This window comes from Coregonus clupeaformis, chromosome 31 (assembly GCF_020615455.1).
Source record: "Coregonus clupeaformis isolate EN_2021a chromosome 31, ASM2061545v1, whole genome shotgun sequence".
NCBI classification, from domain to species: Eukaryota; Metazoa; Chordata; class Actinopteri; order Salmoniformes; family Salmonidae; genus Coregonus; species Coregonus clupeaformis.
Window position 1 is genome coordinate 47,077,301 of NC_059222.1, and position 71,916 is coordinate 47,149,216.

General features: G+C 48.9%; 2 protein-coding genes across 2 annotated transcripts in view; both read right to left on the minus strand.

Annotated features, from left to right (window-relative positions):
- Positions 1 to 40,202: 40,202 nt before the first annotated feature.
- LOC123482379 (extensin-like) lies at positions 40,203 to 44,062 on the minus strand. Its single transcript, XM_045209735.1, has 3 exons — positions 44,058 to 44,062; positions 41,398 to 41,467; positions 40,203 to 41,009 (listed from the first exon to the last, which is right to left on the minus strand). The coding sequence occupies exons 1-3, from the start codon at positions 44,060 to 44,062 to the stop codon at positions 40,203 to 40,205; spliced, it is 882 nt and encodes a 293-aa protein (XP_045065670.1).
- Positions 44,063 to 50,028: 5,966 nt separating this feature from the next.
- bcor (BCL6 corepressor) overlaps positions 50,029 to 71,916 on the minus strand; it is a 45,439-nt gene continuing 23,551 nt past the window's right edge. The window contains exons 8-14 of the mRNA XM_041859315.2: positions 71,319 to 71,812; positions 68,515 to 68,808; positions 59,064 to 59,230; positions 58,697 to 58,842; positions 54,572 to 54,649; positions 53,193 to 53,346; positions 50,029 to 51,344 (exon numbers count right to left, since the gene is read on the minus strand). Of these exons, the coding sequence (XP_041715249.2) occupies positions 51,035 to 51,344; positions 53,193 to 53,346; positions 54,572 to 54,649; positions 58,697 to 58,842; positions 59,064 to 59,230; positions 68,515 to 68,808; positions 71,319 to 71,812 (1,643 nt within the window). The 3' untranslated portion in view covers positions 50,029 to 51,034. The remainder of the gene's footprint in view (positions 51,345 to 53,192; positions 53,347 to 54,571; positions 54,650 to 58,696; positions 58,843 to 59,063; positions 59,231 to 68,514; positions 68,809 to 71,318; positions 71,813 to 71,916) is intronic.

Below are 71,916 nucleotides of genomic sequence, written 5' to 3' on the forward strand. Positions count from 1 at the left end.
TAGGCTACAGGCTACAGGAACCATAGGCTACAGGCTACAGGAACCATAGGCTACAGGCTACAGGAACCATAGGCTACAGGCTACAGGAACCATAGGCTACAGGCTACAGGAACCATAGGCTACAGACTACAGGAACCATAGGCTACAGGCTACAGGAACCATAGGCTACAGGCTACAGGAACCATAGGCTACAGGCTACAGGAACCATAGGCTACAGGCTACAGGAACCATAGGCTACAGGCTACAGGAACCATAGGCTACAGGCTACAGGAACCATAGGCTACAGGAACCATAGGCTACAGACTACAGGAACCATAGGCTACAGGCTACAGGAACCATAGGCTACAGGCTACAGGAACCATAGGCTACAGGCTACAGGAACCATAGGCTACAGGAAATGGCTGTAGCCATCGACTGTGACGAGGTGTGAATGAAGGAGTCAGGCGCAGGAGGTAAAATACCGAAGTCCAGAGTTTATTTCTGTTTACATAAATCAAACGCCCAAAGCGTCAAACGAAACTATTACAAGGGAAAACATCCACCTTGGCATAAACACAGTGAATAGTAGCTCAACCGAGCTACACGCTCTCACAACAAACAGTCACTCACAAAGACAAGGGGAACAGAGGGAACACTTATACACATACTAATTAGGGGAATGAGCACCGGGTGTGTGTGATTGACAAGACATGACAAGTGGAGCGATGAGAATGGGATCGGCAGTAGCTAGTACTCCGGTGACGACGAACGCCGAAGCCTGCCCGAGCCAGGAGGGGGGGCAGCCTCGGCAGAAGTCGTGACAGTACACCCCGCGCGGCCCAGCACGCCCGGCCTCGGGACGGCCAGGAGGAAGCGCAGAGCGACGGAACCTCAACAGGGAGGGATCGAGAGTCCGGGGACCCAGCACCGTTTCTCCGGACCGTACCCCTCCCACTCCACGAGATACTGAAGGCCCCCCACCTGACGCCTCAAATCCAGGATGGAACGGACCGAGTACGCCGGGACCCCCTCAATGTACAGAGGAGGTGGAGGAACCTCCCGCACCTCAGACTCCTGGAGCGGACCAGCTACCACCGGCCTGAGGAGAGACAAATGAAACGAGGGGTTAATACGGTAATCAGGGGGGAGTAACAACCTGTATGTCACCTCGTTTATTCTCCTCAGGACTTTAAACGGCCCCACAAACTGCGGGCTCAGCTTCCGGCAGGGCAGGCGGAGGGGCAGATTCCGGGTCGAGAGCCAGACCCGATCCCCCGGTACGAACACTGGGGCCTCCCTGCGGTGGCGGTCAGCGTTGGCCTTCTGACGACGCACGGCGCGCTGGAAGCGAATGTGGGCAGCGTCCCAAGTCTCCTCCACGCGCCGAAACCAGTCATCCACCGCAGGAGCCTCGGTCTGGCTCTGGTGCCACGGTGCCAGGACCGGTTGGTAACCTAAAACACACTGGAAGGGTGTTAGGTTAGTGGAGGAGTGGCGGAGAGAGTTCTGAGCATATTCTGCCCATGGCAGGAACACCGACCACTCCCCCGGCCGGTCCTGACAGTAGGTCCGCAGGAACCTACCCACATCTTGATTCACCCTTTCCACCTGACCATTACTCTCGGGGTGAAATCCAGAGGTCAGGCTGACGAGACCCCCAGACGTTCCATGAACGCCTTCCAGACTCTAGACGTGAACTGGGGACCTCGGTCAGACACTATATCCTCTGGTACCCCGTAGTGCCGGACGACATGAGTAAACAGAGCCTCCGCAGTTTGTAGGGCCGTGGGGAGACCGGGTAGAGGAAGGAGGCGGCAGGACTTTGAAAAGCGGTCCACAACGACCAGGATAGTGGTGTTACCTTGGGAGGGGGGAAGATCAGTGAGAAAATCAATACTCAGGTGAGACCATGGTCGTTGTGGAACTGGTAAAGGTTGTAGCTTACCCGCTGGGAGGTGCCTAGGTGCCTTACTCTGTGCGCACACTGAGCAGGAGGAAACATACACCCTCACGTCCTTAGCCAAGGTAGGCCACCAGTACTTCTCGGTCAGGCAGCGCATTGTACGACCGATACCTGTGTCATTCAGCCGTGACAGTGCGTCTGCCTTTACGTTCTTTGTACCCGGAATGTATGAGAGTGTGAAATCAAACCGGGTGAAGAAGAGGAAGGCAGACGCACTGTCTCGGCTGTATGACACAGAGGAGAGGCCCGGAGACAACACCCCCATACTCCCGGCCTCATGCATTGTGGCTCATGTAGTATGGGCGATGGACGCAGATATAGCGCAGGCATTATGCACAGATCCATCTCCACCGCAGTGTCCAGCTGGGCTGCAGTACGTGCCTGCGCTTATCCGTGATCGTCTGATCTACTGGGCACACACGTCACCCTCCTCTGGTCATCCAGGTATCGGTCGTACAATGCGCTGCCTGACCGAGGCTCTGTTTGTAGGGCCGTGGGGAGACCGGGCAGAGGAAGGAGGCGGCAGGACTTTGAAAACTCAGGTGAGTGATTCTGTGACGAGGTGTGAATGAAGGAGTCAGGCGCAGGAGGTAAAATACCGAAGTCCAGAGTTTATTCCGTTTACATAAATCAAACGGCCAAAGCGTCAAACGAAACTATTACAAGGGAAAACATCCACCTTGGCATAAACACAGTGAATAGTAGCTCAACCGAGCTACACGCTCTCACAACAAACAATCACTCACAAAGACAAGGGGAACAGAGGGAACACTTATACACATACTAATTAGGGGAATGTGTGTGTGATTGACAAGACATGACAAGTGGAGTGATGAGAATGGGATCGGCAGTAGCTAGTACTCAGGTGACGAACAACGCAGAAGCCTGCCCGAACCAGGAGGGGGGGCAGCCTCGGCGGAAGTCGTGACATCGACAGGCTAACCTGTTAATAAAGCATTAATAACCATGCAAATGCCAAGCAGGTTTCTTCTTCCAGCTTACATGATATAAACCTCTTAATTCACCTGATACATTTTCAAATAATGATTTCTTGAGGCAGTCTGAAAACCTAAAGCTGTAGGTTAGATACTATTCTTCAGCTCCACTTTTATCCTGAAAAAGAACCCCATTTCTATAGTGAACAGGCATGAGAAATACAACGACAGACGACAAAACGTGCCTAGAGGAGAGGTTGATCCATCAAGCACACACACACACACACACACACATACACACATACCAGCCCCCCAGCCTCGCCGCACAGCCTGTCTTCTCTCCAGCCGACAGATTAGGAGGAATTAAACGACTCAGCCGCTTGGAGAGCAAACGACGAGAGATAAGAGAGCCCCTTCTCTCTCGTTCTCTCCATCCCCCTCATTTTCTCTCTCCATCCTCTCTCTCTCTCTCTCTCTCTCTCTCTCTCTCTCTGTCTCTCTCTCGACCGGAGCTCCGCAAATCCTGCCATTAAGCGAATGCAGGCAGGCAGCACCGTGCATGGGGAAGACAGGCAGTGCGGGGCTGGTCTTAAAGCTGAGGGGACGGACAGCTTTGATAGATTGGGATCTAATGCCTCCCTTTACGAGGCCAGTTATTAAAGAGCGACAGGCGGGCGGGCGGAGGAGAGAGGGGCCCTAATTGATTATCTCATTTTCCCCCTGAAGGGAGAGCCCAGCGCGGCCGAGCCGAGACCTTGAAATGTACGCGACAGCGGAGGGGCGCGGGATGTGTGTGTGCGTGACCAGCAGAGAGAGGAGACAGTTACATTGTGCTTTAACATTAGGCTGGCCATAATACTGAGGGAGGAAGAGATTGACAGTAAATATTGTTCACAATAATGAACACAATATATATTTGTCAGGAGGATGGAATTCCATTCATATGTTTGTTATTAGTGATGCAGCTCGCATACGAGAAGTGTGTGTGTTTGCGAGCCAATTGGTCTGGTTGTGCTCTGGGGGAACATCGTCAGTCTGTCTGTTTCTACCAGCAGGTGGAAATGAGGAAAATACCCTGCTGTGAACTCCTCTCACATCACACTCACGGCTCACACAAACACAGCACATACGCACATACATACACACACACACACACACACACACACACACACACACACACACACACACACACACACACACACACACACACACACACATATTGCCGGCTCTAAATCCCTTCCACCTTCTCTCTTTTTCCCGGCCCTCTCTTTTCATTTACAACCCTCCTCCTCTCGCTCTCCCTGCAGTCTCCTGTTACCGCAAAGAGGTGCAACCCTCCTCCTCTCTCTCTCCCTGCAGTCTCCTGTTACCGCAAAGAGGTTCAACTCTCCTCCTCTCTCTCTCCCTGCAGTCTCCTGCTACCTCAAAGAGGTTCAACTCTCCTCCTCTCTCTCTCCCTGCAGTCTCCTGCTACCTCAAAGAGGTTAAACTCTCCTCCTCTCTCTCTCCCTGCAGTCTCCTGCTACCTCAAAGAGGTTCAACTCTCCTCTTCTCTCTCTCCCTACAGTCTCCTGCTACCTCAAAGAGGTTCAACTATCCTCCTCTCTCTCTCCCTGCAGTCTCCTGCTACCTCAAAGAGGTTAAACTCTCCTCCTCTCTCTCTCCCTGCAGTCTCCTGCTACCTCAAAGAGGTTCAACTCTCCTCTTCTCTCTCTCCCTACAGTCTCCTGCTACCTCAAAGAGGTTCAACTCTCCTCCTCTCTCTCTCCCTGCAGTCTCCTGCTACCTCAAAGATGTTAAACTCTCCTCCTCTCTCTCTCCCTGCAGTCTCCTGCTACCTCAAAGAGGTTCAACTCTCCTCTTCTCTCTCTCCCTGCAGTCTCCTGCTACCTCAAAGAGGTTCAACTCTCCTCTTCTCTCTCTCCCTGCAGTCTCCTGCTACCTCAAAGAGGTTCAACTCTCCTCCTCTCTCTCTCCCTGCAGTCTCCTGCTACCTCAAAGAGGTTCAACTCTCCTCCTCTCTCTCTCCCGCTAGTCTCCTGCTACCTCAAAGAGGTTCAACTCTCCTCTTTTCTCTCTCCCGCTAGTCTCCTGCTACCTCAAATAGGTTCAACTCTCCTCCTCTCTCTCTCCCTGCAGTCTCCTGCTACCTCAAATAGGTTCAACTCTCCTCTTCTCTCTCTCCCGCTAGTCTCCTGCTACCTCAAAGAGGTTCAACTCTCCTCTTTCTTTCACTCCTCTGGTCTCTCTTTCTCTCACACACACTCGTAGCCGCTCTGCCTGCATTCTGCTACTTCGAGGGACTCGTCCGACTCTCTCCCTCTCTCTCCACCCCTCCCCCAGCTCCCTTATTGAGTGCAGGCGAGAGAGGCGAGACGAGACAAGGCGAGGCTCACAGGAGCTGTGACGTACGTCGCCAGTGTTCACAGCCTGCCACATCGCTTATCAGCCCTGTCAATCGGGGAGCCGTGACACCGCCTGCCTGGCTCTGTATGTGTGTGTGTGTATGTGTGTGTGTATGTGTGTGTGGCTGTCAGCTGATCGCCCCTGCTCTCAGAGCAGTGCTCCCCAGGGGATATGTAATCAGCAGCTGGGACACACACAGTTTTGATGCTGCTCATGGAAACAATCACAGTAACTCTAGTATTTTCAGCTCTAGGTATTTCTGTACTTTGGTCCAGTGGAATGGAAATAATGATGAATGATCGTTTATTTACGTTATAAAGTGGAAAGTGCTAATGTCTCAGCAGCAATTGAAAGTCTCTGTATGATTGGGTTGATAACCTTTTGAAAGTCACATTTCCATCCATTTTTATAACAAAAAATGTTTTTCTCTGCACACCCTATTCTGAAGGATCCAGGTGGTGGTTTAAACGTGTGAAAGAAACCTATCAAAGCAAAATGTGTCTGTATGGCGGTGAACAAATGTGATGGAGTATTTTTTTTCCACGTCTAACTGACAGAGTGAAACGTAAGCTAGCGTGTGTCTTACAGTGCTCCCCAGTCTTGTAGTTGTAGCTCATCCAGGGACGTTTAGCAAGAGCTTCATTGACCAATTGATAATCCTTGTAGAGATTTAGGGATTTTTCCGACAGTTAGCGTAATCCCCAAATCCCTGTCTCAAAGACAACCCTCTACTGTACATTCCCTGCAAGATTATCTTTGAAATATAACCCAGGCACATTTTGGGGAGTGTACAGAGATATATCTTTTTTTAAAAATTTTTTATTTAACCTTTATTTAACTAGGCAAGTCAGTTAAGAACAAATTATTATTTAAAATGATGGCCTACGGGGGCTGGGATTAAAAATAAAAATGTAGGACAAAACCCACATCACGACAAGAGAGACACCACAACACTACATAAAGAGAGACCTAAGACAACAACACAGCATGGCAGCAACATATGACAACACAGCATGGTAGCAACACAACATGACAACAACACAGTAGCAACACAACATGACAACAACACGGTAGCAACACAACATGACAACAACACGGTAGAAACACAACATGACAACAACACGGTAGCAACAAAACATGACAACAACACGGTAGCAACACAACATGACAACAACACGGTAGCAACACAACATGACAACAACACGGTAGAAACACAACATGACAACAACACGGTAGCAACACAACATGACAACAACACAGTAGCAACACAACATTTCAACAACATGGTAGCAACACAACATGACAACAACACGTTAGCAACACAACATGACAACAACACGGTAGCAACACAACATAACAACAACACGGTAGCAACACAACATGGCAGCAGCACAAACATGGTACAAACATTACATACCAATCACACACATATCTAATGGCATGTATTGGTATTGACACATTTCTTATTTGGGATTTCTTATTGTCACTGGACCTACATCACAGTACTATAGGTGCTATCAGCCATAGTGGCTGTACAGTTCTATACATTTAAAGTGAGCACACAGTAGTCCTATGGACTTCTCTCACACAGAGCTGTGCTCCACCAAGCCAACCACCCGCCAATCAACTGATGTCACAGTTTCCTGTGTTCGCCCCGTGACAGCGGAGCCATATGCCTTGTGCATCTTCTCATCTGCCTGTGTGTGTGTTCCTGTCCATGTGTGTGTGTGTGTTCCTGTCCATGTGTGTGTGTGTGTTCCTGTCCATGTGTGTGTGTGTGTTCCTGTCCATGTGTGTGTGTGTGTGTGTTCCTGTCCATGTGTGTGTGTGTGTTCCTGTCCATGTGTGTGTGTGTGTTCCTGTCCATGTGTGTGTTCCTGTCCATGTGTGTGTGTGTGTGTGTGTTCCTGTCCGTGTGTGTGTGTGTTCCTGCCTGTGTGTATGTGTATGCCCCTGTCTCTCCCAGACGGGGCTGCCTGCGTGTGTCTTCTCCATGCTGGGCGGATGGATGGCTTCTGCTGCTGGATACTGCCTATCATGTGGAGACTAATGTCAGGCTGAGAAGGGCTCCCGCAGGGCTGGGCTCTCTCTCCCTCTCTCTGCCCCACTGCTGCAGCCCTGGAGCCACATAGCACAGCTCCACTGGGGGAGGGGAGAGGAGGGATGGAGGGGTTAGGGGCGGCTATTTGGGGAATATTAATTGCTGTAGATATGCAGTGGACAGTCTGCTGGCACAAACAGAAATGCACACACACGTATACATAGATTGCACACACACACACAAACACGCACGTACATATGCACACACGCACACACACACACACACACACACCCAGGGGAGAGTGAGTGACAGGCAGAGTGGTCGCTAAGCAATTAGCTGTGGCGGCTCACACCATGTTGTCAACTGTAGGCGGAGACACAGTTCAACAGAAGGGGTCAACGCGTCCCAAAGGGCAACCTCTGTGACCTTTGACCCACTCAGTACCTCAGGCAGCCAATCGGAAACACCCCCTGCTCTCATTCCATCTCTGTCTACGTCCTGAACAGCACCCCATACCCTTTAAAGCACACTACTTATGACTAGGGCCCATAGTGCTCTGGTTAAAAGTAGTGCACTATATAGGTAAGAGGGTGCCATTTGGAACACAACTCTCTTCCACGATGGTTCAATATAGATGCCAAGTCCAATAGCCCTTCTCTCGCTGTGTCTTTCCCGTTATACAGAAGAAGAAAAAGCCCATGAATTATTGATGTCGTCATGAGCGCAGTGAAAGCTGGGCTTGGGGGGGTGAACTAACGTCCTGCTTGGCTGCATGTGGAAGCCCTCGCTTTGTTCGCTTTTCCTTCATACCTGAGAGTTTAGACCTGAGTTTAGACCTGAGTTTAGACATGAGAGTTTAGACCTGAGAGTTTAGACAAGAGTTTAGACATGAGAGTTTAGACCTGAGAGTTTAGACATGAGAGTTTAGATATGAGAGTTTAGATATGAGAGTTTAGAAATGAGAATTTGCAGTGCACCTGGGTCACCTGCTTTTCATCCACTCTCTCCTGAGTTATGGTGGATAAGCGCGCGCACACACACATACAGCACACACCACATATCGGCTACACTACAGTACATGGTTAGCATACTTACCAAAAATGCATCCTTCTTTCGCGGCCGAACCCACGACTGGTGTGCGTGGCCAAAGAGCTCAATTTTCGGCTCATCTGACCATAGCACCGGGTTCCAATCCTAGTGCCAATGCCGTTTAGCAAACTCCAGGCATTTACATTTGTTGGTTGCTCTCAATAAAGGTGTTTAGTAAAGGTTAGTTATATAATATTTACACTAGATGCCAAAGTCAACTTTGAGGAACTTCAAAACAAGTACTTCAAACCAACCACGACGCGTGCCGAAACACTAGCTAGCTGTATACGTGTAAACTAACTATCTAGCTAGATAACGTTAGCTAATGTTAACCAGTTCACCAATGCTAATGTTAGCTAGCTACGGGATCATATATTCTGTGCTCAGTTTACCTTGTCTTGAATCTTCATCTTCAAAATGAAGCTGAAAATTCTTGGGTCTGGCTGTTTAATGGTACCAAACTATCTGCACTGACTCTTTCTTGCACTGACCCTATGCACACTCACTAGACCAGGGGTCTCCAACCTTTTCTAGCATGAGAGCTACTTTAAAAAATAATAAACCTGTCACGAGCTACTAATTTTTTTCTAGCTTTCAAATAGGAACATTCTTCTCTTCTCCTCTCCCCTGCAACTCTTCCCTGGGTCCTTCCTGTACAAGAGAAAGTAGTGTGCTATGTTTTCTGTCAATATACCTGGTAAAATAATGAAGCAATAAGGCCCAAGGAGGTGTGGTATAGGGCCAATATACCACGGCTAAGGGCTGTTCTTAAGCACAACGCAACACGGAGTGCCTGGATTGAGCCCTTAGCCGTGGTATATTGGCCATGTACCACAAACCCCCGTGGTGCCTTATTGCTATTATAAACTGGTTACCAAAGTAATTAGAGCAGTAAAAATATTTGTTTTGTCATACCCGTGGTATACGGCCTGATATACCACGGCTGTCAGCCAATCAGCATTCAGGGCTTGAACCACCCAGTTTACAATGGTTAATAAACAACTCTTAAGGGGGGCCCTATAAAATCTGAGATTTTTTCTCCAAATTCTGTTTAATATTTTCTGAAAATTATGTTTTCTCAGTTTTACTTTTCCTGTTTTTAGATTTATTTGTGTTTTTCACTCTCAGAATTACAATTGTTCATAGAGAAACAACGAAATTGGATGTTCTGAGTCATTGTCAATGCTTAAATCACAGCAGAATAAATTTTTTTAAAACTGTAATTCCCCTGTAATTGCGCATCTGGCCCTTTAATTGCGCATCTAGTAAGTGAGGAATGAGCCTTCTAATTTGCCGGTCTAGTGGTGGTTCTGTACTACTGCTGCTCATTTCATAGCAACGTTTGCAAATAACAAATAATAGATACAAATGATATACTTCCTCATGATATACTTCCTCATGATATACTTCTTTCAGCCAGGTAAGCCTACTTTGCAGTTAACATATAATTGAGAAGGTTTTGGGGAAATTATTTCTGTCAACCCGCAAGACGGTTATCACATCAACTGGCTACACATTGAGTGAGACAAACGCGCGCTCCACACAGACAGACAGGGGCAATATTGATGGAAATAATTGGCAGATATTGTGTTAGGTTTGGCTTTTTAAACTGGGAGCTTGCTGTGTCTGATACGTGAGATTTGTTTATGACCGTTTGTGGTGGAACACGTGAAAATTGCTACTTTCTGAATTGTTTGGCGAGCTACTCCTAGGTGGCCTACGAAAGTAGCTCGTGATCGACCAGTTGGAGACCCCTGCACTAGTCTATATATACACACCATATACACACTCACTCACACACACTACAATGACACTCACACATTCACCACACACATTCACAAACAAATATGCAAGTAAGAAAGGTCCAGATTCTGTTAGGCTAGATGCATCAGCCAAAAAGATGCTCATGATTTGATGATCAAATTTAAACCCTTTTTTTTTTTTTGAGCACCTCAGTCTACAAAATAAATTCAAACGTGAACCCCATCAATCTGTAGCTGTATATATATATATATATATATTTTTTTTTTTAATATGTATTTTTTTTCTTGCATGGAACATGAAACACATTAATAATGTTTAACTAGAATTTCATTATATTTCAATACATTTCATATACATTTCAGGTGTCATTCATTTGAAATGAACATAAGCCACAACATCTGTGCATGTCTCAGTCAGGTGTTCTGTGAATTGTACTAAAGGTGAAATCTATCCTATACCTTTCTCCCTACCTACAGTCTCTCTCTTCTGTCTCTGTCCTCTCTCTCTTTCTCTCAGTAGCTCAGCAGTACAAGGAAAAAAACACACAAATGAAATGTATTGCTTTCTCTCTACCGCCCCGATCCTTTGTCTGTCTCATTCACTAGTCCCCTCTCTTCCCCTCTCTTCCCCTCCCTCTTCCCCCTCCACTCTCTCTCTCTCGCTCTCTCTCTCTCCAGTGTGGCTGGAGCGATGGAGTGTGTAACGCTTTTCTCGCGGCCCTGCGGCCTTGTTTATGCACCGTGAGGGTGCACTACAGGTCAGCCCTCGTCAACAGCGCAGCTGGGGGATTATTTTCACAGCCATTTAGATGCCGAGAGCCATCCCGAACAGCGGCTTATGGCTAGATTCAGTGGCAATCTCTTTCTCTCACTCACTCACACGCAGGCAGACACAACACACACACTAATATTGAAGACACCTGCCCCGACAGGCTCTGCTTGAAAGATGAGCATATAACACATACATACACACAGACACAGATAGATTGAAGCCCCCCCCCACATCCCCACACCCTCGGACAGCTGCTGTCTCCATTATCTCCGTATGTGAGATTAACAATCTCTCTCACTCTCTCTCTCTCTCTCTCTCTTCGCTGGCTGCCTCTGGTCTGTTGGCTCTCAGGGCCAGGGTAAGGCAAGTTAGGGTCTAGGGGCTAAGTGCCTTGCTAAAGAGCACATTGGCAGGAGATGGCATCTACGATCACGCCCACCAGATTTTAGGGCAGGATAGGGTAATGTGTGTTAAGGGCATGACAAGGTGTGGCAGAGTTTAATATGATAATGTAATGATTTCATAGATGCAGGATAACTAGTTTGTGTGGTATGGAAATTGCGACCTATAGCTCAAACATCACTCCTCTGGGCAGTCTAACCTCCCTCTCTCCCTCCTCTCCATGAATAATTAATTTCCTCTCTCTCTCTCTCTCTCCATGAAGAATTAATTTCCCTTCTTCCTCTCTCTCTCTCTCCCTGGAAACGGGGGACGGGGCGAGCGAGCGAGGCGGATCTCACGCCTCTCAGAAAATCATCTCTCGGCACGTCTTTGAAAAATGAGGAGGGAGAGAGTTCTGAGTGCCAGCAATTATTCATCTGGCAAAGTGAGCGCAGCTCCTCGCAAACAGGTTGGCAGTGGGGGAGGAGTATTCTATTAACCTCTCTCTCTCTCTCTCTCTCTCTCTCTCTCTCTCTCTCTCTCTCTCTCTCTCTCTCTCTCTCTCTCTCTCTCTCTCTCTCTCTCTCTCTCTCTCTCTCTCTCTCTCTCTCTCTCTCTCTCTCTCTCTCTCTCTCTCTCTCTCTCTCTCTCTCTCTCTCTCTCTCTCTCTCTCTCTCTCTCTCTCTCTCTCTCTCTCTCTCTCCTAATTTGCATCCCCGGTTGTGAGCAACACACTTTATTTAACCAATCACGGTCCAGACTGATTATTTGAAAAAGGTCTAAGTACTGGGGTGGAATAAAATTCTGCACCGCCTGTTGCTTTACAGTCTATAATAACGGAGTTGGAGACCCCTACTGTAGAGCCACATACCTGCCTAAAGCCAACATGAACTTCATCCGTATCAATCACAGTTGTGGTGACAAGAACAAAAAAGTATTTACCATACTGTGCTGTAGAAACTGACCCAGTTCTCTTTTCAGTAAGGTGCTAAAACATTTTCTAGCTGTGCATGTGTAATGGTTTCGCACTTTCAGCATACGTAGCTCAAATTGCTGCCATTATGCCAGCCGGCAAGCGCCAGCCCATTTTCAGTCAACAACAGTTGAATGAGTTTGCTTGATGGCAGAGAAGGGTAAATATATGACTCCTCATTTTGGCGTGACTGTAAGCCCTGCCTGTCTGTCTGTCAGAGAGAGAGAGAGTGTGTGCATGTATTAGTACATGTGAGGTGTGTTTGTGCTTTTATGTCTGTGCCTGCTTGCATGTGTCTGTGTGTGTGTGTGTGTGTGTGTGTCATTGACCATGTATGACCCAGGAGCTCCTAGCTGTGGCCAGGCTTGGCAGGTTGCCGTGCCCAGCCAGGGGCTTTAATCCTGGGCTAAACGGTTAGGGGGGAGAGAGGGAGAGAGATGGGCCTCTGGCTCCAGAGCTCCAGTGACACGCCACGGCTCTTTCATCATGCTCTGATTAATAATGGATGCTGGGGCTATATATAGATGCTATGCTGCTACCACTCTACCTCAGTCCTGCCTAGGGCTGTTACAGTGACCGTATTAACGCCACACCGGCAGTCAGGAGTTATGACCACAGTCAAATTCCATGTGACCGTTGAGTCACGGTAACTTAGCTTCTCCAAAACTGCGCTCTGATGCCTCTGATGGTCATTAGTAGCCTACCAAACTTGCTAACTAATGTCACTAATGCCCGGTACTCAGTGCTCAATTGTCCCTCTAATCACTCTGACATCATTGCAAATGCAATCGAAAATCTAATCAAACACTTCATGAGGGCCTTGGCATTCAGAGCTTGAGCAGAATTGGAAATAGGATCACCTGTTGCACAGAGAGAATAAAATGTGTTCCTGTAACATTTCTATAGGCTATGCAACATTTCTATAGGCTATGCAACATTTCTATAGGCTATGCAACATTTATATAGGCTATGCAACATTTCTATAGGCTATGCAACATTTCTATAGGCTATTCAACATTTCTATAGGCTATAGGCTATGCAACATTTCTATAGGCTATGCAACATTTCTATAGGCTATGCAACATTTCTATAGGCTATGCAACATTTCTATAGGCTATGCTACATTTCTATAGGCTATGCAACATTTCTATAGGCTATGCTACATTTCTATAGGCTATGCAACATTTCTATAGGCTATAGGCTATGCTACATTTCTATAGGCTATGCTACATTTCTATAGGCTGTGCAACATTTCTATAGGCTATAGGCTATGCTACATTTCTATAGGCTATGCAACATTTCTATAGGCTATGCAACATTTCTATAGGCTATGCTACATTTCTATAGGCTATGCTACATTTCTATAGGCTATGCTTTGCAATTGCATGAGAAAACAGAGTTTTGATGGCCTCTATTAAAACGAGGAGGATCCCCGTCAGCTTTCTACAGGCTAGGCCTACTATATTTATTGATCAACCTTCCATATATTAAGCACATTGCTTTGCTTTACAACCGGAGTAGCCTGCCTACCTGGCTGGCAGGAAAATGAACGGCGGGAAAAGCGTCCCCCATTTTCTATTCAAGTGCATATGAGTGACATGTCGTTTTTTTTTTACCCATGTTCCAACAGATGCATGATAATGGCCCATTCTAAATCAAAACTAATTTCACACATATTATTTAGTATATGTAAAGACCAGTGCTTAATTTATAAATCGGGGGGTACTGGAACACATTACAAAAAAATTCCCTTTATAATAAAACATTGCATGCATATCATCACATTTGCGTAGTGGCATAGAGCAGTAGAGTTGAGGCACTTACAGAAGTTGCACACATGGGGAACATCTTTAGTGTTCTAGGATAGGTAGCTTAGTGGTTAAGAGCGTTGGGCCAGTAATCGAAACGTCGCTGGTTCTAATCCCCGAGCCGACTAGGTGACAAATCTGTCGATGTGCCCTTGAGCAAGGCACTTAACCCTAATTGCTCCTGTAAATCACTCTGGATAAGAGCGTCTGCTAAAATTAAAAAATAGATACCGGAAAAATGTGTCCTTTTATAAACGCAATTCTAAATCATTTTACATGACTGGAGGCTGGCAGAATCTTTTTTAATTTATCGAAATGACAGGCTACTTTGACACTGACAAACTGAGATCAATAAAAACGACCTTGTCTTGAATACATCAATAGCCTAGGCCTAGGTGTGTGTGGAGACGCACATAAGCAGCTCACTCGCCGATGATGGCCGATGCGTTTGTGCCAAAAGCCTATTTCTCGCTAGTTTTACTTCGTAAATAATATTTGGAAGTTGATCAAATATTTTTGAAGCCTACAGCTGACAGATTTACAGCAGGAGCCATTTGCTTTCCAACCTGTGTTTTCTCACGATTGTAGACTATTAGAAATATTGCGAAAGGCCAGTTTTGTCTACATGCTGTTTGTTCACTGACAGATTTGCCATGCATTCCCGACTGTAGACTATGCCTTGTTATTGGGCTTCACACAATCCTCAGCTAGGCAATTTTTTTAAAGAAGCTATTGATCCTCTGCGACTAAATTATATGCCTTCTCATGGTGTAGTAGGCTATTCTGAATATTTCATTTATTTCTGAACAGACACTAGTAAATCTTTAACTATGGCAAATGTATTAAAATGTATAAGCGCAGTCATTGCGCAATCACATGTGAAAACAAAGTTTTGACTGGCCACTATATACAGTATATTGAACAAAAATATAAATGCAACATGTAAAGTGTTGGTCCCATGTTTCATGAACTGAAATAAAAGTTCCCAGAAATGTTCCAAAACCACAAAAAGTTTATTTATCTCATATTTTGTGCAGAAATGTGTTTAGATTCCTGTTGGTGAGCATTTCTCATTTGCCAAGATAATCCATCCTCCTGACAGGTGTGGCATATCAAGAATCTGATTCAACAGCATGATCCTTACACAGGTGCACCTTGTGCTGGGGACAATAAAAGGCCAATCTAAAATGTGCAGTTTCGTCACACACACAGCACAATGTCACAGACATCTCAAGTTTTGAGGGAGCGTGCAATTGGTGTACTAACTACAGGAATTTCCACCAGAGCTGTTGCCAGAGAATTTAATGTTAAATTCTCTACCATAAGCTGCCTCCAACGTCATTGGGCAGTACGTCCAACCGACCTCACAACCACAGACCATGTGTAACTACACCAGCCCAGGACTTCCACATCTGGCTTCTTCACCTGCAGGATCGTCTGAGACCAGGCACCCGGACAGCTGATGAAACTGAGGAGTATTTATGTCTGTAATAAAACCCTTTTCTGGGGGAAAACGTATTCTGATTGGCTGGGCCTGGCTCCCCAGTGGGTGGGCCTGGCTCCCAAGTGGGTGGGCCTATGCCCTCTGAGGCCCACCCATGACTGTGCCCCTGCCCAGTCATGTGAAATCCATAGATTAGGGCCTAATGAATTTATTTCAATTGACTGATTTCCTTATATTAACTGTAACTAAGTAAAATCGTTGAAATTGTTGCATGTTGATTTGATTTGATGTTGCGTTTTATATTTTTGCAACTAAATACAATATCATTTTAGCCAGCTACATTCGTTCGCAGCGACATTGTTTTTCAAACAAAGTCAACACCGCAGCCATTGCTAGCTAGCCAACACTACCAGCTAGCAGTACTGTAGCAAATAAATACAATATCATTTTAGTCAATGAGAATTTTGCAACGTAAAGCTTCACTTTCTGAACATTCGAGATGTGTAGTCCACTTGTGTAGCTAGCATGACTGACTTTGTGCTAGCTAGCCAACATTTAATTATTTCTGCGTTATGAAAGGAACTTGACACGGACACGAATGATCTGTTTAGTGTGTTAACACAATATTGGTAGTTTGTTGTAACAAAGTATTGGTGCTAAATCGTGTGTTATTGGATGCTAGCATGCTAGTTAGCTATGTGCATTATTGTAGCCTTTTCTGTAGCCTGTCAACTATGTGTCTGTCTATCCCTGTTCTCTCCTCTCTGCACAGGCCATGCTTCACACCGCGTGGCTGCTGCCTCTCTAATCTGTTGGTCCCTGCGCGCATGACCCACGTGGAGTTCCAGGTCTCCGGCAGCCTCTGGAACTGCCGTTCTGCGGCCAACAAGGCAGAGTTCATCTCAGCCTATGCTACCCTCCAGTCCCTCGACTTCTTGGCACTGACGGAAACATGGATTACCACAGAAAACACTGCTACTCCTATTGCTCTTTCCTCGTCTGATCATGTGTTCTCGCATACCCCGAGAGCATCTGGTCAGCGCGGCGGTGGCACAGGAATCCTCATCTCTCCCAAGTGGACATTCTCTTTTCCCCCTGACCCATCTGTCTATCTCCTCATTTGAATTCCATGCTGTCACATTTTACATTTACATTTTAGTCGTTTAGCAGACGCTCTTATCCAGAGCGACTTACAGTTAGTGAGTGCATACATTATATTTGTTATACTGGCCCCCCGTCACAGTCACTAGCCCATTCAAGCTTAACATCCTTATCATTTATCGCCCTCCAGGTTCCCTTGGAGAGTTCATCAATGAGCTTGACGCCTTGATAAGTTCCTTTCTTGAGGATGGCTCACCCCTCACAGTTCTGGGTGACTTTAACCTCCCTACGTCTGCCTTTGACTCATTTCTCTCTGCCTCCTTCTTTCCACTCCTTTCCTCTTTTGACCTCACCCTCTCACCGTCCCCCCCTATTCACAAGGCAGGCAATACGCTTCACCTCATCTTTACTAGATGCTGTTCTTCTACTAATCTCACTGCAACACTGTATCCTTTTCTCTCTCCTCCAACACTACTCACTCTGCCCCTACTCAGATGGTAATGTGCCATCGCAACCTTCGCTCTCTCTCTCCCGCTACTCTCTCCTCTTCCATCCTATCATCTCTTCCCTCTGCTAAATCCTTCTCCCTCCGATCTCCTGATTCTGCCTCCTCAACCCTCCTCTCCTCCCTTTCTGCATCTTTTGACTCTCTATCCTCCCGGCCGGCTCGGTCCTCCCCTCCTGCTCCGTGGCTTGACGACTCATTGCGAGCTCACAGAACAGGGCTCCGGGCAGCCGAGCGGAAATGGAGGAAAACTAGACTCCCTGCGGACCTGTCATTTACATTTACACTTACGTCATTTAGCAGACGCTCTTATCCAGAGCGACTTACAAATTGGTGCATTCACCTTATAGCCAGTGAGATAACCACTTTACACATTTTTATTTTTATTTTTTTCACTCCCTCCTCTCTACATTTTCTTCTTCCTGCTGCTAAAGCCACTTTCTACCACTCTAAATTTCAAGCCTCTGCCTCTAACCCTAGGAAGCTCTTTGCCACCTTCTCCTCCCTGCTGAATCCTCCTCCTCCTCCCCCTCCCTCCTCTCTCTCTGTGGATGACTTCGTCAACCATTTTGAAAAGAAGGTTGACGACATCCGATCCTCATTTATTAAGTAAAATGACACCGCTGGTCCTGCTCACACTGCCCTACCCTATGCTTTGACTTCTTTCTCCCCTCTCTCTCCAGATGAAATCTTGCGACTTGTGACGGCCGGCCGCCCAACAACCTGCCCGCTTGACCCTATCCCCTCCTCTCTTCTCCAGACCATTTCTGGAGACCTTCTTCCTTACCTCACCTCGCTCATCAACTCATCCTTAACCGCTGGCTATGTCCCTTCCATCTTCAAGAGAGCGAGAGTTGCACCCCTCCTCAAAAAACCTACACTCGATCCCTCCGATGTCAACAACTACAGACCAGTATCCCTTCTTTCTTTTCTCTCCAAAACTCTTGAGCGTGCCGTCTCTAGCCAACTCTCCTGCTATCTCTCTCAGAATGACCTTCTTGATCCAAACCAGTCAGGTTTCAAGACTGGTCATTCAACTGAGACTGCTCTTCTCTGTGTCACGGAGGCTCTCCGCACTGCTAAAGCTAACTCTCGCTCCTCTGCTCTTATCCTTCTAGACCTATCTGCAGCCTTTGATACTGTGAACCATCAGATCCTTCTCTCCACCCTCTCCGAGTTGGGCATCTCCGGCGCTGCTCACTCTTGGATTGCGCCCTACCTGACAGGTCGCTCCTGCCAGGTGGTGTGGCGAGAATCTGTCTCCGCACCACATGCTCTCACCACTGGTGTCCCCCAGGGCTCAATTCTAGGCCCTCTCCTATTCTCTCTATACACCAAGTCACTTGGCTCTGTCATATCCTCACATGGCCTCTCCTATCATTGCTACGCAGATGACACACAATTCATTTTCTCCTTTCCTCCTTCTGATAACCAGGTGGCGAATCACAACTCTGCATGTCTGACAGACATATCAGTGTGGATGTCGGATCACCACCTCAAGCTGAACCTCGGCAAGACGGAGCTGCTCTTCCTCCCGGGGAAGGACTGCCCGCTCCATGATCTCGCCATCACGGTTGACAACTCCATTGTGTCCTCCTCCCAGAGTGCAAAGAACCTTGGCGTGACCCTTGACAACACCCTGTCGTTCTCCGCTAACATCAAAGCGGTGACCCGATCCTGCAGGTTCATGCTCTACAACGTTCGCAGAGTATGACCCAACCTCAGACAGAAAGCGGCACAGGTCCTAATCCAGGCACTTGTCATCTCCCGTCTGGATTACTGCAACTCGCTGTTGGCTGGGCTCCCTGCCTGTGCCATTAAACCCCTACAATTTATCCAGAACGCTGCAGCCCATCTGGTGTTCAACCTTCCCAAGTTCTCTCATGTCACCCCGCTCCTCCGCACACTCCACTGGCTTCCAGTTGAAGCTCGCATCTACTACAAAACCATGGTGCTTGCTTATGGAGCTGTGAGGGGAATGGCACCTCCTTACCTTCAGGCTCTGATCAGACCCTACACCCAAACGAGGGCACTACATTCATCCACCTCTGGCCTGCTAGCCCCCCTACCTCTACGGAAGCACAGTTCCCGCTCAGCCCAGTCAAAGCTATTCGCTGCTCTGGCACCCCAATGGTGGAACAAGCTCTCCCACGACACCAGGACAGCGGAGTCAGTGACCACCTTCCGGAGTCACTTGAAACCCTACCTCTTTAAGGAGTACCTGGAATAGTATAACAGTAATCCTTCTACCCCCTCCTCCCCCACAAAAAAAACTGGCTATGTTAAATTGAATGCACCAATTTGTAAGTCGCTCTGGATAAGAGCGTCTGCTAAATTACTGAAATGTAAATGTAAATGTAAATAGGCTACATTTTCTTCATATCAAAATGTTTCTTTAGTCCTGCCTAAAATAAATAATGGATTTATTGTGATGGTGTGGGCTATATTACATTTATTTATAATAGCCTACTTTTTCAAATGTAGATGTTCCAAAGGTCTGCATCAGTGGCTTGTAGGCTGTGTGTGGAAGCCGGAGATGCTAAACGTGTATATGTTAATTAACGGTCAATTACCATGAGACCAGCAGTTATTTGAATGACAATCACTGGTTGACAAAATTTCATGACCGCCACAGCCCTAGTTCTGCCCTGCATTAACTCTACCTCAGACCTGCCTCAACCCCACCTCTGCCCTGCCTCAACTCTACCTCAGTCCTGCCCTGATCCAACTCTACCTCAGTCCTGCCTCAACTCTACCTCAGTCCTGCCTCAACTCTACCTCAGCCTTACCTCAGTCCTGCTCTGCCTCAACTCTACCTCAGTCCTGCCTCAACTCTACCTCAGCCTTACCTCAGTCCTGCTCTGCCTCAACTCTACCTCAGCCCTGCCTCAAATCTACCTTTGCCCTGCTTCAACTCTACCTCAGCCCTGCCTCAACTCTGCCTCAGCCCTGCCTCAACTCTGCCTCAACTCTACCTCAGCCCTGCCTCAACTCTACCTCAGCCCTGCCTCAACTATACCTCAGCCCTGCCTCAACTCTACCTCAGCCCTGCCTCAAATCTACCTCTGCCCTGCCTCAACTCTACCTCTGCCCTGCCTCAACTCTACCTCTGCCCTGCCTCAACTTACTCTGCCCTGCCTCAACTCTACCTCTGCCCTGCCGTGACAATGTGAGAAGGGAGAGAAAGGTTAGAGGGAGAGAGGGTGAGGGAGAGAAGGGTGAAGAGGGGGAGAGAGAGAATGGGAGGGAGAGAGGGTGAGAGAGAGAAGGGTGGAGAGGGAGAGAGAGAGGATGGGAGGGAGAGAGGTTGAGAGAGAGAAGGGTGGAAAGTGGAGAGAGAGGATGGGATGGAGAATGGTGAGAGAGAAGGGTGGAGAGGGGGAGAGAGAGGATGGAAGGAGAGAGTGTGAGTCAGACTTTGGGCTGAATATGACATTACCATGGATGAGTCTCAAATGGCACTGCATTCCCTATACAGCCCATAGGGATCTGGCCAAAAGTAGTGCACTATATAGGGACTCTGGTTAAAAGTAGTGCACTCTACAGGGGATGGGTGCCATTTAGGATTCAGATTAGGACGCTTTGGAAAAAGAGAGAAATAAAACCAGTATGTATCCACACAGTCGATGGTGATGCAACATCCTGACCGCCAGCCAATAAAATGTCACTATCAAAACATTAGCCAATCAGCATCTTCTGCCGTTTTTCTCTCTGTGTGATGCAGGCTGGGAGGAATGTCCAGAATCCCCACAGTGCTCCGGTGAAGCCAACACACACTCTACCAGAGCCAATAAACACACACACACACACACACACACACACACACACACACACACACACACACACACACACACACACACACACTCTCTCTCTCATATGCACAAACACACAAACGCATGGACACACACACACAAATGCCAAAGCACCCTCCCTGTAAAATATACACCCACCCAGCCCCTCCCCCTCCCCATTCACCTCTCCAGCGCTGGGCTGTGTACACAGGCAATCTATTCATCTCTCCCTCTGCTAGCATTAATAAATGATGGCATGCAGGCAGGCATCCTCCTGCACACACCGCCTTACACACACACACACCGCCTTACACACACACACACCGCCTTACACACACACACACCGCCTCCCTCCTCCCCGTTTTTAATATTCATCACCAGCACGGTGCTGCACCACTAGACCTAGGCCACGCAGGGCACCCACTAAACGTCGGCTCAGTCGCTCTTTAGCACATTAGCAATGCAAAATCCTGTCTTTACACACACACACACACACACACACACACAGAGAGAGAGAGAGAGAGAGAGAGAGAGAGAGAGAGAGAGAGAGAGACAGCCATGCAGAATGCTTTGGAGCAGTGTGGGATGCATGAGTGTGTTTGTTTTTGCTTTGGCTAATGAGAGTCATTTATACTGACATTGTGGAGACACATTACCCACACATCAACTAATTGTGAGTGTTGAGTGTGTTGTTGTGCTGTGTGAGTACGAGAGGTTAATGTGTGTGTGTGTGTGTGTGTGTGTGAGATCGCTGCAGTTGGTAGAAGTGAAAGTGCTATGTGCTGCTGATATCGGAGGGTGCGAGGGGTTAACCTAGAGAGAGAGAGCGAGAGTGTGTGTGTGTGTGTGTGTGTGTGTGTGGGAGGAAACATAAAAGGCTGACTCTAGCCGCGCTGCTGGAAACAGGAAGAGTCTTTGTTTGTGTTGGTGAGAGGCAGGCAGCCAGCGGTCCAGGACCTCACCGCTATGAAACCAAATGAGAGCAGGTTCCCCCTCTGAGACTGTGTGTGTGTGCTTGTGTGTGCGTTCATCCATGCATTCCAGAATGCACACGACTGACTGAGTGATCAGCGTCATCTAAGTGAACACATACTTGTGCAGCTCACACACTGACCTGTAGTTCATCTGGGGATGTGTGTTTGAAAGCAAGTCCCCTCACACCTTTTTTCTGCCTGTGTTATCAGTGAGCAATCACTACAGCTCTGAATGAGAATCTGCTCTGAGTCAGCTGAGCCTGAAGAGGGAAAGACGTGGCGCTCCGAGCAGTCTTTCTAGCAGCCTTCCCAGTTATATATATATATGCTCTGATCCAATCACACACAGATGTTCCCCGGGAAAAAGAGTCTGCAGGAAGTGAAGGAGGGAGGGAGGGAGGGAGGGAGGGAGGAGGAGGGAGGAGAGAGGGAGGGAGACGAGGGTGTGCATGCGTAGCGAAAGGAAAAAAGATGGACAGATGAAATGAGAAGGGTGTAATAGAATTCCCCTCGTCCGTCTGTCCACATTTGGGCGGCCGTCTGTCAGCGATGACCCAGGAGTGACCTGGACTCTCCCTGATCAAAGGGGTTTATGGGATAGCGCTGGATGGGCGGCTGGAGAACTGACTAACTGGCCTGGACTGCTGGTTCGCTGTTAGTTCACTCCAGCTGTGCTTGCTGGGTAAGGGAGCTTAGGGTAGGTGAAGTAGACACACACACACACACACCTCAGAACTACACACACACATACTTTCAAGTGAGAGAAAATGGAGGAAAGACTGTGACTGTTTCTCTGCTCTGTGCTTCCACTGAGGTGTGTGTGTAGTTCTGAGGTGTGTGTGTGTGTGTGTGGATTTCTGAGGTGTGTGTGTGTAGTTCTGAGGAGTGTGTGTGTGTGTGTGGAGTTCTGAGGTGTGTGTATGTGTGTGTAGTTATGAGGTGTGTGTGTGTGGAGTTCTGAGGTGTGTGTGTGTTTAGTTCTGAGGTGTGTGTGTAGTTCTGAGGTGTGTGTGTAGTTCTGAGGTGTGTGTGTGTGTAGTTCTGAGGTTTGTGTGTGTGTAGCTCTGAGGTGTGTGTGTGTGTGTGTAGTTCTTAGGTGTGTGTATGTGTGTAGTTCTGAGGTGTGTGTGTGTGTTTAGTTCTGAGGTGTGTGTGTAGTTCTGAGGTGTGTGTGTGTGTGTGTGTAGTTCTGAGGTATGTGTGTGTGTAGTTCTGAGGAATGTGTATGTGTGTGTGTGTAGTTCTGTGTGTGTGTGTGTGTGTGTGTAGTCCTTAGGTGTGTGTGTGTGTGTAGTTTTGAGGTGTGTGTGTGTAGTTCTGAGGTATGTGTGTGTGTGTAGTTCTGAGGTGTGTGTATGTGTGTAGTTCTGAGGTGTGTATGTGTGTAGTTCTGTGGTGTGTGTGTGTGTGTGTGTGTAGTTCTGAGGTGTGTGTGTGTGTGTAGTTTTGAGGTGTGTGTGTGTAGTTCTGAGGTATGTGTATGTGTGTGTGTGTAGTTCTGAGGTGTGTGTGTGTGTAGTTCTGAGGTGTGTGTGTGTGTGTGTGTAGTTCTGAGGTGTGTGTGTGTGTGTAGTTCTGAGGTGTGTGTGTGTGTAGTTCTGAGGTGTGTGTATGTAGTTCTGAGGTGTGTGTATGAGTGTAGTTCTGAGGTGTGTGTGTGTAGTTCTGAGATGTGTATGTGTGTAGTTCTGTGGTGTGTGTGTGTAGTTCTGAGGTGTGTGTGTGTGTAGTTCTGAGGTGTGTGTATGTGTGTGTGTGTAGTTATGAGGTGTGTGTGTGTGTAGTTCTGAGGTGTGTGTGTGTGTGTAGTTCTGAGGTGTGTGTATGTGTGTAGTTCTGAGGTGTGTGTGTGTAGTTCTGAGGTGTGTATGTGTGTAGTTCTGTGATGTGTGTGTGTGTGTGTAGTTCTGAGGTGTGTGTGTGTAGTTCTGAGGTGTGTGTGTGTGTGTGTGTAGTTCTGTGTGTGTGTGTGTGTGTGTGTGTGTAGTTCTGAGGTGTGTGTGTGTGTGTAGTTCTGAGGTGTGTGTGTAGTTCTGAGGTGTGTGTGTGTGTAGTTCTGAGGTATGTGTGTAGTTCTGAGGTGTGTGTGTGTGTAGTTCTGAGGTGTGTGTGTGTGTAGTTCTGAGGTGTGTGTGTGTGTAGTTCTGAGCTATGTGTGTAGTTCTGAGGTGTGTGTGTGTGTAGTTCTGAGGTGTGTGTGTAGTTCTGAGGTGTGTGTGTGTAGTTCTGTGCTATGTGTGTAGTTCTGAGGTGTGTGTGTGTGTAGTTCTGAGGTGTGTGTGTAGTTCTGAGGTGTGTGTGGAGATAAGCAGCGTAGTGGCGGCGGTGTGTCTGGGGGAGTGGTGACAAGAACCTGGGGATTAGCTGGAAGAGACATGGGGAGGCTGAGAGGCAGGAGGGAGCTGAGTGAGAGAAGGAGAGAGAGAGAGAGAGAGCTCCTCAACTCTGCACTACCACACACACCTCTCCTCTTCTCCCTCTCTCTACCTGTCTGTCTGTCTGTCTGTCCCAACCCCCTGCTTCTAAATGAACCCATACTGCAGTGGTGGAGTGAACGTGGGCTGCTGCTGCTTAGAGAGAGGGAGCGAAGGGAGGGAGAGAGAGAGTGAGAGAGAGAAAGGAGGGAGAGAGAGCTCCACTCCCACAAAAGTGATTTACACAATCAGGAGTACGATCGTGGGCACCGGCAGAGAGGCAGAGATTAGTGAGAGATGGAGGGAGGGAACGAGGAGTGCAGTCAGGTGGAACACATCACACACACAGGAACTCAGTGTGTTCCAGAACCATCAGTCAGTTAACGAGAGCTGGAGACACACACTCCAGGGGGTCTGGGGAGGGAGGGAGGGAGGGAGGGAGGGACGGCGAGAGCGAGAGCGAGATCGAGAGCGAGCGTTTCCCATGCCAATAAAGCCCTTAAATTGAATTGAATTGAGAGAGAGAGAGAGCGAGAGAGAGAAAATATATAGTCAGTTGCTGTTTTTTGGAGTTTATATCCAACTGGTAACTAGGCCAGGAGAGTGAGACTGCACAACACAAAAGGACTAACACATCAGAGAGAAATAACACAGCATCTCTAACATAGAATGATATGGAATAGAATACATAGAATCCATTTGGTTTGCAACATACTTTGTACACATGTAGAGTTTGCACTGTGGTTAAGTCATTAAGGTTATGGATGTAGAAAGACATATTTTAACGATCCTTGCCGCGACTGCTGCTCTCCCATAGAAGCAGCGAGTGACGAACAAAACCTTTCATCCCTCTGCCTCTCTCTCTCTCTCCTCAACCTCCCTCCCTCCCTCGCTCGCTCTCTCTCTCCCACCCTTCCTCCTTCTCTCTTGAGTCAGGAATAAAGGCGTGCCGAAGATTATCTCCAAATGACCTGCCAAGAGCGCTGCGTGCTCTGAAGGAGCCTTCCTTCCGGCTGATTTAGCTCCAGCTGCCTGCTCTGCTAGCTAGCTCCGTTATTTGCATGAGGTGAAAAATGTCCTTGGCTGTAAACTTTCCTGTCTGTCTGTCGGCTCGGATCGCAGAGCAATGCAGAGACGTGTAGAGCTGAGCCGAGCTCAGGCGGCTTACAGGATACAGCCCAGACTAGGGTACCAATCACAGGGAGGGCTGGGGATGGAAGCAGAATGGGTCTGGAAGCAGGCTGGGGCTGGAAGAAGGCTGGGGCTGGAAGCAGGCTGGGGCTGGAAGCTGGCTGGGGCTGGAAGCAGGCTGGGGCTGGAAGCAGAATGGGGCTGGAAGCAGAATGGGGCTGGATGCAGGCTAGGGCTGGAATCAGAATGGGGCTGGTTGGAAGCAGGCTGGGGGTAGGGATGGGGTATAAGGGCTGGGGATGGATGTGGAGGGGTTATGAGGGATGAGGCTAGAAGAAGGCTGGGCTGGAAGATGCTGCGGCTGGGGTAGAATGGATGAGGATAGGGTACATGTTGGGGTACAATAGGGTTGGGGATAGGGGGCAAAGGATAAGGGTTGGGCTTTGGGCAGGGTTAAGGACCGGGATTGGGGGATGGAGTATAAGGGAAGAGGATAGAGTTGGGGCAGGGAATAAGGCTTGGGCTTTGGGCAGGGTCTATGGTCTGTGGATGGGGATAGGGCTTAATGCTTTGGTGAGGGATTTGGCTGGGGACAAGGCTAAGGCCTGGATCCGTGATGTGGCTGGGACTGGGGCTAGAGATATAGAGCCATACTGGCTGGCTGCAAGGAGAGTTTGCTGCCAATTTGCACAAGCTAGAGAAATCTCAGCAAGGGACTTAGACGCATTAAGATGAGGAGAGCGAGAGCAAGCCAGAGCAACAGAGTAAGAAAGAGAGAGAGAGAGAGAGAGAGAGAGAGAGAGAGAGAGAGAGAGAGAGAGAGAGAGAGAGAGAGAGAGAGACGTAGATCAAAGATGTAAAAGATCAAGAGGGAAAGAGAGAGGGTGAGAGAAAGTGTGTGTGTGTGTGTGAGAGAGAGAGAGAGAGAGAGAGAGAGAGGGAGTGTGGAGGAGCGATGATGGACAGGAGCTTTCACACGTGGTGTGATTGAGTGTCTCCCGTCAGGCCGCAGCTGTGAGGAGGGAGGCAGTCGGAGGCTGATGGAGACAGATGGGGGCACGGCCCGTTGCTTAAACCCTCTGCTCGCTCTCCTCTGAGAGAGGGAGAGAGAGAGGGAGGGGAGAAAGAGAGGGAGAGGGAGACTGAGGGAGAGAATGAGAGGGAGAGAGAGAGGAGAGGGAGAGAGAGAGAGAGGGAGGGGAGAAAGAGAAGGTGCTCTGGCTGTGAACCAACGCATCGACATCCCCCGCTTATTGTCAAAGGGCAGTGAGTCGAGACAAGAGGGAGCGGATGTGAGAGAGAGAAAGAGACAGGGAGAGAGAGAGAGAGAGAGAGAGAGAGAGAGAGAGAGAGAGAGAGAGAGAGAGAGAGAGAGAGAGAGAGAAAGAGAGAGGCAGAGAGAGGAGGAAGGATGAAAGGTGTTGTTCGCCTCTCGCTGCTTCTAAGGGAGAGCAGCAGTCGCGGCAAGGATCGTTAAAGTGTGTGTGTGTCTGCATATGCATGTGTGTGTGTTTGTCAGCATGTGTGTGTGTGCTCGAGTGTTCCCTCCCGAGCCTGACCCTACTACACTTTCTAAGGCTCTCTGAAGCAGAGCGGCATATCCAAAAACAGTGGTCCCGGCTGCAACAGTAATCCGACACCCTTCAACGCCTGTTTACCGCAGCTTAACCCCGCCGCCCCCGGCCACCAAGAGCCCACCGAGCCCCCCCACCACCCCCGGAGACCCCCCACCCCCAAGGCAGCCCCCTGACAGTAACCTGAGCAGCCAGCCGGCCGGCAGAAGCAGCCCCCTCCCCCCCAGCACAGCGCTAGGTCCCCGGCCCCCGCAGGGCTCATTCATTTTTCATTAGCCTAGCACTAACACAGGAACAACACTGTCTGCCTACTGCCTTGCTTCTCGCTCGCTCAGGTTACGAAGCGTAGTGCTCGCTCTCTTTCGCTCTCTCTCTCCCTTTTCGCTTGCTCTCTCTCTCTCTCTCTCTACACCAGTGCAGAAAGGGAAGCTCTTCTTTTCCTCTAATTAAAGCTGTTCCGTTGCCATGGTGCGGCGGGGCCGGACGGCCGCTCACTTCCTCTCCCTGTTCGTTGTCCCTAGCAGTGAGCTACCCGCCGCTACGGCGACAGAGGCTGACGATTGTTCACCGTTCTCTCTGGTTTCCTGATGGTGTGTCTGCCTGCCGTGACAGAAGCCCAGTTTATACATGGTTCTAACTTGCGTCCTTTGTCCTGATGTTGTCCACATTCTGACTGTGCCCACATTTGTAGGCAGGTGTAGACAATCAAAAGACACATTGTGATCTGATTGTGATCAGATTATCCTGCCCACCTCCGGAGGTAGTCAGACAGGCATTGTGTCTACATGTCTTATAGGTGTAGACAGATCTGGACAGAGAAACCATTACAGTCATCATTGTTCCGCCCTCTATAATCATTGATAGGTGGCGCCGTTGACTGATCACATCAATATGTGTCTTACAAAGAATAAATAAATATTATTTCGAAAGAACAGCTGTGAAATAATTTGCATAAAGGAAGGGACCAGGAAATCTGGTCACAATGCAGAGACAGTGGACTGACAACAGACACATCTTAATACCATGTGTAGACATATTTCTGGAAATGTGGGCACAATCAGAATGTAGACAAGATCAGAAGAAAGGACCCATGTTAGCACCAGGTATAAACGGGGCTACTTAGGCGCGGCACTAGAATAGAACCTAGTCTCTCACCACTGCACGTTGGTCTACGGGCCAGTGTTACTGCTATGATGTCACTGCTGGGTGATTTATGCTGGCGTTGAATGGGGGATGTCAGCGTTTCCCTGTCTCTGCCCAGATACACCATGCAGGGCAGCGTCACTGGGGAGGGCTGGGTTCGACCTTCCACGGATAGGTGTCAAATGGTTGTTTCAGATACCCTCTGATCCTCACGAGGCACAAGTAGAAAACTTTGAGTTTCTCCTCTACCATGGAACGTTCTCACCGGTCGTTGTTGTAAACAGGAAGTGGTTCTCAGTCAACCTATCTGGCCAAAAACCTACAGTTAAATAAATAAATAGAACGGGAATGATTTGTTCTTAAAGGGCCAGTCAGCAGTTGAAACAATAAAACATTTCCCCCAACACTGTTTCGGTTAAAAGCTGAGGGCTGGAGAAATGCAACCACTCTAGAATTCATAGACAGAACTATGGGTACAAGGACTGACCATCCATGATATCAACATTATAGTTTCACAGGGTTCGTTTACATTTACTTTGTTTACAAACAAAGGAATAAAACAAGCTTATATTTTGGGTTCTGACGACAGTTGAACGAAGCTCATGAGACATTCATAAGTTACAGTCAGCTCCAAAATTATTGGCACCCTTGATAAAGATTAACAAGAAAATTATACAAATACTGAGCTGTATTGTCTGCTTCTATATTAATACAATTGCTGAGAGAAATAGATTTAGTTTAACAAGTAATATTATTGGCACCGCTGTTTCCAAAACCTTTCAACACCTCACCTTTTAAGGATAATGGCATTGAGCCTTTTTCTAAAATGTTTCATGAGATTGAAGAAGACATTGGGAGGGATCTTAGTCGATTCCTCCATACAGAATCTTTCCAGATCCTTAATATCCTTCGTCTGCGCTTATGGACTGCCCTCTTCAATTCAAACCACAGGTTTTCAATGGGGTTTAAGTCCAGAGACTGAGATGGCCATTGCAAAATGTTGATTTTGTGTTCAATTAAGTTCTTTATGGATTTTGATGTGTGCTTGGGGTTATTGTCTTGCTGGAAGATCCAACTTCGGCCAAGTTTCAGCCTCATGGCAGAGGCGACCAGGTTTTTGGCTAAAATGTTGTGGTACTAGGTAAAGTTAATGATGCCGTTGACCTTAACAAGGGCCCCAGGACCAGTGGAAGCAAAATAGCCCCATAACATCAAAGATCCACCACCATATTGTATGGTAGGTACGGGGTTATCTTCTGCATATGCATCTTTCGTTCCACACAAAACCCACCACTGGTGTGAATGGCCAAAGAGCTCTATTTTCATGTCATCCAACCAATGTAAACGCCTGGAATTTGCTAAATGGCATTGGCACTTGTTTTGGAACCAGTGCTAAGGTCAGATAACATGAAGGTAGAGCTCTTTGGCCATGCACACCAGTGTTGGTTTTTTTTACGTTGAAAGAAATATGCAAATGCAGAAAAGAACCGCATACATGCTGTTTATCTTGCTCATCTTTATTAAGGGTGCCAATCATTTAGAACCTGACTGTATAGTTTTCAAGAATAAATGGGTACATAAATCAAATCAAATTGTATTGGTCACATACACATATTTAGCAGATGTTATTACAGGTGTAGCGAACTGCTTGTGTTCCTAGCTCCAACAGTACAGTAGTATCTAACAATTCCCAACAATACACACAAATCTAAAAGTAAAAGAATGGAATTAAGAAATATATAAATATTAGGACGAGCAATGTCGGAGTGGCATTGACTAAAATACAGTAGAATAGAATTCAGTATATACATATGAAATGAGTAAAGCATTATGTAAACATTAGACTAGTGTTCCATTTTTAAAGTGACCAGTGATTCCATGTCTATGTACATAGGGCAGCAGCCTCTAAGGTGCAGGGTTGATAACCAGGTGGTATTACATATCATTAATTTATAAGTCCAAAAATGTTTGTAGCAACTGCTGATTGCCCCCTTTAAGTTGTAATAATTCTAAGGTTTACTGAAGAATAGGTTCTACCAAGAACCTCACAGCCACCGAAGAGCCATTGAAGAACCTTTCTTTTTCACAGTGTGTTGCAGTGTGCTGTCCCTCCTTTTCAACCCAACAGTTTGTTCCTTTGGTCTAGTTCTCCTCTGCCCACTAATCATCTCCATCAGTGTCTCCTCCGCTCTGCCGAACTGGCCCAGTGATGTCATCTACTGAGACTGGTCTGCTGGCCTTCAACGTCTGTCTGTCTGTCTCTCCCTCTCTCTGTCTGTCTCTCTCACTTTGTGTTTGCATTCTAAGATAATTAGAAAGAGGAATCTACTTCATATTATTTATTTCATTTCCATCATCATTGCAGGATAAATTCCTCACCTTTTCTGACTTTGATAGTTTTATACTCGCAAAATAGCCCACATGCCTATAACAAGTTAAGATCTCATTTAGCCTACTTGTTTTTCTGCCATATATTAAAGATTGGCAAAATAATTGGCATAAATATAAAAATATATCAGTTTCATTTGAGGACAAAAATGTTGACAGCTGCCGCATACAGGTTGCAAAATAAATGGGAAGAGATTTTCGATGTACCGATTCCATGGCACATGGTTTATGAACTGATACAAAAAACAACACTTAATTCAACAATTCAAGTTTTTCAATTTAAATTATTATACAAAATTCTTGCCACCAACAGAATTCTATATATATATATATGGGGCATACAACAATCTCAGCTCTGTAGATTTTGCTGCGAAGAGACAGAATCACTAGATCATTTATAGGGTGGTCTATGGTGATAGGTGGTATGGGCTGAGAGTGGCTGAGGGGTGGGATTAAAGAGCTTGTGTTCAGTAATGTATGATTGCTGTATATAAAAGTACCATGTATGTAAAATGTGAATGCAAAATGTGTATGTAAAATGTCTATGTAAAATGTATGTATATGTAGAGGGGGGGGGGGGGTGGATGGGTTAATTTAAAAAAAACAGGTAGATGGCTAAACGGGAGAAACAGAAAGCGTAACACCAGACTACACAGGAGCTAGAAGACATCTGCTACACACACCCCTCACTCTGACTCACACACTCTGCTACCATCCGGCAAACGGTACCGAAGCATCGGCTCTCAGACCAACAGCTTCTACCCCCAAGCCATAAAACTGCTAAATGGTTACCCGGACTATCTGCACTGACTCTATGCACACACACAAGACTATGTATACACAAAATATCTCACACAAATCCCACACACATTTACATACGCACATAACAAACACATGCATGCTAACACATACACTTTTACACTCATCATATGCTGCTGCTACACTGTTCTTTATTTTACTCTTATTATTATCTATCCTGATGCCTAGTCACTTTACCCTGCCTTCATGTACATATCTACCTCAAATACCTTGTAGCCCTGCACATTGATCTGGTACTGGTACTCTCTGTATACAGCTCCACATTGATATGGTACTGGTACTCTCTGTATACAGATCCATTCTTGTGTATTTTATTCCTTGTGTTATTATTTGTTCTCTATTTCTTTATTTTTTTACTCTGCATCGTTGGAAGGGCTCGTAAGCAAGCGTTTCACAGTAAAGTATACACCCGTTATATTCGGTGCATATGACAAATACAATTTGATTGATTGATCTCTCTCTCTCTGCCTCCCTTTTTTGGGGCACGTTCACAAACCTTGGCTCTGGCTCTGAAGACATTCCCTCCCCCCCTTCCCTTCCACATCCATTATAGATGCTGTTTGCGCTTCGTAAATGGGTCTTCCTTCTATTCAGCGCCCCTAGCAATCAGCCCTCGTTTTGTCTCCACGGGAGAGAACCGTAATCAGAGAGAGAGAGAGAGAGAGATGGAGAGGGAGAGAGAGGTGGGGAGAGAAAAGGAGAGAGAGGGAGAGAGGGGTGTTTGTGAATGTGGGGTGTCTGAGTATTGCCGTTACTCTCCGTTTCTCCCTTTTAGTCGTGAATGTTTTTTGAGATGTGTAGAAAACGAGGCATTCAGCGACAGCTGATTCCTTGTCTCGAAAAGGTTGCAGCCATGTGTTGCGTTGTGTTGTGATTTTTGTAGCGTGATATATTTAAGCAATAAGGCCTGAGGGGGTGTGGTATATGGCCAATATACCACGGCTAAGGGCTGTTCTTATGCAAGACGCAGAGTGCCTAGATACAGCCCGAGGTGCCTTATTGCTATTATAAACTGGTTACCAACATAATTAGAACAGTAAAAATACATGTTTTGTCATACCCGTGGTATACAGTCTGATATCCCACGGCTGTCAGCCAATCAGCATTCAGGGCTCGAACCACCTGGTTCCTGCATGTGTTACTGCATGCGGGTGTTTGGGGGGAGTGAGGTAGGTGATTATGATCGTTCTGTGGAGCGCTCCGCTCGCTACCTGGGGTGAGGCAGCAGTTAGAGTGTGTGTGTTGTGTGTGCTGCTCGCTACCCAGCGGTGGGTGAGGTAGCAGTCAGAGCAGAACAAGGGGCTAGGTCTCTCTGTGTTGCTTCGTAGTGCTAATCGTCTGTTAGTTAGCGATCGCCTTGGAGCCGTGCTGCTCTGAACTGAGCCGTTCCGCTCTGCTATGGTCTGCTCAGGCAGGCACGTAAACAGGCAGGCACGCACACACAGAAGTGCAAGCTCCGGAGGCATCTGCTGCACACAAACAAACACACACACACACGCACACAAAAACACACACACTCCTTTCTTTTGCAAAGTCCACGGTGGGCTGTATCAATCGGTTTTTCTGGCCAGCAGTAGGATTCTGTGATTGAGAGCAGCACTGTGGGACTAGAAGAGGAGCAGAGGGGTTTGGATAGAGTCAGGGTAGGACTAACAGAGGGGTTTGGATAGAGTCAGGGTAGGACTAACAGAGGGGTTTGGATAGAGTCAGGGTAGGACTAACAGAGGGGTTTGGATAGAGTCAGGGTAGGACTAACAGAGGGGTTTGGATAGAGTCAGGGTAGGACTAACAGAGGGGGTTTGGATAGAGTCAGGGTAGGACTAACAGAGGGGTTTGGATAGAGTCAGGGTAGGACTAACAGAGGGGTTTGGATAGAGTCAGGGTAGGACTAACAGAGGGGTTTGGATAGAGTCAGGGTAGGACCAACAGAGGGGTTTGGATAGAGTCAGGGTAGGACTAACAGAGGGGGTTTGGATAGAGTCAGGGTAGGACTAACAGAGGGGTTTGGATAGAGTCAGGGTAGGACTAACAGAGGGGTTTGGATAGAGTCAGGGTAGGAGTAACAGAGGGGTTTGGATAGAGTCAGGGTAGGACTAACAGAGGGGTTTGGATAGAGTCAGGGTAGGACTAACAGAGGGGTTTGGATAGAGTCAGGGTAGGACTAACAGAGGGGTTTGGATAGAGTCAGGGTAGGACTAACAGAGGGGTTTGGATAGAGTCAGGGTAGGACTAACAGAGGGGGTTTGGATAGAGTCAGGGTAGGACTAACAGAGGGGTTTTGGATAGAGTCAGGGTAGGACTAACAGAGGGGTTTGGATAGAGCCAGGGTGGACTAACAGAGGGGGTTTGGATAGAGTCAGGGTAGGACTAACAGAGGGGTTTGGATAGAGTCAGGGTAGGACTAACAGAGGGGTTTGGATAGAGCCAGGGTAGGACTAACAGAGGGGTTTGGATAGAGCCAGGGTAGGACTAACAGAGGGGTTTGGATAGAGCCAGGGTAGGACTAACAGAGGGGTTTGGATAGAGCCAGGGTAGGACTAACAGAGGGGTTTGGATAGAGCCAGGGTAGGACTAACAGAGGGGTTTGGATAGAGTAAGGGTAGTACGTGGCAATAACATGGTAATAGTATGCTATATTCCTGTTTCAGGGTAATGTACCCTGTTACACAAGTTGAGACATGCAGGTGTTTCAGATTTTCCAAATAAATAGATGTTGTAATTGACAAAAAAATTGTGGACATCTAGCTTGTATTGAATACAGAGATGATGGTGTCATCAAGGTAGAACTAAGATGAGGTCACATCTCTGAGACTAAATCAAAACATCCCTTTATCATCCGTCAAATGCCATCATAACCGTTCAACCATTCAGAAACGAAGCAGAAGCTGGTGTAAGACTGAATCAAAATGGTGGATCCTAGGGTCGTATTCAACTGTTCTTCAATCGACGCAGGTGTTCACAAAGGGAAAATCCTGGCAAAGTTTTCAAATCATCCTACTTCCATCTCATCTTCCATCTGTCTGAGCAGAATACAACAAGACAGCCTTGGCCTGAATACAGTCCTGATGACTCATTGATCTTGTGTGTGTGTGTGTGTGTGTGTGTGTGTGTGTGTGTGTGTGTGTTTATGCGTGTGTGTATGCCAGCATACATATCAGACAGAATCCTTTGTAGGCCACATAAATGGAGAGGACACAGAGGTTAGAAAATAGCAGGCGTGTCTCTCTAGAGACAAACACTGCTGTCCTAGGCAGGGCCGACCGCTGCCTCCGCGCTTCCTCGCTTTGTCCCACAGACCTTCAGACAGTAAGGGGAAAAAGGAGTGAACAGGGGGAGGAGAAGGCGGAGAGGGAGAAAGAGGGGAGGAGAGGAACCCACCGCCATCACCGCTATACACATCGTGTCCTTATAAACACGCTTCACACACTGCCAAACGCCGAGCCAAGAATGTGTCAGTTGGGACGGGTGGGTGAGGGAGCAACTACTGCCTCTAAAATGTTGCTATGAAGCAGCGATTTTCACTGAGAGGAGTGGAGCTCCGTGACAAAATGGAGGGAGCAGCGGAGAGAGAGAGAGAGAGAGAGTGAGAGCGAGGGAGAGAGATACAAGGAGCGGAACACAGCCATGTGACCATCACACTAACACACACACACCACAGCCCTGCATGTGCTCACTAGCCAAGGACAGAGCAGCACAGAGAAAGAAGGAGAGAGAGAAGGCAGAGAAAGGAGAGAGAGAAAGAAAGGAAAACAAAGAGCCTGCCAGACGAGAGGAAGAGAGAGATATTCCAGATCTTTCGTGACTCATTTGTGGTGGTTTTCCGCTTCTGTGCTGTACTGCACGCAGGGGCACAAAGCTTGCAACTACCGTCCTCCTCCCTTCTCTCTCTCTCCTTGGGCCTTGCAACTACCGTCCTCCTCCCTCCTCTCTCTCTCTCTCTCTCTCCTTGGGCTGCAAGGCATAGGGGTTTGGCTGGCCTCACTGCCCCTCCCCTCCCCTCCCCACCCCAACACACACACACACTTGTTTCTCTGGTGGCTGAGTCACAGGACAGGCACGCTAGCCAGGCAGCCCAGCAAGTTAGCCCACTCCGTCTGTACATCTGTCTGTCTCTCTGCCTGTCTGCCTGTGAGTCAGTCTGTTTGTGGGTCTGTCTGTCTGTGAGTCTGTCTGTTTGTGGGTATGTCTGTCTGCCTGTGAGTCTGCCTGCCTGCCTGTCTGTCTATGTGCAGCATGGAAACAGCTCTTTGTGTCAACAGATAAATAAAGTCTCTCTATATTTATTTTCCAAGGCTGCGGAGGCGGAGGGGAAAGAGAGAGAGAGAGAGAGAGAGAGAGAGAGAGAGAAAGGGAGAGATAGAGAACTAAATAGAAGGGGGAGAGAAAGGGAGAGAGAGAGAGAGAGAGAGAGAGAGAGAGAGAGAGAGAGAGAGAGAGAGAGAGAGAGGGAGGGAGAGAGAGAGAGAGAGAGGGGTAGGGGAGAGAGAGAGAGAGGGGTAGGGGAGAGAGAGAGAGAGAGAGAGGGGTAGGGAGAGAGAGAGAGAGAGAGGGGGAGAGAGAGAGAGAGAGAGAGAGGGGTAGGGGAGAGAGAGAGAGAGAGAGGGGTAGGGGAGAGAGAGAGAGAGAGAGGGGTAGGGGAGAGAGAGAGAGAGACAGCAGTAGTGTTTTCATGGCTCTGCAAAGGGGCTGATCCGACCGTCTGTTGCTGTTAAATCAAACAACACACGTAATCACAGGGGAAGTGTGTATGGACCAGAACATAACGGGATGGGTGGTCAGTGAGTGTGGACTGGTGTCTGCGTGGGGTGTGTGTGTTTGTGCATTTAAGTGTGTGCGCTGCCTCTAAATGGAGGATGGTGAAATATAGGAGGCTCTCCCAGGCTCGACAGCTTGACGTCAGACATCTATCAACATGGGACTGTAGCGATGCAATACAAGACTGTACAAAACACACACACACACTCCGAATACTAACATACATAGCTTGAATGTTAGTCAGTCAAATCTCCCATTGAAACCATTGCTGGATTTCAGTGAAAGTCTGAGTTACCATGACAATACAGACAGTACCTTACTAAATAATGATATTCTATTACAGCACTATTCCAACACAATGGACACATTAAACGCTGCAAAGATAGTCAGGAGAAATTCTTATAGGTTGAACTAAACTATGGAGCTAAGAATCAGGAGAGGGGAGAAACTCCACTCCGATGGGAGTAGTGAGAGAATGTGTCTCCACACGGAGTTACCTCAGCGGTAAAGTTCTCCAGGCGCTTCGGTTTGGCCCGCGGCCCACGGCGATAAACCCCTGGCAGCGCTGCGCTGCGTTCTTGAGTGCCGGCCCGGCTTGAGGCCCCGATAACACCCGCGTTAACGGCTCGCACAGCAACGTGCCAGGCAGGCAGGCGGACAGCCCAGAGAGAGGCTATCAGGAGGGAGGGAGGGAGGGAGGAGGGAGGGAGGGAGGGAGGGAGGGAGGCAGGCAGGCAGGCAGGCAGGCAGGCAGGCAGGCAGGCAGGCAGGCAGGCAGGCAGGCAGGAAGGCAGGCAGGCAGGCAGTAAGGAAGGCAGGCAGGCAGTAAGGAAGGCAGGCAGTAAGGGAGGCAGGCAGGAAGGGAGGCAGGCAGGAAGGTAGGCAGGCAGTAAGAGAGGCAGGCAGGAAGGAGGGCAGGAAGAAAGGGAGGCAGGGAGGCAGGCAGGAAGGGTGGCAGGAAGGCAGGCAGGAAGGTAGGAAGGCAGGCAGGAATGCAGGCAGGAAGGGAGGCAGGGAGGGAGGGAGGGAGGGAGGCAGGCAGGGAGGGAGGGAGGCAGGCAGGGAGGCAGACAGGGAGGAGGGAGGCAGGCAGGGAGGCAGGCAGGAAGGGAGGCAGGAAGGAAGGGGGGCAGGAAGGAAGGCAGGCAGGAAGGAAGGCAGGGAGGCAGGAAGGGAGGCAGGCAGGCAGGAAGGATGGCAGGCAGGCAGGCAGGAAGGGAGGCAGGCAGGAAGGGAGGCAGGCAGGCAGGCAGGAAGGGTAGGCAGGGAGGCAGGCAGGGAGGCAGGCAGGGAGGCAGGCAGGGAGGCAGGCAGGGAGACAGGGAGACAGGCAGGAAGGAAGACAGGCAGGAAGGGGGGCCAGGCAGGGAGGGACAACCCTCCTTCTTCTCTACTCCCCTTCCTCCACATCACTCTGACGCCTGACAGTCATATTGATTGTTTTCTTTTGCTGTGCTCATGGCAGCGCAGCGCGGCTTGTTTTCCCATGGGGAAAGAGGGGGGGGGGGGATGCATTTCCAAGTCATAACAGCTCGTAAAAGCCAGGGGGGTTGGAGGGTGGAGGTTTAGGTGGCGAAGGAGAGGGATGTAGGGTGCGGGCTGGCTAGGTGGAGACGTGAGGTCAGGTGGGTTGGGCTGAGAGAGAGGAGAGAGGAGAGGTGAGGTCAGGTGGGTTGGGCTGAGAGAGAGGAGAGAGGAGAGGTGAGGTCAGGTGGGTTGGGCTGAGAGAGAGGAGAGGTGAGGTCAGGTGGGTTGGGCTGAGAGAGAAGAGACATGAGGTCAGGTGGGTTTTAAGATATACTTTATTAGTCCACGTGAGATGGAAATGTCTTCTGCTTTTATCCAACTCCCCCGATACACACACACACACATTAGGTTGGAGAGGCTGGAGCAGAGGGCAGCCACAGTGCAGAACACAATGAGCAGTGTAGGGGGTTAAGTTCCTTGCTCAAGGGAACATGGGCTGAGAGAGAGGACAGAGGTAAGAGGAGATCAAAGGGCTCGGCCACTGGACTGTGGTTTCACATTTCAGACTTTTCAAGCAACTCCCCACCCTCTACACACACTCAGACACACACACTTCGCTGCATATCCTCAGGGGGCTCATCAAGCTCAGACCAAACACCTGTGCGTGCGTGTGTGTGTATAGCCTACTCTGGGGCCCTGGAGAGGGAGAGTGTATGTGTGTGTCAATGTGCATGTTGACGTATTCTGGGGTTGTGGAGTGTGTGCGTGTGTGTGTCGGGCGTGACCTGCATTAACATGGCGCTGGCGGTCGCTGTGCCTCCACAGGATAATGAGGACAGGCGCTGGCTGGCGTCAGGTCGCTGTTCCACCACACACACACACACACACAACCTCCCCTTGCCACTCGTCAGCAGGACCGGAGCCCCCTCTCAGTGTGCAGCCAGTCTAATACCATCGTTTCTTTCTGCCCAGAGTTCCTCTGATAAGCAGGCAGCCTGTAAACACAGCACTTTGTTATGCAGCCTGGCTCTTTCTTTCTCTGAGAAAAGAGAGGGAGGGAGGGGAGGCAGAGGAAAGGGGGGCTGCTGGGAAATTGTCTCAGAGAGATTACCCCGGCGGCGTGGCTGTGGAATCAAATTATGCGGAGAAGAGAGAGAGAGAAAGAGAGAGAGAGACACAGAGAGAGAGACACAGAGAGAGAGACACAGAGAGAGAGAGACACGAGAGAGAGAGAGAGAGAGAGAGAGAGAGAGAGAGAGAGACAGAGAGAGAGAGACAGAGAGAGAGAGAGAGATAAGTGTGTATCTGAAAGGCGTAATCCACAGCAACATATGAATATGCCTCCTTTACCTCCCTCTTTATTTACCTCCCTCTTTATTTACCTCCCTCTTTATTTAACTCCCTCTTTATTTAACTCCCTCTTTATTTAACTCCCTCTTTATTTACCTCTCTCTTTCTCTTCTCGCCGTCCATGTTTTATCATCCGTAACCTACATCTCAGACTGGCAGGCCAAATGTAGTTACTGTCAACCATCCACACCTCTAACATTAGAGACCTATCCTTCACATTATGCTAGTTAGACCAAGGTTTATATGAATTCGAATTTGACTATATTTTTTGTAAACAGAAATGTTTTCATTTTTCTTACATTGTTCACGACGTATCATACTTGAGTGCGTAGCAGTTTGGCTCTTGATAAGATGTTGACAGCGTGATGAGGACTGATAGCAGAGCTCAACCAACAGATGAGGACTGATAACAGAACTCAACCAACAGATGAGGACTGATAGCAGAGCTCAACCAACAGGTGAGGACTGATAGCAGAGCTCAACCAACAGATGACGACTGATAGCAGAGCTCAACCAACAGGTGAGGACTGATAGCAGAGCTCAACCAACAGGTGAGGACTGATAGCAGAGCTCAACCAACAGGTGAGGACTGATAGCAGAGCTCAACCAACAGGTGAGGACTGAAAGCAGAGCTCAACCAACAGTTGAGGACTGAAAGCTGAGCTCAACCAACAGTTGAGGACTGAAAGCAGAGCTCAACCAACAGGTGAGGACTGATAGCAGAGCTCAACCAACAGATGAGGACTGATAGCAGAGCTCAACCAACAGGTGAAGACTGAAAGCAGAGCTCAACCAACAGGTGAGGACTGAAAGCTGAGCTCAACCAACAGGTGAGGACTGAAGGCAGAGCTCAACCAACAGGTGAGGACTGTGTGTGTTCACCATGCTAATAGTTCATCTTCCCACCCCAGCCTGGGAGAGGATACAACATGATGATTAGCATACAGTGGGGTGGGTGTGTGTGTGCGTAGCTTTAGTGTGTGTGTGTGTGTGCGTGCGCATGTGTGTATGCTTTGGTGTGTGTGTGCATGCATTTGTGTATGAGTTTATGCATGTGTGTGTGTGTGTGTGTATGTGTGAGAACTTCGTTCGTGCACATGTGTATGCTTTGGGGTGTGTGTTGAGTACATTGCAGTACCATGTGGAGAGAGCTGTATCTCTGAACGGTGACCTTTCTCTAAAATGTAATCAGAGACGTGTGCTCCTAATGACTGTTTATACAGAGTGGACACGCTCCTATAGGGGGAGGGGGGTGGTGGGCAGGGTGGTGGTGGGTAGTGGGCAGGGGTGGTGGTGGGTAGTGGGGAGGGTGGTGGTGGGCAGGGTGGTGGTGGGTAGTGGGCAGGGTGGTGGTGGGCAGGGTGGTGGTGGGTAGTGGGCAGGGTGGTAGTGGACAGGGTGGTGGTGGGTAGTGGGCAGGGTGGTGGTGGGTAGCGGGCAGGGTGGTGTTGGGTAGGAGGGTGGTGGGTAGTGGGCAGGGTGGTGGTGGGTAGTGGGCAGGGTGGTGGTGGGTAGGAGGGTGGTGTGTAATGGGCAGGAGGGTGGTGTGTAGTGGGCAGGGTGGTGGTGGGTAGCGGGCAGGGTGGTGGTGGGCAGGGTGGTGGTGGGTAGTGGGCAGGGTGGTGGTGGGTAGCGGGCAGGGTGGTGATGGGTAGGTGCGTGGTGGGTAGTGGGCAGGGTGGTGGTGGGTAGTGGGCAGGGTGGTGGTGGGTAGGAGGGTGGTGTGTAGTGGGCAGGAGGGTGGTGTGTAGTGGGCAGGGTGGTGGTGGGTAGCGGGCAGGGTGGTGGTGGGCAGGGTGGTGGTGGGTAGTGGGCAGGGTGGTGGTGGGTAGTGGGCAGGGTGGTGGTGGGTAGTGGGCAGGGTGGTGGTGGGCAGTGGGCAGGGTGGTGGTGGTGGTGGTGGGTAGTGGGCAGGGTGGTGGTGTGCAGGGTGGTGGTGGGTAGTGGGCAGGGTGGTGGTGGGCAGTGGGCAGGGAGGTGGTGGTGGTGGTGGGTAGTGGGCAGGGTGGTGGTGGGCAGGGTGGTGCTGTGATTAATAATGCACTGCCAGAGAGAGATGAGGGGGAGAGATCGGGGGAGGGGGAGAGATGAGGGGAGATGGAGCACTGACTCAGGTTACTCTGATGCATCCGCTATCGTGCAGCGATTACTGCTCTGTGTATGTGTGAGAGAGAGAGAGAGAGAGAGAGAGAGGAGGGAGAGAGCGAGAGAGAGACAAAATATGTGTTATGAGACTATCTGGGTGTATTTTACATTTGTGTGTGTGTGTGTTTCTAAACGATTGTGTGTGTTTTCTCACATGGTGCAGACAACGTTTGGAAACACACACACACTTCAGTGAGGTGACAGTGAACGGATAAGGCGAGAGTGTGTGTGTGTGTGTGGGGGGTTGTGATGGTGTGTGAGAGTTTGACACAGACAGGCTGCTCACCCTCCCCTGACCAGACTCAGGAGGACAGGGACCCCTGGGGGAACAGGGGGTTGAGATGGACGGATGGTCTCTGGAGAGGGGGGAGAGGGGAGGAGGTGGTTGGGAGAGGGAGGAGAGGTGAGGGGGTGGCTGGGAGAGGAGGAAAAGGGGAGGGGGGTGGCTGGGAGAGGGAGGAGAGGGGAGGGGGTGGTTGGGAGAGGGAGGAGAGGGAGGGGGTGGCTGGGGAGAGGGAGGAGAGGAGGGGGTGGTTGGGAGAGGAGGGAGAGGGGAGGGGGGTGGCTGGGAGAGAGGAGGAGAGGGGAGGGGGTGGTTGGGAGAGGGAGGAGAGGGAGGGGTGGCTGGGAGAGGGAGGAGAGGGGAGGGGGTGGCTGGGAGAGGGAGGAGAGGGGAGGGTGGCTGGGAGAGGGAGGAGAGGGAGGGGGGTGGCTGAGGAGAGGGAGGAGAGGGAGGGGGTGGCTGGGAGAGGGAGGAGAGGGGAGGGTGGCTGGGAGAGGGAGGAGGGAGGGGGTGGCTGGGAGAGGAGGAGAGGGGGGGGGGTGGCTGGGAGAGGGAGGAGAGGGGAGGGGTGGCTGGGAGAGGGAGGAGGAGGGAGGGGGTGGTTGGGAGAGGGAGGAGAGGGGAAGGGGTGGCTGGGAGAGGGAGGAGAGGGGAGGGGGTGGCTGGGAGAGGGAGGAGAGGGGAGGGGGTGGCTGGGAGAGGGAGGAGAGGGGTGGCTGAGAGAGGGAGGAGAGGGGAGGGGGTGGCTGGGAGAGGGAGGAGAGGGGAGGGGGTGGCTGGGAGAGGGAGGAGAGGGGAGGGGGTGGCTGGGAGAGGGGGTGGCTGGGAGAGGGAGGAGAGGGGGGGGTGGCTGAGAGAGGGAGGAGAGGGGAGGGGGTGGCTGGGAGAGGGAGGAGAGGATGGAGGGAGAAAAGACAGGAGAAATAACAGAGAGAGGAAGAGGAAGAACAGGGAGTGTCTCTGTAGAACAGCCACGCTCATCCGTGTGTGTGTGTGTGTGCGTGCGTGCGTGCGTGCGTGGCAGTAGAGCCAGGCAGGCTCTGGGGACGAGCTGTCAGCCTCCATTATTCATGGTAGCCTCTTAATATTTAATATCATCAAACTGCAGCTCCCCACGCTACCGCACAGCCATCACACACACACACAATCAGACATACAGAGGACACATCACCATCACACCCAGCCCCATAGAGAGAGAGAGAGAGAGAGAGAGAGAGAGAGAGAGAGAGAGAGAGAGAGAGAGAGAGAGAGAGAGAGAGAGAGAGAGAGAGAGAGAGAGAGAGAGACTGGATGATCCAGCAGAAGCCTATTCACCTTTGGCACACACTCACAAACCTGTCTTTTTGATGCAGAGGCTGCCTCAGCCACAGGGCCGTCAGCGGACACCTTGACAGACTGACAGACACTACTGCTGCTGACTGACAGGCTGTTAGAGAGAGAGAGAGAGAGAGAGAGAGAGCGAGAGAGGGAGATTGGCTAAGCCCTTATTGAGAGATACATCCTCAGATATCCCTCATTGGAGAGATTTTCCTACAAAGAGCGATGTTTTTCACTCAGAATAAGCGAGGCGTTGCGTATGGAATAATCACATCTAGCTGTCACAAAGAAAGAGTTATTCCTCCCATATCGCCGCATGTGCTGTAATTGGATACAATTGAACATTCGCGGCATTGCGCCTGTCTGCACACGCACGCACGTGCACACACACCACAGACTCTATTGCACTTTGCACTGATGCTGAATTATCGAAAGCATTGAATTGTTTTTTTAGGCTCTCTTGTCGTGCCTGCTTTTACTAGCCAGTGCCTGACATTGCTCCCCTACCTTAGTTGAACACACTTAAGTCGCTCTGGATAAGAGCATCTGCTAAATGACTAACATGTAAGTCCGTGTTGAGAAAATGGGCTGTATGAGTCTAAAGCTCAGGAATTACCCTCCTCCCCCAGAGAATTCCACTCCCGGACTCTGCTTCCACAGAAAAACAGTCACGGGCAGATTGGAAAATGTGGGGGTGGAGGGGGGGCTCTTCTGAAAGCAGCGGCCAGGGACAAAATAATAAAGTTGTATATAAGCTCTTTAGGAGACTAATATGATTAGCTGTGCCATCCTCCCATGTCTCCTTTGAGTTGGTGACACTCCAGCTAGCACATTTGGTTCCTTGGAAGTTGTGAGAACGTACGTTTTTGGTTTCCTGTTGGTTCTGGGAACGAAACCATACGTTTCCTGACCAGTAAAACTGTAAGTTTTAAACATTCTGAGAACAGAAGTGAACATTTTACCTGTTCTGGGAACATTTTACTATGGTCCCCTGAAAGTTTTCCTGGGAGTTTTTATTTACGTTCTGAGAACAGAATATATGGGTTATTTTGAGATCTTTGAATAACTTCCTTAAAACGTTCACTGAATGCTTCAGTAATAACATTGCTAGCTTAGGTTAACTGTTTGAACAGATAGGACACATGGAAATTAATTTGCTTAGGCATTAATCATGCAAACACATTTATTTTTATTTTTTATTGTGGCATGGCATCAGTGAGATTCGAACCTATGATATTCTATTCTCTAACCATGGAATTAGTCCACTGCACCACCAGGATGGCGCTAGCATGCCATGTTTTTTTTTACTCATAGAAAGCTGTTCATTTTAGTATTTTCAAACATACCCCATTTTAAAGGAAACAAGCACTCATTAAGACCAATTAGTGGATGAGGCCAACATATCTGAACACACTTAACAAGGTAGAGGATAGAGTTTTGTTGATGCTGAGAACCGAATGTATATGTTTTTAAATAACGTTCTTTGAACGTTACTAATGTTTTCTTGTGGTTTTATGGTATGTTTTCATAATGTTCTGAGAACGTGACTTTAAATAGAACCATGAGGAAACCTGCAGAAAGCGTTATGCTGAAGTATTGAAATTCCCACAGAAGAACGTTGTTTCTTAACGTTCTCTGAACTATTCCCAATGTCAAACCAGTTGGAGAAAGTTTCTTGAACATTACCAAAAAATATATTACATTTAACCAGGTTTTAACTTTTAGGAAACATTCTGTTAAAGTAATGAAATACCAAGAAAATAACATTATTTTGTCAAGTTCCTTAAATGTGCTGAGGATGTTCCAAAGCCAAGCAACTATCCTGCACCATTCCCAGAACTTTGCGGGAAGGTTGTATGCAAAATAACCATAGGACAACTACGCTCTCACCAAGCTCTAAGAAACATATGGTTCTCAGAACGTTATGCGCTAGCTGGGACAGGAGGTGGAGGAGGACTGTTTGCCTACTCAGCATATGACCCACTCTGCTGTCATGTGACCTCTGAGAAATGCAGTGTTTAGTAATTTGTAACCACTTTCTCTTCCAAAGAGAGGTCAGAGCTGGAGGGGTGTGTGTGTGTGAGAAGCGGAGGTTGTTCGGTGTACTATGCTTGAGTGATGAGTAGCCCAACCTTGCGTGAGAACTGAAGAATTGTGTTAGCCCACTGAGCTAAAGCCTAGGTCTGGGAGCTAACACTATATGTAGGTGTGCAGAGGACTCAGGTGTACATTCATTGGCCTTCCAATGAATGATATCACAACCATGCTGAAGAAAACTTTTCCAGCAAACAAATGAACCTTTTCAAATTACCCAACCCATTATTGCTTAGCTTTAGGCAGGAGTTAAGTTGAAGCGACGATCTTTTGCAACTACTTCCAAGTTGCTGTAGCCGATCTCTGTTCCATTCTGCAGCAGTTGAATCAGTCCAAGGCTCTGCTTTTATTAGCTCAAACGCATGTAAACGCACACACACAGTCTGGGCAAGCGAAAAAGGAGGAGAGAGGGGGCGGCCGGCGCTGTGTTTTCAGCGCTGGCACTCGCATTATCACAACTCCCCCTCCGGCCCTCTTTACATTTCTCCCTAGATCTGCTGCGTTTCTAATAGTTTGAGCACAGAGGAAGCCGAGCCAGCGGTATCTTGAAGACGGAAAGAGATGCCTGCGCGAACGTTCTTATAGACGCTGTTGTTTAAAAAATCGCTGCTGCTGTACAGTCATTCATATCTGTATGGTTGTCCAACGCTTTCTCTTGTCAACATAGCGCTCAAAAAATACATTCACTGACCTTGACCTAGTCACATAGAACACCCTATTGGTAGACATAAGTAGATTTAGATAAGATAGCATTGGTTAGAACACAGCCTCCGAAGAGAGAGGTAAAGAGAGATGATATGAGGGAGAGATGATATGAGAGGGAGATGATATGAGGGAGAGATGATATGAGAGGGAGAGATGATATGAGAGGGAGATGATATGAGGGAGAGATGATATGAGAGGGAGATGATATGAGGGAGAGATGATATGAGGGAGAGATGATATGAGGGGGAGATGATATGAGAGGGAGATGATATGAGGAGGAGGAAGAGAGAGCGAGAAGGACAAAGAGGGAGCTAAAGAGATGCCTATGAGGGAGAGGGAGTGAAAGACGGAATGAATGAGTGAGAGATAGATTGTGTGTGTGTGAGAGAGAACCATTACTTGCATATCATTACCCCTACTGCTATTACTACTACTGCTCCCACTACTATCACCACTACCAGTACTACTACTACCACCACTACTGCTGCTACTAGAGAGGTTAAATGCGGAAGACACATTTAAGTTGAATCAAATCAAAATCAAATTGTATTTGCCACATGCGCCGAATACAACAGCTGTAGACCTTACAGTGAAATGATTACTTACAAGCCCGTTAACCAACAATGCAGTTAAGAAAAATAAGTGTTAAGAAAAAAATTAAAATAACAAATAATTAAAGAGCAGCAGTAAAATAAAATAAACAGTAGGGAGGATATATACAGGAGGCACCAGTACAGAGTCAATGTGCGGGGGCACAGGTTAGTCAAGGTAATTGAGGTAATATGTACATGTGAGTAGAGTTATTACTGACTAGGTATCCCCTTTCCTTTCTTTCTACCACCACTACTACTACTGCTACTACTACTACTACTGCTACTACTACTGCTACCACTACTACTGCTACTACTACTACTACTGCTCCCACCACTACTACTGCTACCACTACTTCTGCTAACACCGCTACTACTACTGCTACTACCAATACTACTACTATTACTGCTGCTACCACTACTACTCCTACCACTGCTACTACTACCGCTACTGCTACCACTACTACTACTACTGCTACCACTACCACTGTTACTACTGCTACCAGTACTGCTACCACTACCACTACTACTTACACTGTTACTACTGCTACCAGTACTGCTACCACTACTACCGCTACTGCTACCACTGTTTCTACTACTACCACTTCTACTACTACCACCACTACTACTGCTACCAATACTACACTGTTATTACTACTACATTTACATTTTAGTCATTTAGCAGACGCTCTTATCCAGAGCGACTTACAGAAGCAATTAGGGTTAAGTGCCTTGCTCAAGGGCACATCGACAGATTTTTCACCTAGTCGGCTCGGGGATTAGAACCAGCGACCTTTCGGTTACTGGCACAACGCTCTTACCCACTAAGCTACCTACTACCACTACTGCTATCACTACTACTACTACTAATACTGCTACTACAACCACTACCAATACTACACTGTTATTACTACTACTACCACTACTGCTATCACTACTACTACTGCTACCAATACTACACTGTTATTACTACTACTACTACCACTGCTACCACTACTACCGCCACTACCACTGTTACTACTACCACCACTAATGCTACCACTACTACTACTACCACTACTACCACCACTGCTGCTACCACTACCATTACTGCTGCTACCCCTACTACTGCTACTGTTAGTCCCACCATTGTTGTTATATGTGTACTTTGACAATGTAAGTAATATAACTTGCCATGTCAATAAAGTCCACTGAATTGAATTGAGTAAATGAAAGAGGGATGTAGAGGGGAAGACTGGTCCTGAATGCATTAAGGGGCTTGTGATGACTGACAGAGGTCAGAAGGTCACTGGGATTAGGGTAATGGTCCATTGATAATAACATTATTAGAAAGCTAGAATAGCGACGGAGCACAGAGCCTAGCGTGGCCTATTGATGGGCCTGACTGGTGCTAGGGTGGGTAGTAGGATGAGTCAGCACTAAGGCCTTCAGCCTTTCCTTAATTAAAAATACCTGTCAAATTAATTCAAATCAATCCAAATGACTACTGCCACCAACATATTTAATTAAGGTAGGCTTTTTAATCACAAACTGCCCCTGTTGAATCTGCATTGGCCTAGTCTTTGGAGACTTCAACAGGCACAGATCCTGAAGTTTCCTCACTTTTCTCTCCCCTCCCCCCTCCCCCCTCCTATCATCTCCCATCCCATTCTCTCCTCTCCTCTCCCCGTGTCTGTTAGGAGGAGCAGATGGTAGCTGTTACCTACCAGAGAGAGCAGCTCCGACACACGCAGCGATGTGTGTGTACGTAGCCATACGTAAAGCCTTCGGTCTCACACCTTAACCTACCCTCTGCGTCTGACAACGTGTGGAAGGTTGTGTGAATACCAATTGGTAAGTCATAAAGATTGTAGACTTCGAGGTCAATTTGTGTATTGGATATCATTCTATAGGTTAAGCCATGTATGGAATTAATGTCAGTTTAGTATCTGGCAGGTAAATCATGGAGATGCACACTAGGAGTGTGAGACAAGACGCCCCCCCCCCACTACACCTCAGAAGACCTCTCTCTCTCTGCTTCTCTCTCTCTCTTATAATATGCAGCCAAGGGCCCCTAGAGATGGCACTCTCCGATTTCCTTTGTAGAGCAGAATAATGTGATCCTTTCAGTGAGGCTCCCTCCCCCGCTTTAGTCTGAGATTGATTGCCAACACCTTACCCCCGCTTCATACTCCCTCTCTCTGTAGGCCTAGTGCTGCGGCAAAGCACTGCGTGGCGTCCTGAAACGCCTCCTGTGAATTTATTAGTTTCGAGGTTACTTAATCCACCTGCAAGTTTTTTCCCCCTCTTCCTGCCCAAACTAGAAATCTGCGTGTCACCACTACAACCGCTTTACGCACACAGCCTGCACCTCCCCCTTGACAGGCACATGAATACTATATATATGCCTACGTGCGAGAATGTGCGCGCACGTCTTTATGACAGCAGTAAAAATGTGATGCAGAGAGCGTGCATGTCCCCCTCCCTCCGCCTCCCAACAGATGCGCCTTCGCACTGCCGCCAATGCTTCCTTTATCGCTCTCCCCCTCGCTCCGCGCTCCAGAGCCTCCAATGTCACAGCTAATAGATACGCGGGGGATTAGCCCGCGTGCTAGCGCCAATCTGATGACGGGAAGGAAATAATTACCCCACTAATGTAATTTATAGTTTTTTAATTAAGTAGCCTACACACATTTAACCCCCAAAAAAGACCCGGAGTGGGAAAATCTAGTCAAACCTCGCTAATTGGAGTGGCAGAAGAGAAAACGTCACCGGTTTGCTTAATTGATAATGATAGCCTAAATCAAAATGATTATTTATAATATTGATGTCTGATTTTGGATATAGGCGCTAGCTTACATTTCAAATACGCCTATTTTATCGGACCATGCTAGCACACGGGCTATACATAGGGCTAGTCATTATTTTTGGAAATCAAATATGAAGGGGAAAAAGTGTGTTGCCTAGGGGTTGCTTTCATGTTCTTATACTTCGGACATAACACACCGGAGGTAAATCAACAAGACCTACAAGCGTCAGAGCAAAGGTTTATTTTTGATGTATTGGAGCTAGAAAAGGATAACAGATTAAACAACATGCATCTGGCGCAAACAGGCTTTCCTGCGGTCAGTGCCATAACCAGGCGCTGCTATGCAGCGGTAGATTGTGTCAACTTGTTGACGGTGTTTGTTGTTCTGCCTGGCTTTGTAAAACATTGATCTGGATATTATGCGAACACAAACCAGGAGATATGACTAGCAGCACACCACACAGAGATAATTCATCTTCCGCTATTTCAAGGCAACAACCACCACATGGAATAATAAGGTAGGTCCTATTTCCCCCCACATTCTGACAGAATGTTCTACTTAACTACAGAGGACTGTGTGTGTGTGTGAAGGGAAGGGCGCAATAAAAATGTAAGTGTTTGGGATCCTGGGACAAGGGTTAGCCTAATTTTGACTCGAGCCAAACTATTCCTGCACGCAACACGACGCATGTTCTTCCTCTTCCTATTTATAAAACAAGATCAACCAAGGATGGAACGTCTAGTGCCCTGAGAGCGGAGTGGAGCGCGAGAGAGCCAGCGTGGCACGTTAAAACCAGGATTCAACACACACAAACAAACCACCAAGATGACTGCAAGAGAAAACAGTGAACGCTGTTTGGGAGCACTGTATTTCTAGACTAGATTATCCAAAAATGGGGAGGTAGGTTATTCATAGTGGCAAATGTGAATAAAGTATTTTTCAGACCTTATAAATAGGCTTGACAAGCTGTGTTTTTCCATAGTCCTGGTTGGGAGATTCCAAGAACAAGGCAGGAATAAGCAGGAAATCTGGAATCCTACAACCAGAACTTCTGGAAAACCTGGACACTTTGGGAAAGTTACCAGAATTTTACAAACCTAAAAATGGAAATGATTAAGATGAATAAAATACGATAAAGGTTCACTTGTATTGCCATTTATTTAAAGGAACTTTTTTGTAAAATATAAATACAAATAATAGTGTATTTAATTACAAAGTTTAAACACTTACATTGCCAAAACAAAAAGTTAATCAAACACCCCAGTCAGAAAAACAGTTACTGAAATGGTCATCTTATTTACAAGTTCAAGCATGAATCTCACTCTTCAATTGACGTGACATGTAGTATCTTACATTAATATTTTACAAAAAACCCACATCAAATATCTTAATTCCTCATCGTCATAAATACGAGACAAATAAAGCTAGGTTTTTAGACACAATGTCGAAAATAAAATCCCCAAATCTTTGGGATGAGCCATGAGTGCTAAAATGTTTGTCACAGTTTACCTCTATATCTATGAACCACCTGACAAAGTCAGATGGGTCGGTAAAGCTCAAATCAAGTGCACTGCCATGATCCAAAGTCAAACAATAACCTTTACCTCAGAGGTCCACATTCAACTCACATTGCTCCTGACCTGTTCACTAGCCTAGTCCCTGCACGTCAACCCAAGCAGTGGCAAAACCGACAACCTGACCAAAACATGACAACCAATGCAGCAGATATACAGTATGGATATACATATATATATAACAAATCAAATCAGCTGTTAATGTATACATATACATATATTTATTTAAAAAATTCAGTCCTTTGCGTGGCGCTGGGTCCGTTTCCTCTTTGAAGGGATATTGTCCAGTGTTCTAATGTCCAGTCCTCACAGGGCATGGGAACGTACACTAGATACACATGGAGTATGTGTGTGTTGGCTACGTCCCAATACTCTCTCCTTCCTCCCAAAGTGTGCACATGTTCACTTCCCTTAACCGATTTGAAAGGAAATGACTGGTATAAGAAATATGGTGGAAAACTACCACTAGCCAAATATCTGCACCAGATTTGTGGGAACTAGTGAAGGAGTGTCCACTTCAGGTAGAGAGTAGATCTTTTTGGGACTCACCCTCTGTGTGTGTATCTCAGGGTCACGAGCGGGCCTTAGCTTTGGCCCGGGCCACTTTGGGCTCCCATCGGCTGTCCAAACACTCTAGCGAGGAGCCGAGCAGCGCGGCCAGCTCCGAGCTGGTCTCAACCAGGTCCAGCAGCTCCTTGCTGTCGGGGAGGAAGGCGGCGAGCTCGTCGGGGCACGAGAAGAGCTGCGACAGGGATGCCTGCTTGTAGAACTCCGCCTCGGCGATGGTTGCTACCTCCAGGTGGGCGAAGGCTGCCCTGAAAGCCCTGGAGGACATTCTGAGTCTTTTCAGGACATCTGATAGGAGCAGCCAGTTTCTGGGACTGAGGGGGGGAAGAGAGAGAAGGAGAGGGGGAGAGAGAGAGGGGGAACGGGTTAGCACAGCTCTACACTTGTGATGTGAGACCGGTGGCTCCAGCTTTTCAACACTTGCTGTAATTATGGGCTGTAGCACCGTGGTTGGGGTTTTCAACATCTGTCACACACGTATAAACACAAAGGCTTTTCTGGGGGGCGCTCTGTGAATTCAGTTGGTGTGTGAATAATCCTTATGTGAGAATGGATGTGTGTAACCCCCCCCCCTCCACATACACACACACACACACGGTAGGGTAGGTGACGAACAACATGCGCTGTTCAATCGATAGCACTTGAAATGGTTAGATGTGTAGCGTTGCGGCTGGGGAGCAGCTGAATGGGGAGAGGAGTGGAAAAGCAAGTGCTGCCGAGGGCCTCCGTGTGTGTGTGTGTGTGTGTGTGTGTGTGTGTGTGTGTGTTTGTGAGCGCAGGCCGGCCTCACAGCCCAGGAGATCCATTAATACTGCATCAGCCAGAAGAGCAGAGCGAGCCGAGAGAGACAAGAGGAGAGAGCGAACGAGAGCAGAGAGAGAGAGAGAAAGTGGGGGAGGGGAGCTCCGCTGAGAGATAGAGAGAGAGAGAGCGGAGCCGAGCGGTGCTCAGACTGAAGATTACACAGAACAGTGCGCTGCAGCCAAGACGGAGAGAATGAGAGAGAGGGGAGGAAGAGAGAGAGGGGAGGAAGAGAGAGAGGGGAGGGAGAGAGGGTGTGTGACGAGGCCAGGAGGAAAACGGTGTGGGAGGCAATTAGCGCTGTCTGCATTCACATACGTCTCTAGCTAACGGCAGTCCGCCGTGCTGCGTAGCTTCAATCTCCATCTTCCCCTCTCTCCCTCTATATTTCTCTCTACCATCCCTCTATCAATCCTCCCCTCTTTCTCTACCATCCCTCTATCAATCCTCCCCTCTTTCTCTACCATCCCTCTATCAATCCTCCCCTCTTTCTCTACCATCCCTCTATCAATCCTCCTCTCTTTCTCTACCATCCCTCTATCAATCCTCCTCTCTTTCTCTACCATCCCTCTATCAATCCTCCTCTCTTTCTCTACCATCCCTCTATCAATCCTCCCCTCTTTCTCTACCATCCCTCTATCAATCCTCCCTCTCTTTCTCTACCATCCCTCTATCAATCCTCCTCTCTTTCTCTACCATCCCTCTATCAATCCTCCCCTCTCTTTCTCTACCATCCCTCTATCAATCCTCCCATCGTTCTCTCTAACAATCCCACTCCTCCTGTCTCTCTCCACACCCTCTCTGTTCCTCTCCATCTCTCTCTCTAACCCCCTCATTTTTCTTCTTCCTCATATCAGAGCAACCCACAGTATTAAAGAGCTCTGCTTCTACTAGTCTCCCTCCCTCCCTCAACATAAATAATTTCCTCCTGTGGCGAGCCCCCCGGCTAATGACCCCCCCCCCCCCCTCCTCCCTGTCGGTGTGACTAATGACCCCTTCCTCCTCTCCTCCCTCCCCCAGGTCGGTGTGACTAATGACTTTATCGATACCCTGGTCATAATGATCTCTCCTCTCGTCTGCTTAATAACACACTGGAACGGGGGAGAGGAGGGACGGATGGAGGGATGGAACCCAACATGCAGTGAAGTGTAAGGGACTGGTGAGAACAACAACACTATCATAATGTGGCTGGGCTGGGGCTTGGTAACGGTGACAATACTGTTGTAATGTAATGGGTGGTCACAGGTGGATGGACTAAAGCTAATTATTTTGCTTACTGCAGGACAGAAACCTATTAAAAACTATAGTCGGAACTGAAAGGAAAAAGGGTATTTCTGGGGCTCATAACGACACACACTTACCCCTGTGAGAGGGAGACCTGAATGTTGTAGCAGGGGAGGAGGGGTCGGTCAGAGAACTCAAACTCAAATCCCTGCCTGGTGTCCTCCTCCTCCTCCTCTCCTGGTCCTGGGGGGTTAGCCAGGATGTCATAGGCTGCTGGGTCCTCACCTGACTCTGCAACACACACACACAAACACGGTTAGAACACTATTCTGGAGCGATGAAGACACACAAACACGGTTAGAACACTATTCTGGAGTGATGACCAAACACACGGTTAGAACATTATTTTGGAGTGATGACCAAACACACGGTTAGAACATTATTTTGTAGTGATGAGTGAACACACGGTTAGAACATTATTTTGTAGTGATGAGTGAACACACACACTGTTCCAACACTTGTCTGCATCAATGGAGATGACTGGAGAGCACTACACACATCGTAAACAACTCAGAGGTGTGCACATACAAACATTCCAAATGAAACGCACACGTCTGTCTGTCTACACCTGCACCCCCCCGAACACACACAGCCAGGGTTGAGCTGGAGATAAATGCCTGTGGCAGATAAGGTCAGCCTCGTCAAACAGACAGTCAGAGCATTGTGCTGCTGGCTGTACTCCCTTCTCTCTCCCTCCAGTGATCGCATGAAGCAGCCAGGTGTTGCCTTGGGGCGCCTAGCTCCACTCAGCCCACCGAACCGACCACAGGGTGTGTGTGTGTGTGTGTGTGTGTCAGTGTGTTGAATAATGCAGGTGTGGCGCGATCCTAGCAGCCATCCCCCCCCACTCCATCCACTGCTGCCTTCACAGGACTAGGGATGGTATTAGCATGGACAGAGGGAGTGGGAGTGAAGGAGAAAAGGTTAGAGGGAGGAGAGAAGAGAGTTGGCTTTCCTAACAGCTGGAGTGGGGCCCATTCTGCAGTAGCACCCCCCTCCCCCCTCTCTCTCTCCGCTCAAACCTCCACAGCATCACTAGTTAAAACCGGTGACCTTGCTGCATGGCATTGAGATCCACGTATCTCAGTTGGTTGGAGAAAAGGTTGCGAGTTCGATTTCCACATGGGCCATCAATATTGATCGTATGCAATACGTGAGCCACTTGTGGTTTGGAGATCGGAGGGGAGGCAGGCAGGAGGGGAGATGGCATGAAAGTGTAGCTCGCTCCGTAGCTGGGAGGGAAAATCTATCAGAGACAAGACACTGTTCTTTTTCTTATTTGGTCCTCTCCTGGATCAACGCTCGTCTACTCCCAGAAGACTCCCACAGAGATTTACCTGAGGGTCTTTCTCTTTCTTCTTCCTGTTCCTCCTCCCTCTCTTCTCCTGTCTCCTGTGTGTGTGTGTGTGTGTGTGTGTGTGTGTGTGTGTGTGTGTGTGTGTGTGTTTGTACTCACCACACACGGCGCTGCCATAAAACTCCCAGTAGATGCCTTCGTCATGGTCTTCACGCCCCTTCAGGTCAGAAAAATACTCTAGAGAGAGAGAGATGGAGACACGTTACGCTATAAACAGGGACAGAGAGCGAGAGAGAGACACGTTACGCTATAAACAGGGACAGAGGAGAGAGATGCATCTTGTTGTAGAAGAGACGTCTGGCTCTGTATTGGCGAGACAGACACAGTGATGAAAAGAAAAGAAAAAACGGAGGATAGAGAAAGCTGCTGCTGCAGACGAGAGGAAAAGAGGACATGTAACCCTTCCCCCGGCCCCCACCCTCCCTGTTCCCTCTGACACACACACAGCCTCACCGTGGAACAGGCGGAGCGCGGCAGTGTGTGAGTGCAGGCAGACATGCATCTCTAATCAGATTCCACTCGGGAGCCTTCAAAGCCACTAGAGAGCCATGCACGCGCACGCTCACACACACACACACACACACACACACACACACACTTAAAACCACTGGGTGTTCATTCCACAGAGTGTTCATTTAAAAACGGCTCCGGCTGGTTGGACAGCAGGTCACTATGTTTTGCATTCTCTGTGTGTGTATGTTTATGTATGTGTTTGTGTGTGTGTGTGTGTTTGTGTTTGCGCACAGGGAGCCGGTGTGGGAGCGGGGGCAGCTGTGCGGTGGCTTGGCGTTGGGTGGGTAGTGTTGAGATGCCAGAGGCAGTAAGGGAGTGTTATGCCAGCTACAGCCATTCAGGGATTCAGCAGTTAAGCCTCATTAAAAACTCCACGGAGCGAGAGAGAAAGAGAGAGAGGTAGAGAGAGAAAGAGAGGTACTCGGGAGATGGAGAAAGGAGAGAGAGAGAGATGGAGGGAGAGAAAGGAGAGGGAAAGTTAGAAAGTGTGTTGTCTGTGTTGTGCTAGCTACTGATTAGAGAGCTCCCAGGGGGAGGGAACAGATTGGGGGAGGGAGTGGAAATCAGACTGGCAGACAGCACATCCAGACAAACCTGCTGATTTACCACACCCCCCCTCTCTCTCCCTCTCCCTTCCTCCTCCACACTCCCTCTCTCTACCTCCTCCACGCTCGTTCGCTCTCCCTCTCTCCCTCTCTCTACCTCCTCCACGCTCCCTCTCCCTTCCTCCTCCACACTCCCTCTCTCTACCTCCTCCACGCTCCCTCTCCCTTCCTCCTCCACACTCCCTCTCTCTACCCTCACGCTCCCTCTCCCTTCCTCCTCCACACCCCCTCTCTCTACCTCCTCCACGCTCCCTCTCCCTTCCTCCTCCACACTCCCTCTCTCTACCTCCTCCACGCTCCCTCTCCCTTCCTCCTCCACACTCCCTCTCTCTACCTCCTCCACGCTCCCTCTCCCTTCCTCCTCCACACTCCCTCTCTCTACCTCCTCCACGCTCGCTCTCCCTCTCTCTACCTCCTCCACGCTCCCTCTCCCTTTCCCTCCCTCTCTCTACCTCCTCCACCTCTCCCTCTCTCTACCTCCTCCACGCTCCCTCTCCCTTCCTCCTCCACACTCCCTCTCTCTACCTCCTCCACGCTCGTTCGTCTCCCTCTCTCTACCTCCTCCACGCTCCCTCTCCCTTCCTCCTCCACACTCCCTCTCTCTACCTCCTCCACGCTCGTTCGCTCTCCCTCTCTCTACCTCCTCTCGCTCAATCTTTCATTCTCTTTCTTGCTCCTTCACGCTTGCTCAGTCTCGTTCCAGGTCTCTCTGTCACACTCCCCCCCCACCCCACCCTCTATCTTTCATTCTCTCTCCCGTCTCTCACTCTCTAGCCCTTCACGCTCCCTCCATCTGTCTTTTAGTCGTACTCTCTCTCTATTTCACACTCACTGTCTCTAGCTTCCTTGCACTTGCCGTGTCTTTCACTCGCTCCGTCTCTCTCTAACGTGGTCTTACACAAAGCCTGAGAGTAGAGACGGGGAGAGGAAGGGAACGAGGGGACGGAAGGAAGGATGAATCAAGAGGAACGCTCCGGCTCAAGCCTGGGGGCCATTTTACCTCAACACCCCCTCTTCTCTCCCTCCATCCCTCATCCCAGCTCAGCCTGCAGCAAATTAGATATGTGGTAATACTAGGTAATACTAGGGGAAATACTGGTCACTTAACCCAAACAGCAACAGCAATGAGATCATTAATATTACACTGCAACGCCACTGAGTGTGTTCATATTTTAGTGCTGGCTTGTTGTATAGACGCACCTCTGCAGTGTGTGTGTGTGTGTGTGTGTGTGTGTGTGTGTGTGTGTGTGTCAGCAGGGTATAGCTGAGCACTGCGCTCCCCATAGCTCTTAATGACAGGCTGCTCTGTGGCCGTGCTGCTCTGTGGCCGTGCTGCTCTGTGGCCGTGCTGGAGTTTGCGGGGGAAGCAGCAGCCGTTTTAAATGCTAAGTGGGAAGTGGTGATTAGGGGAGGAGAGCGGAGGGAGAGAGGGAGCGAGGGAGAGCAGAGAGGAGAAGAAAAGAGAGGAGAGGTGCTGGGCTCTGATTGCTACCCCCGTCCACCCCTCCTCTCCCCCGGCTCTCTGCTCTCCCTGGGTAATGTGGGTCACGATGTTGCAGCACTCAGCGCTCAGGGCAGTGTGTGTGTGTGTCTCTCTACCGACACACACCACCGATGTATTATATCACCACCCATACTTCCAGCTCCACACACAGACACGGAAACACACTGCTATTTCAGCTGTCGTCTCGTTAATCTGACATTTCCACGGCGTTCGGGAACGAGGGATCTACCTTCGCAAATAAACAACAGGATTAGGGAACAAAGTCCCAGAGAATCCCTGTAGAAGGCCTAGAGGCCAGGGAGGGAGGGTGGGCGGGAGAGAGGGAGGGAGGGCGGGAGAGAGGGAGGGAGGGCGGGAGAGAGAGGAGAGGACAGAGAGGGAGGGACTCAGGGTTCTGGGGTGCTCCTAGTGGGCAGGTTTATGTAAAATAGTATCAACTCATCAACACTTGAGGATTAGTGAGTGGAGCGAGGCAGAGGGGGCTGGAGCTGTAGCAGCACTGTGGGCCACCGTGGATTTCAACTGAAGGGGGAAATGGAAATTCACTTTCCTCTTTCTAATCCCCCCTTTTGCCTAAATGGATTGGATTTGTTGTGCGTTTTCTCACCCTCTCTCTGGGAAGCACAGATCAGGTTAGGGGAGTGGACTGAACTAGGCACCGTTTGGCAATCGCTGCTGGAGTGTGTGTAAGAGAATGAAAGTGTGTGTCTATGTGTGAGAGAGTGATAGTGTGTGTGTGTGTGTGTGTGCGTGCCAGAGCAGGGCTGATTAATAAAGCCCTGAAATAGCCGGGGAGGAGGAGAACGGACAGAGAGAGGAAGAGGGAGAGCGGTAGGGAAGCTAGCTCACTGCGGTGCTCTCAAGCACTCAATGGAACACTGTCCTCTACTTCCCCTTGGAATATCTCCTCACCATCCATTTAAACTGTGTGGTGCCTGTGTGTGTGTGTGTGTGTGTGTGTAGTGAGTTCCCTGTCCTGGCCCCATATCCAGTCAACCAAATCAGCTTGGCTCTATTGCAGACTCTCTCTCCTTGCTCCGGCCAAATGCTCCGCCACGCCCTGGATCCGAGTACCCCCCCAACGATTTCTAGAGGGTTGGGCCAGAGCCAGAACACACGTGGGTAAAGCGGCGTTTTTTGAAAGTTCGTCATTAGCTTTGATACACCAATTGGTTTAGCGATGATCCAACCGCTGATGACTTTGTTTACTTGGTACAACAACCCTCATTTTGACGTCACCGCCAACGACCTCCCTGACGGCAGTCTCAGACTGAAGTATGTAGGGAGCATAGAGCAGCGGAAAAATTCAGTTTCAGTCGTCAGGCAATCTCTCCCCCATCACTGCACCGCTTACAGGGGCCAATCTCTCCCCCATCACTGCACCGCTTACAGGGGCCAGCCCTTAGTAAACACACACACACAAATTCCAAATCTGCTTTAACCAGAGCCGATTTTCCCGGCGCCGCCAGAGGACGACCCCCTCTACAGCTGTTGCTAAGTAACCTGTTAGTGGGGTAACGAGAGGTGACTCCCGAGGATGATACTGTGTCCCCCACAGAGGAACACAAACACACACACTCGCTCTCTCTAAAGCGGTCTCACCAGAGAGGAATCCCTCCATGCCGTGGGAGTGTGTCATGCGGAGGAGGCTGCGGCCAGAGTAAGTAGCCAGGGTGGGGTCAGCTCCGTAGGACAGTAGCAGACGGACCACCTCCAGATGGTCATTCTCCACCGCGTCATGGAGGGGCCTGGGGATGGAGAGAGACACGGCACACACACACACATTATGGAACACACACACACATTGTCCATATGTCTGGCCTGCCCCTGTATGTCTGGCCTGCGCCTGTATGTCTGGCCTGCGCCTGTATGTCTGTATGTCTGGCCTGCGCCTGTATGTCTGTATGTCTGGCCTGCGCCTGTATGTCTGTATGTCTGGCCTGTGCCATGCTTAAGTGTGTGTGTCTACCTGGTGCCGTCCTGGGCGCTACAGTTGACGTCGGCGCCGTGCTCCAGCAGGTGCTGAGTGATGGCAAGCCAGCCACGTGCACACGCCTCGTGCAGCGCACAGTAGCCCGCATTGTCACGGTGATTGACGTCACACACCCTGTTCTCCAGGCAGTACAGCACTACATCCTAGATAGACCAGAGACAGAGGGGTTAGGGTCTCCACCTCCTACACAGACAGGGGACAGAGGTGTTAGGGTCTCCACAGACAGAGACAGAGGGGTTAGGGTCTCCACCTCCTACACAGACAGGGGACAGAGGTGTTAGGGTCTCCACAGACAGAGACAGAGGGGTTAGGGTCTCCACAGACAGAGACAGAGGGGTTAGGGTCTCCACCTCCTACACAGACAGGGGACAGAGGGGTTTAGAGAAGGTCATAGGGCTCCGAATGGAATGCGGTGCTTTAGTCCACATCTTCCAGTTCCATTAAAAATGCCATTCAATTCAATGAAGCTTAAAAGAAACATAGGTACACATTGACAAAGGTGAAATTCATCAATAGCCGCAGGAAGTTTTGAAAAGTTGATTTAGATCAAATTGACAACACATTTGAATGAGAACACGCTCTTGGGTTAGGCCATTAGTCTATTTCTAAGGTCCAATTGAAACCCTAGACCCTGTGGTATTTCTCAGTATTCCAAGTATGTACTACACTATCTGTATCAAACTGACTCAACCCTGCCTTGCCCCTCTTAGCCAGTCCTTCTAATATCAGAAGATGGTGTCAAAGAGAGATAGAACTGGAACTGGTCCAGAGAACTGGATCTATGCGGTTCCCATTTCTCCTCCCTCATCCTCTCAACCAGGGCAGTGGAAGGTAAGCCATTACAGGAGCCTCCGCTCTGATTCCCATCTCTATGCAAATGCTGTGGAGTGGCCGCCGAGCCTTTCATTTTTCAATAAGTCTTATCAAACGGCTGCCTGGGCAGCTCAAAATAGCCCAGTCAATCTGTCCCTCCTGAACGGTCCCATACATTTTCTACCAACATCTGGGTAATGGATTTGGATGGCTGTGTGTGATGGCTCAGGCTGGCCAGTTATGGACCATATCCACAATGGCTGCTCGGTTGCTCCTAAAAACCTGGGATTCTGAGCCACTGGAGAGTATGTTTGAGCCGGAATGCCTCCTAGCATGGAGATCCTTTAACCCAACAGCAGGGAAGCAGGGGCCATTAAATTGTTTCCCCCCACCCAACTCCAGTCAGTAAAGGGGATTAAACAAAATTGAATTCATGTTTGGAATTGGAAAACTGCCAATTATTTTTCCATTAAGGAGGGATTCAATTTCAATTCACTTACAATTTCACTAGACCCTGTAGAGATAGTTAGGATTCTAATTCTGTGCCCGACCTTAAGGGGATCCTTCGTGATTTTGGCAATGAGGCCCTTTATCTACTTCCCCAGTCTCAGATGAACTCGTGGATACCATTTGTATGTTTGAGTCCAGTATGAAGGAAGTTAGAGGTAGACCCTTCCAGTCGATGCGCTAACTCTAGTTAGCAACTACAGTAGCGCTAGTTAGCAACTTCCTTCAAACCGCATGCAGAGACATCAAAATGGTATCCACGAGTTCATCTGACTCCTGGGAAACATGAGTCACAGTAGCAATGAATTAGAATGAATTGTAATTCTATAGACAGTTGTGGAAAGTTTGCCGACTCCAAGGCCTGACCAAAGCAAGGTGACTATGGCTAACACAAGGAGAATGAATGTGTAGACCTTCTAAAAAGTCCTCCATAACAGAAATGTGTAGTCCTGTAGTATAATGATAGAATCCAGTCAGAATGAGAAGAGCAGAACAAGGCAAATGAAGCATCAAGTCAACAGCAGTCTCTCTTCAGTCATTGTGACAGTCTTCAGCTCCAGTGTCTGTGTGCTCATTTACCTGTGTCAGTCAGACAGCGCTGCGTGGCGCGGCTAGCATCGTTAACAAACCACACACACCCTTCCAGTCAGCCCAGTGCGACTAGCATCACAAACCACACAAACACACACAATCCCAGACAAACAGATGGAACCAGGGTAGCGAAGCGTGGAAAGAGAGAAAGGTCCAGAGAAAGAGAGCGAGAAAGATAGAGTCTAGCTGCAGCGCTCCACACAGAGAGCAGAGACAGACATTAGCATTCAGCTAGCGTAGCGCTGCTTTGACGCGCCCTCCCTCCCGACCCGTTTTCATGGAATCCATTCATAGCTCCACACAGCCGTGCTGCGAGCTGCGCAAACACACACACACAGTGTCTGTATCTTTGGATACAGCGTGGTCGTGTGGCTGCCGTGGCAACAAATGAGTCCAACTCCTGCTACCGCCAGCGCTGCGGCAACTTAACAAGCACTAAACAGCGAGGGCTGGCATTGGGGTTGGCATGCCTGGTGGACAACAAAATAGACCATAACACAGTACACAGTGTTGAAACGACCAGCAGCCCCCCCAAAAGGGCTCTTCTCCAAAAAATAGCTCACCAACAGTACTCAAACATAGGCCGTACGGTCCCTCTCCACTCAAAACACACTACTTCAACTCCAACACTTCAGTGCTGAAAGCTAACGGTGTCCCCTGCCTGGTTGCTCAAAAGCTGCTTTATAGTTGCTTACTGTGGTGTGGTAACTACTAGTCTACTACTGTGGTGTGGTAACTCCTAGTCTACTAATGTGGTGTGGTAACTCCTAGTCTACTACTGTGGTGTGGTAACTCCTAGTCTACTACTATGGTGTGGTAACTCCTAGTCTACTACTGTGGTAACTCCTAGTCTACTACTATGGTGTGGTAACTCCTAGTCTACTACTGTGGTAACTCCTAGTCTACTACTGTGGTGTGGTAACTACTAGTCTACTACTGTGGTGTGGTAACTCCTAGTCTACTACTGTGGTGTGGTAACTCCTAGTCTACTACTGTGGTGTGGTAACTCCTAGTCTACTACTGTGGTGTGGTAACTCCTAGTCTACTACTGTGGTAACTACTAGTCTACTACTGTGGTGTGGTAACTCCTAGTCTACTACTGTGGTGTGGTAACTCCTAGTCTACTACTGTGGTGTGGTAACTCCTAGTCTACTACTGTGGTGTGGTAACTCCTAGTCTACTACTGTGGTGTGGTAACTCCTAGTCTACTACTGTGGTGTGGTAACTCCTAGTCTACTACTGTGGTGTGGTAACTCCTAGTCTACTACTGTGGTGTGGTAACTCCTAGTCTACTACTGTGGTAACTCCTAGTCTACTACTGTGGTAACTCCTAGTCTACTACTGTGGTGTGGTAACTACTAGTCCTCTACTGTGGTGTGGTAACTCCTAGTCTACTACTGTGGTGTGGTAACTACTAGTCTACTACTGTGGTAACTCCTAGTCTACTACTGTGGTGTGGTAACTACTAGTCTACTACTGTGGTAACTCCTAGTCTACTACTGTGGTGTGGTAACTACTAGTCTACTACTGTGGTAACTCCTAGTCTACTACTGTGGTAACTACTAGTCTACTACTGTGGTAACTCCTAGTCTACTACTGTGGTGTGGTAACTACTAGTCTACTACTGTGGTAACTACTAGTCTACTACTGTGGTGTGGTAACTACTAGTCTACTACTGTGGTAACTCCTAGTCTACTACTGTGGTGTGGTAACTACTAGTCTACTACTGTGGTAACTCCTAGTCTACTACTGTGGTGTGGTAACTACTAGTCTACTACTGTGGTGTGGTAACTACTAGTCTACTACTGTGGTGTGGTAACTACTAGTCTACTACTGTGGTAACTACTAGTCCACTACTGTGGTAACTCCTAGTCTACTACTGTGGTGTGGTAACTACTAGTCTACTACTGTGGTAACTACTAGTCTGCTACTGTGGTGTGGTAACTACTAGTCTACTACTGTGGTGTGGTAACTACTAGTCTACTACTGTGGTAACTACTAGTCTGCTACTGTGGTGTGGTAACTACTAGTCTACTACTGTGGTGTGGTAACTACTAGTCCACTACTGTGGTGTGGTAACTACTAGTCCACTACTGTGGTGTGGTAACTACTAGTCCACTACTGTGGTAACTACTAGTCCACTACTGTGGTGTGGTAACTCCTAGTCTACTACTGTGGTGTTGTAACTACTAGTCCACTACTGTGGTGTGGTAACTACTAGTCCACTACTGTGGTAACTACTAGTCTACTACTGTGGTGTGGTAACTCCTAGTCCACTACTGTGGTAACTACTAGTCTACTACTGTGGTGTGGTAACTCCTAGTCTACTACTGTGGTGTGGTAACTACTAGTCCTCTACTGTGGTGTGGTAACTACTAGTCCACTACTGTGGTAACTACTAGTCTAACACTGTGGTAACTACTAGTCTAACACTGTGGTAACTACTAGTCTAACACTGTGGTAACTACTAGTCTAACACTGTGGTAACTACTAGTCTACTACTGTGGTGTGGTAACTACTAGTCTACTACTGTGGTGTGGTAACTACTAGTCTTCTACTGTGGTGTGGTAACTACTAGTCCACTACTGTGGTAACTACTAGTCTACTACTGTGGTAACTACTAGTCTGCTACTGTGGTAACTACTAGTCTACTACTAGTCTGCTACTGTGGTAACTACTAGTCTGCTACTGTGGTAACTACTAGTCTACTACTAGTCTGCTACTGTGGTAACTACTAGTCTACTACTAGTCTGCTACTGTGGTAACTACTAGTCTACTACTATGGTGTGGTAACTACTAGTCTGCTACTGTGGTAACTACTAGTCTGCTACTGTGGTAACTACTAGTCTGCTACTATGGTGTGGTAACTACTAGTCTACTACTATGGTGTGGTAACTCCTAGTCGTACTTCTACTCTGAACATGTGTACATGGTACATGTCCACATATTAAAAGCACAGTGGGTTGTAGTGAGCTGTGGAGGTCTGTGTTTCCCAGACCGCTGGTCGGTCGGTGGAGCTAAGCGGGGCATTAAACACACGATAAAGCACAGCTTTAATGGCCACCAGAGGAGAGGAGTGCAGTGGAGAGCACACGGTTGTTGATTTCTTTCCCACCGCAGTAAAACACCCACCGCCCTCTCTCCTTTCATAGGTCGTCTTTAATCTCTTCCTCCTCAGGGCGGATGGCTTTCCAGCTCCCTCCCCCTGGACCCCCCCACAGACTGTTAACCCTCTAGCTACATTATCACCCAGAGAACACATCAACCACACACTACCTACCTCTCTCACAACCCCACACATACGGTATCATCGACAAGTCTCACAAAGAAGTGTTAGAATTGAAATGCATATGGAGATTACAGCGAGGAGAGCGAGAGAGCGATTCCAACCGTGAGAATGCTGAAGCCTCGCTTCTCATCTCCTAACACTTGACAGACTGGGACACACACGCTACACAGGCATTGTGTCCATGTTTCACTGTGTCCTAAGCATTATCTAGGCCGGCACCATTTAGATAATCAGGAAGTGAAAAACAACAGCGTGGTTCAGAGCTCTCTGACGGTGGTTCTAATTTTACCCTCCATTCACCCCCAGACAAAGACTAGGAGACCACACCGCGTATTACTATGGAGAGAAAAGAACAGAGGAGCGGAGAGAAGAGGAGAGGAGGGAAAAAAGAGGAAAGAGGGGAGCGTGAAAAAGGCCGGGGCGCGCTAAGTGGAGTTTTAATTGAGCGGGCGTGATCTCTCATTTCTCTCGCTTTTCTCTCGTACTCATTCAGCCAGTGAGTGGGAGTACAGCGTTGAAGGGGGAGAGTGCCGAGAGAGAGAGGGAGGGAGGGAGAGGGAGGAGACAGGGGTGTCGAGAGAGCAGTGGGGGGCCTGGGGATATGGAGAGGGTGTGTGTGTGTGTGTGTGTGTGTGTGTGTGTGTGTGTGTGTGTGTGTGCGCGCTGGGGATGTGTCTGAACGGCTGTGCCTCTGAGGTCTGGCAGACAGACAAGAGAGGAGGGGGGATATGAGCTGCGATAAGACCCTACAGCACTCTCACATAAGGGCCTGTGTGTGTGTGTGTGTGTGTGTGTGTGTGTGTGTTTGCGCTCTCTGAGAGAGAGCGCGAGCGGGTGAAAGAGATAGCGTGAGCATGCATTTTTAGAGGGCAGAGCTATATGTGTTTGTTAGCCTTTATGAGTGCTTGAATTGAATGTGCTGCACGTGTGTGTTTTTAAAGGTCACTCCTGCGAATTCTTGAGGAAGTAAAACCTCCAGTGTTTTTTTATGGCAAGCATGTGTGCTGACAATCACTTACTTTGGACACGTAAGCATGCAAATGAGTACAATTAGGTGTGCCCATCCCAGTCTCTGTGTGTGTCTGTCTGTGTTATTAGTTCTGGCAGGTACAGGACAAAGCGTTGTCTCATTTTCAATCCAGCCTCATTAACATATCCCATTGACACCCTCGGCACGGCAGGATTGTGACGCGAGAGAGAGCGAGAGTGAGAGAAAGAGAAACGACTCGTGTCGCGACACGCATCGAAAGACTAAAGGATTATGAAATATGCAGGAAGTGAGTGTGTGTGTGTGTGTGTGTATGCAAGGCAAAGGGCTTGGCTGCAAGCGTGACAGCCGGTAGGGACCATACAGGGCTGTGTGTGTGTGTTGAGTGGAGACACTGTGTCGAGTGTGGCGCTGCTAGCTGGTCAGTGACAAGCGAGTGACAACACAAAGACAGGAGGGCCAGTCTCAGCACTATGCACTTTCTACCCTTCCCTCACCTCCTTCCCTCACCTCCTTCCCTCACCTCCTTCCCTCCATGAACATTGACCTCACATGACAGAAGAAAGCAACATGGTGGAATCTTATAGCTTACTTTAATGGCAAACAAAGCCACAAAATATGTAGAACTTCCGATATTCACTATTTAACAAACACATACAATTAATCTGAATAAATAACACACAGCCAAATAGCTAAATATAATCTTAATATTATTAGTGGTGAAATGATAGCTGCTCTCTCCCAGTTCTAATAATGAATAGATGCTGTGATCAGACAGACTATGGAAATCACTGCATAACCAATGTCAACCGTTTCAGCAGATAAAAACAACAGTGGCGTCTCTTGCAACCACAGTAAGAAACACAAACCAACGCCATGTCTCACCACTGATACTCATTCCACTCACACACTGCACTCCAAAACCACACGCAAATACACATGACTCACTGTAGATGTATACACACACACACACACACACTCTCCAACCGGGAATTGAGATTTTTGCACTGAAGCCAGAGTGATATTCCACATTTGAATGTGAATGTGCATGTGCATGCGTGTGTTGTGTGTTGGTGTGTGTGTGTTGCGAGTGTGTGCTGTGTGTGCTGTGAGTGTGTGTGTGCTGTGAGTGTGTGTGTGCTGTGAGTGTGTGTGCTGTGAGTGTGCGTGTGTAATTAAAGGTAGTCCTAAGGCTAAGTGATACAAGTGTGAAGAATGCGGGAGAGATCGATCCCAACGGAGCCTCCCAGCTTTGCACACCGACTGGAATTTGTTTTGGAGGGGCTGAGAAATGAAAGCAGGCGGGCAGGCGGCAAGCCCAGCGTGTGGAGTGGAGGGGGAGGAGGAAGTGGGGGAGGAGAGGGAGGGAGGGAGCGAGCGGCGCGTTGAAAGGCCTGGCCTCGCAGCCCTGTCATATTTCACAGTCTTCCTCTCTCTCTTCCATTCTCTACAGTGCTCACTCTGTCTGCTGCGATGTGCTCTCGCTCCCCACCCTCTCTCTCCGTGCTGTGCGAGAGAGAGAGAGAGAGAGAGAGAGAGAGAGCTAGAGATATATATATATATGAGAGAGAGATAGAGAGAGAGAGCTAGAGAGAGATATAGAGAGAGAGAGAGAGCTAGATATAGAGAGAGAGAGTGCGGGCGGCCTCAGGGAGCTGCTTGTGGCTTATCACACGCAGGCAGTTAGAAAAGCGCTTCCTGTCGGGGGCCCGCTGAAGGAGGGAGGGAGCCAGGGAGAGAGGGAGGAAGCAACGGAGGGAGAGACAGAGGGAGGAAGCGAGGGAGGGAGGGAGAGACGGAGGGAGGGAAGGAAAAAACCCTGAAGGCTAGAAAAACAAGATGCCGTTGGGTTTACACTCAAACACAGCAGCCATGTCTAGCGGTGCCGAGCGGGGAATGAGGGAGGGAGAGAGGCCTCAGGGGCGGACAGGGCTAGCGGAGGAGAAGAGGAACAAGGGAAGGAGGGAGGGAGAGAGGAAGAGGAGAGCGGACGCTACAGGATTAAATCTGCCCTCCCCTCCTCCTCCTCCTCCTCCTCCTCACGTATAAATCAAAGAGCTCCGTCTGGAGCGCATGCCTCGCTGCCTCCAGCACACACACTATGGAGTACACACACACACACACTCAAAACGCTGGCCACAGACGCTGGTCTACTAAAACCCACCCTACCTTTGATCTACAGGGAAACCATTTCTCCCACCTCACACACACACACCTCCAAACCGTTTTATCTTCCCAGGGGGACATTTCATAGAACACACTACCAATTCTCTCCAACCCCAACTCCATCTGTCCTGCTGTCCACCTCAGGTAAAGACCACATTCAATTTGAGACGCTCTCTCACCCTTCCTCTAACCCCCCAGCTCATCCCATCTCCCCTCGTCTCAAAAGGCTGTCTGCAGTCTGCAGTCTCCTTTAAAAGTACAATGTTTTGCATCGGAGGGTAAGAAGAGGGGGAGGGAGAGGACGAATCATGCGTTCCAAACAGCATTAACGGTTGGTTTTCCTGCGCGCGGTGCCAGTCCTTTCAGACAGCCCTGCTGGAACTAATCCACAGGCTCATTAATCTGGGGGGACAAATTAGTAATGGACGGCCTTAGTCCCAATATTCCTAGTATTCCCAGGGTTTAGACCAGGAAAAGGGATAGGAGGAATTTTTAGGGACCCCAAAAAAGTACATAGTTTTGGGAAACCGGGATGGATGTGGTAGGAAAGGGTTAAGAGCTACTGGAGACAGGAGAGACAGAGAGAAGAGCTGTACTCCAGCAAGTCTGTGTGTGTGTGTGTGAGAGCTGTGTGTGTGTGTGTGGGAGAGCAGTGTGTGTGTGTGTGTGTGTGTGAGGGAAAGCAGTGTGTGTGTGCTAGCTAGGCGACTGCTCCGAGCTCTGTGCCTGGTGGAGGGCTCTAACATGTGGCCTCCCGTCTCTTAGAGAAGTAATGAGATGTGAATGATGTGGGTGGGGGGACGACACACACACACACACACACACACCCCCCAACACTCAGAGGCGCAGAGAGAGAGAGAACGAGAGAACTAGCAGACATAAGCTGAACGAGATGGAGAGAATGAACGACAGAACAACCCAGAAGAGAGAGCGACAGAAGAACCAACCAACACACACTACCACCCCACACAACCCTTCAAACCAACACACACTACCACCCCACACAACCCTTCAAACCAACACACACTACCACCCCACACAACCCTTCCACATATGGTATCAGATCATCTTACCTCGTATCCTAGACGGGAAGCCCTCTGGAGCAGGGTCTCTCCTGCGTTCTTGTTGACGATGAGCCTGCGGGCCTCAGGAGGCATGGGTCGGCTGGCAGGGGTACTGGTGGGCACCGGGGGGGTGGAGGGGGTTGGCGTGCGGGCCTGGGTCTCTGTAGGGCTGGGCAGGGGGCTGAGCTCGGGGGCCGGGGTGAGAGGGGGGGCGGGGGAGGAGGGTTTGAGGGGGGAGGAGTGGGAGTAATCCGACAGGGAGGAAGACCTCCTCTGCTTCTCGCTGCAGCGCTTTTCGTTGACCTGGTGTGTGTGGTGGGGGGGAGGGGGAGAGAGGGAGAACGTATTAAGAGTCTGGATGACAGATATTCCACAGAAATCTTCTGACACTCACATACTGAGACAACGCTATCCTCTCTCCATTCTGTGTGTGTGTATGTGTGGCTCGACACACCTGACACATGGCCGTGGAGTGGGTGAACAACAGAACAGAGAGCGGAGGAGAGGAGAGAGAGTCTGAAAGAGGAACACAACACTGAGGTTATCAGAGAGCTTTCCCTCTTTCAGCCTCCTCCTCCCTCGGCTTTTATTATCTGAGCTGCCCTCCTCTCCATCCCTCCCTGTCCTCTCTGCGGAGGTGATGGTTTATGCCGTCCTCCACTCCCCTCCCCCCTTCTCCTCCTCCTTTCTTCTCTCCCTCTACGGAGATTAGGGTCGCTGGTCTAGTCTAGGGTGAAGTGCTAATTATTCCCGACCACAGGTTGTGTGTGTGTGTGTGTGTGTGTGTGTGTGTGTGTGTGTGTGTGTGTACTGGCTGCACGGTGGCGGGGCTAATAAATGTCAGCTCTTCTCCAGGGGCCCCGGCCGTGGCCTCGCAAAGTCATTTATAACCATGAGCACACGCTTGTCACCAAGAGAGAGAGGGAGGGAGAGAGGGGAAGGGAGAGATGGAGTGATGGAGGAAGAGGGGGAGGGGGAAGCGAGAGCGTGACTTGACTGCCCACCGCCTGAAATGCCCCAGGACACACACGCGCACACAATTGTTACTCCAAATGTTAAGCGCCTAACAAAAAGCATATTTTCTCACACACTACCTTTCTAACGCTGTTATAACTTAGGCAAAGGCAGCCATTATAGCAACACACTGCGGTTACAAATTCTACTAATATATCTTCTTCACACATTCCTGATGGTTGGCTATCCAGTTAATATCAATAGTTGATGGTTGGCTATCCAGTTAATATCAATAGTTGATGGTTGGCTATCCAGTTAATATCAATAGCGTGGTTGGCTTATATGAGGCTATCAGTAATATCAAAATGATGGTTGGCTATCCAGTTAATATCAATAGCGGATGGTTGGCTATCCAGTTAATATCAATAGCTGATGGTTGGCTATCCAGTTAATATCAATAGCTGATGGTTGGCTATCCAGTTAATATCAATAGTTGATGGTTGGCTATCCAGTTAATATCAATAGCTGATGGTTGGCTATCCAGTTAATATCAATAGTTGATGGTTGGCTATCCAGTTAATATCAATAGTTGATGGTTGGCTATCCAGTTAATGGTTGCCACATCTAGATTGTTACCCTGAGTGTGACAATGTTTTATGTAAATATTACTTACATGTATGAAATTATAAAATGCAATATTTAAAAATGGGATCTGAAAAAAACCCTCCATATTTAGGCTATGCATTTCTGATTTGACACATTTTAAAAGACACGTGAAATTAATGCGACGTTTCTAAAAGGAAAGCAACATGAAAGACGTTACGATGCTTTCATGACATAGATAAGCACATTGTGTGTGTGTGTGTGTTTGGACACATCTGTCAGCGATGGCGCTCGCAGCAGTCAGCGAACGGCAAACAGGATACAGACGCGGCGTCTGCCCCAGAGAGATCGTGTGTGTGTGTGTGTGTGTGTGTGTGTGTGTGTGTGAATACCGGAGCAGGGGGAAGGAAGGAGGAAAGAGGAGGAGTTAGAGAAATAGGGGAAAGGGAGTGGAGAGTTCATGCGAAGCGCGAGGCTCGGGGAGGGGGGCTGTGTGTGTGTACGTGGTGTGATTCTGCAGGGGCCGTGCTGACAGCTGCCTCACTGGGTAATTCCTCAGGGCTGGACGGACAGACACGCCATCACACACACACACACACACACACACACACACACACACACACACACACACACACAGAGTAACAGCACACCACAACACCTGCAATATAGTCAGTATTGTGATGTGATCTACATAGCCAGAGACAAGGCTCTCACAGACATGACAGACACCAGCCGAGGCCCATTACTGCTCCCTAGGGTTGGTGTGTTTTGTGGAGAATGTACTTCCGTCACACAGGCCAGACCTCTAGAGCACACTCCCCCTCTTTCCCTTTTTCTCTCTCCCTCACTCACTCCTTCCATCCCTCCTCCTCTTCCAGTCTGGGGAGGATTGTGTTCCTGAGCAGGGGGAGGTCACAGCAGTGACACACACACACACACACACACACACACACGGTGACCCCAAGCACACCTCCCTCTGAGCTTTCCCAGTGAGCTCCAATAAGCCCCATAATTGTAATAATCAACATTGTTGTGATTTGAAGCATATTCAAGGAGCTCTGCCCAGGGGGTTTCAGCCCATGGGAACACACTGTGGAACACAGAGGACTCGCTCTCTCACACAGAGAGAGGATGACAGAAAAACACAGAGAGAGAGAGAGAGAGAGAGAAAGAGAGAGCGAGCGAGAGGGTGTGTTTCCGCAAGAGTGTGTGCACAAAAGCATGAAAAGGAGTGTGTGTGTGTGTGTTCCACTCACCTTGTTCTCTCTCTCCTCCCCCAGCTCTTCATTCCCCAGCCCCAGCCTCTCCCTCTCCCCCAGCTCTTCATTCCCCAGCCCCACCCTCTCCCCCAGCTCTTCATTCCCCAGCCCCAGCCTCTCCCTCTCCCTCTGGCTGGTGTGTTTAGTCTTGCACTGCCGCTTGCCCTTGGGCTTGTCCTGGTCGCCGTGCCGACGGAGTCTGGGGGCCACCAGGTCCCCCGTTTGGTTGGGGTCATGGTCGGGGTGAGGGCCGGGGTGGGGGGGTCCCAGCCCCAGAGCACTGGTCCTGCGGTGTTCCTTTAGCCTCTGTCTCTTGTCTGACAGCCGTGGGGGGGTGGGGGGGACGTGGGGGTGTGCCGGGGCCAGGGAGTGAAAGGGGGTGAGGGCGGGGGTGGTGGTCTGGAGGGGTGGTCTTCTGACAGGGGTGTTGGACGGGGTCCGGGAGAGGCGGTCCAGATGCGCTGGGGTCAGAGGAACAGACGGTAGCACCACTAGACAGAGGGAGGGAGAGAGAGAGGTTAGCTGATCAATTCCCAACAAACAGAACCATCTCCCACAGAGAAAATACAACCAGCTGAATTTAACAAATATCAGC

Coding starts and splice junctions, on each gene's coding strand:
- LOC123482379 (XM_045209735.1), bottom strand. Junction 41,010..41,397: donor CTGAGTCTGGTCAGGGGAGG/GTGAGCAGCCTG, acceptor TCTCTCTGGCAG/TGCATTATTAATCACAGCAC.